We start from the raw sequence: 72,089 nt of genomic DNA, 5'->3' as shown, positions 1-72,089 counted from the left end.
ATGGCCCCTAACCACCCCTGCCTGACTTTCTGATCACCACTAACCTCTCTGCCTGCCTGCCTGATCTCTCATAAATACCTCTGCCTGCTGGCCTGATCGCCCTTAACTGCTCTCCCCTGCTGGCCTGATGGCCCCTAACTGTTCTCACCTGCCTGCCTGATTGCCCCTAACCACCTCTGCCTTGGCCCCTGCCATCGTGACTTTGTCCAGAAGGACGTCCGGAAGATGTCCAGTCTATCCAATCTAATTAGCATATTACCCTTTTATTAGTATAGATTTTATTATCTAAATAAACTAATTTAAGTAAAAAACCAAATACAGTTGAATTTCAGTGAAACTGCTCTATAGAAACAAACTAAAATACAGTCACTTATTTCAAAGACAAAATGGAAATGGTTAAATTATGCACATAATTAAATTTACAGGAATTTACAGCTATTTCCATAAATTAGCAGAACAGCAGCCAATCTCCCAAGCTTGAAATAAATTCACCTTTCTGCTTTTTTTTTCTTTCAGTATGCAGAGTTTAGCATTTGACAGTTTTACACAACAAAAATATCCATTGTTTTTTCACCATCAGTTGATATTAACTATTTCTAGTAAAAGTTAAAAATATAAGAATATAGAAAAGAGACATACCTGATGATTAATAGAGAACAAAAACAAGCCAAAACTCTAGCAATAAACTTTACCAAATCAGAACTTTAGTCAAATTGGTACAAACATATAAATTAATTTGTGTAGAATGGAGACTCTAGGGTACATCGTTTAGTATACCAAAATTGAGCATAAGTGAATGTGTATATTTTCCATATATTCATTCATTCAAAAAAATTTGGAGCCATAGTCAGTGTTGGTCAGTTGGTTGGAGCATTACTTAGTACACCAAAAGGTCATGGGTTTGATTTCTCATCAGGGCACATACCCAGGTTGCTAGTTCCATCCCTGGTCAAGGTCCATTCAAGAGGCAACAATCAATGTTTCTCTCTCAAATCAATGTATCTCTCTCTCTTTCTCTCTTCCTCTCTCTCTAAAAATACAAACTAACAAAACAAAAAAAACATATCCTCAGGTAAGAATTGAAAAATAAATACACTGGCTACCTGTAATTGGCTAGGAACTATGCTAGGCATTGGTGGCACAATGGTGAGCTAACAGATAAATAGGGACCCTATTTTTATGGATAGACTAGTGGGAAAAACAGAGATTAATATTGAAAAAACATAAAAGTTTAACCATCAAATATGTTACAATAGAAAGGTAGATGGTTTCATAAAACCATAAGGCTAAGGAACTTGGGGATATCTACCTTGAAGAACTGTTAAATGAGTAAAAATATTAAGGATTGCTAGGAGGAGGAATAAGACAAATAAAATAAAGAGTAATCATGCAGGAAAAAAAAGTCAATGTTCTCAAGTAGGAGGCATTATGGTGCATCTGAGAAAGTCAAAGAAGTCCATTGTGCCTGAAAGGGAAGTTGGAGACTAGGAGAGAAAGGTAGGAGAGGGGCCCTGCAAGTCATGTTAACAACTGTTGTTTTCTATCCCACAAAACAATATACAGATGACGTATTATAGAATTGTACACCTTAAACATATATAATCTTATTAGCCAATGTCACTCCAATAAATTTAATAAAATAAATTTTAAAAAATAAATTTTGTTTTCTAATGTACAAGAAGTAGAAAGTCACGTAATGTTTTAATCAAGGCAAGTTGTGCCATAATCATATTAATCACACTTTCATTTTGAAAAGATAATTCTAATTACATTCTAGATGACATAGTTTCAGGGAAGTGGACAAGTCAAAATTCTAGGCATTTTAGAAAGTTCTTGCAGCAAGCCAAATATGGACTATGTAGTTGTGATGGATGGGGAGACAGAAAATTATTTAAAACACTAGCGGCCTGGTGAATGAAATTGGGGTGTGGTGTCCTTCAGCCAGGCCTTCACCCTCTCCAATCTGGGACCCCTTGGGGGATGTCTGATTGCCGGTTTAGGCCCAATCTGCTCGCCTGCCTGCCTGATTGTGCTTAACTGCTTCTGCCTGCCAGCCTGATCACCCCCTAACCACTCCCCTGCCAGCCTGATCGATTTCTAACTTCTCCCTTGCTGGCCTGATTGCCCCCAACTTCCCTCCCCTGCCAGCCTGATTGTCCACAACTGCCCTCCCCTGCTGGCCATCCTGTGCTGACCATCTTGTGCTGGACATCTTGTGATGAGGTCACACGTGATGCCACCTAGGCTTTTATTATATAGGAGGATATTTCATTGATAAAAAGAGAAGATTTGGTGAGGGATCAAATAAGAGGTGTATAGATGAGATGAGGTTTCTAGTTTTTATAATTAGCTAGATGGGGTTACTCTTAGATAGAGAAGTCTGGGTCAGAATAACGGGGTAATGGGGAGAGATAATGAGTTTAACCCTGAAAGTATTGAGTTCACCTTGGTGTCTTTCAAACATCCAAAAGGGACTATCAGCATATCAGGCAAATACATAGATATGTTGCCCAGAGGTGAGGCCTTGATAGAGATTTACATTTAGAAGTCATTTGTATATAGTTGACAGTTAAAGCTGTGATTAATAATAAAATTGCTGGTAGAAGAAATATAGGGGAAAACAGTGTAGAAGCCCCTTGAGGAACTAAGAGATTTGAGAGAAACAGACACACTGGCAAAGAAAATTCACAGATGTTATCTATGTGGTAGGAGAAAACCAGGATTGATGACACAGTGATCATAGTTAACTACTGATTCTGAAACGGTAGAGAAATGAGGATGAAAACCAAATACACCAAAAGTGTTTGAGTATATTAATATAAAATTAGGCTCAGATAATTAATGCATTTACTATATAATTATAATGGCAAAATTTTTCATCTCATCAAACAGATGAGGGTCCTTCTAATATGTTTACTCCTTGAAATTGAAAATTCTCAAGTATTCCAAGCACATAATTTTATACAGCACAGGAAGGGGATAAGAACATTAATCCCACAGTGTGTCTTCTTAGATACACAAGACAATATTTTTTACATAGTGTGGTCTCAAAAATGTGTTATTTATTTCTCAAAAAATATGTGTTAGATAAATTTATTGTTTATTCCATGTTTAGACATATCTAAAAAGCTTCTACTTCAGTACTGCCATGTGTCATTGTGTTCACACAAAATTTATTTCTTCCAATGGCTTTTAAAAACTATAATTAGCCTGATTGGCATGGCTTAGTGGTTTATAGTTGACCTATTGAAGCAGAAATTTTGGGGGAACATAGCAGGCTTAGGGATTTTTTAGAATTGGGGTCCATGGAAAAGCACAGGGCTGAAGACTGGGAGAAGGTACATTTCCATAACACAAGGAAGGCTGGTGCAGTTACATTTTCATAAGATAAGGAGGCAGCAACAGGTATATTTCCACAAGACAAGGGAACTGGAAGTAGCCAAGAAAGGTCTATATTTACAAAATAAAGAAGGAGGAAGAAAGCCCAGAAGGAATCTACACTAATAAAAGAGAAAGATGCAAATTAACCATCACTCTGTCATTCCACCACTCTGCTACACCTAAAAGCCACGCCCACCAGCCAATCATGACCGAGTATGCAAATTAACCCAACTAAGATGGCGGTGGCCACGGAGCTGGAGCAAGCAGGAGGCTTGCGTTGCTCCAGGCGATGGAGGAAGCCAAGCTTCCCGCATGACCTGGACAGCCCTCGGCTCTGCTCAAAGTTACAAAGTTTCAATTATAGAAGATAAATAAATCCCAGATACCTGCTTCCAGCCCGCCCCTCAAAAAAAAGAAAAAAAGGAGAGGCTGGGAGCTTGGGTTGCCAGCGGGCATGGCCAATCTGAAAACGGCCCTCAGCCCCTCACCCAGGCTGGCCACACACCCATGAGGTGAGGGTCTACTCTGGGGGGCTTTCCCAGCCTGCAAACAGCCATCAGCTCCTCACCCAGGCTGGCCAGGCACCCCAGTGGGACCCCCACCCTGATCCGGGACACCCTTCAGGGCAAACCAGCAGGCCTCCACCCATGCACTAGGCCTCTATCCTATATAATAAAAGGGTAATATGCAAATTGACCCTAACAGTAAAATGACTGGGAATGACTGATCACTATGACACACACTGACCACCATGGGGCAAACGTTCAATGCAGGAGCTGTCCCCTGGTAGTCAGTGCACTCCCACAGGGGGAGCTCTGCTTAGTCACAAGCCAGGCTGCCAGTTGCCAGTACAGCAGTGGTGGTGGGAGGCTCTCCTGCCTCCTCAGCAATGATAAGGATGTCTGACTGCAGCTTAGGCCTGCTCCCCGTTGGCAAGTGGACACCCCCCGAGGGCTCTCAGGCTGCCAGAAGGATGTCTCACTGCCAGCTTAGGCCCAATTCCCCAGGGAGCAGACCTAAGCCAGCAGGTGGACATCCCCCAAGGGGTCCCAGACTGTGAGAGGGCACAGGCCGGGCTGAGGGACTCCCCCAAGTGCACAGATTTTTGTGCACCGGGCCTCTAGTCCTATATAATAAAAGAGAAACATGCAAATTGGCCATCCCTCCACTATGCTTACCAGTCAATCAGGAGTGAGTATGCAAATTAACCCAACAAATATGGTGCATTAATTTGCATACACAGGTGCTGGGCAGAGAACAGAGCAGGAGAGCCAGACGGAAAGCAGAGAGGGAGAGCTGGAAGCTTGGAGGAATTGGCAAAGTGGGCGGCCATGGGACAGAGACAGAGCAGGAAGGGAAAACCAAGATCGTAGTGAGCACTGGGAATGCTGTAAATCGTAGTTCTGGTGGAAGACGGGTCTCCTAGACATTTGAGTAAAGTGAGCCTGGAGCAAGTTACTATGTTGTGGTGAGGGATGAAGGGAAAGCGAAGGTGAGAAACATAAGTAAAATCAGAGTGTCTAAGAAAAATTAAAGGAAGATATCCTAAAACTTCCAGGAAATCTCCACCAAAGAAGCAAAGAAAAAAAAAAAGCCTCTATTATTCTGTGAGCAACAAACATACTGAGTTGGGGTCTCAGACAATTCTTTCATATGATTGCAAAGACAGACAGAAACTCCCAGATTGGAGAGGGTGCAGGGCGGACTGAGGAAGCCCCACAACTCCCAGTGCACAAATGTCCTGCACCGGACCTCTAGTAGGAGAATAATGAGGGAGGAGAACCTCACATGTCCCATGTGAGGTTTGACCTTTGAGCTCAGGGGCTGCTATAGTGACCACATCAGAAGGGGACACTGACCAATCACAGGGGTTATCAAGGCACAAAGATCTGCAGCCTTTATAAACCATACAGAAAAGGGACTCAGTGGGACTCTTCCCCCTCCCTACATGGGAGTCAGCTCTGTGGGACTCTTTCCCTCTTCCCACGTGGGAGTCTGTACTTATTCTTCAATAAATCTCCACCTTTGCTATACCACTTTCTGTTCGTGGATTCATTCTTCGATTTTGGTGGACAAAGAATTCGGGTTCTAGTCCAAAAATTTGGTATCACTATGAACCAGGAAGTCATGATTAGATTCCGCATCAGGGCAAATGTTTGGGTTTCAGGCTCAATCCCCAGTGTGGGGCATGCAGGAAGCAGCCAATCAATGATTCTCTCTCATCATTGATGTTTCTATCTTTCTCTCCCTCTCCCTTCTCTAAAATCGATAAAATAAAATATATTTTTAAAAAAATTGTAATTAATTGAAATAGTTACAAAGCAAACCAGTTAGTATTGATAGTTGTGTCCTATAAGCTATGTTGAATCACTCTCATCTACACATTTATCTGAAGTCACAATGTTGACAAACTATTATTAAATATGTTTATTTGTTCTAACTCTTTTAAAAACCCAATTGTATCTTCCCTTCTTTCCTGGCTGCTTTGTTTTCTCCTACTGCTTCTCCTTTGAGTCAGTTAAGGATGGTCATGTTTTACTCAGTGCTAAAGGATACACACAGATTTAGCTTCATAAATACCAAGTTGAAACCTGATAAGAATCACTGTGCCCCTCTCCAGATTGATGGGCCCTTTCTAGGAAGCTTTAATGTGCACATAAAATGTCAACTCTGAAATAATTTGAAGAAGATTAGTTCCATGGGGATTCAATTTGATAAGAATGGGTATTAAGAATTACCTAGGTGGACTTATTTGTAGCAGCCTGACTTATTGGTTATTTTCATAAAAATCACTGGAGTGTAGATGATAAACTAGTAGGAGGAATAACTCTCAAGCCCCTAATTATTCCTACCTACCTGCCTCTGGTTTCTGAATGCTTTAGTTTGCTTCAAGTATTTCTCTGTTACATATATGACCCATGATTCAAATATGCAGCCATCATTGCTGGCCTTTGGCCTTGAATTCTGCACCTGAATTCCAATTTTCTTCATTATATTTTGTTTCTAAGTGAGAGACCTGACTATTATTTGTCATCTTAAAAGTAATAAACTTAGGCAAATATGTCAAAATAAAAGACATTTTTGCCTGTGAATGGTGGCATTATGGGTAACATTTCAGTTTCATTTCACCTTTTTATTAAATTTTCTTTACTTTTCAAATTCTTTGGTCAACAGAAAAAAATAAAGTGAAATATATTTTAAATGAATGCATACTAAATATCAGCCACAGAAATAATTTAAAATACCCAGAAATAGTAAAACAAGTTTGGGTTTCTCTCAAACCCAGAAAAGATCCACTGTTATTTTAGTTGAGACTATGAGTGTCATCAAACTATCAACCTTAATATATGAAAAAAGTGTTAGACAGACACAAAGAACATTTACACTTAGTAAATGAATATAAAGAATATTTATTGCAGTGTAGTAGATTTTAATCAGAGAATCCATGGATGAAAGTGTGTTTTCAATTAATATTTAATGATTTTTAGGGAGTGGAGTTTTTGTGAAATATTTTTTTTTTCCACTTTCTAAAGTCTTTGGAACAAAGCTCACATTCTTTTTTTTTTTTTTAAATTAAATCTTTATTGTTCAGATTATTACATTTGTTCCTCTTTTTTCCCCCCATAACTCCCCTCCTCCCAGTTCCCGCCCCACCTGCCGCCCTCACTCCCCACCCACTGTCCTCATCCATAGGTGCACAATTTTTGTCCAGTCTCTTCCCACATCTCCCACACCCCTTTCCCCCCCAAGAATAGTCAGTCCATTCCCTTTCTATGTCCCTGATTCTATTATAATCACCAGTTCATCAGATTATTTATTCACTTGATTCTTAGATTCACTTATTGATAGATGCATATTTGTTGTTCATAATTTGTATCTTTACCTTTTTCTTCCTCTTCCTCTTCTTAAAGGATACCTTTCAGCATTTCATATAATCCTGGTTTGGTGGTGATGAACTCCTTTAGCTTTTCCTTATCTGTGAAGCACTTTATCTGACCTTCAATTCTGAATGATAGCTTTGCTGGATAAAGTAATCTTGGTTGTAGGTTCTTGGTATTCATCACTTCGAATATTTCTTGCCACTCCCTTCTGGCCTGCAAAGTTTCTGTTGAGAAATCAGCTGACAGTCATATGGGTATTCCCTTGTAGGTAACTGAGTTTCTTTCTCTTGCTGCTTTTAAGATTCTCTTTGTCTTTTGCTCTTGGAATTTTAATTATGATGTGTCTTGGTGTGGTCCTCTTTGGATTCCTTTTGTTTGGGGTTCTCCGCGCTTCTTGGACCTGTAAGTCCATTTCTTTCACCAGGTGGGGGAAGTTTTCTGTCATTATTTCTTCAAATAGGTTTTCAATATCTTGCTCTCTCTCATCTTCTGGCACCCCTATAATTCTGATGTTGGTAAGCTTGAAGCTGTCCCAGAGGCTCCTTACACTATCCTCGAATTTTTGGATTTTTTTTTCATTCCGCCCCTCCGGTTGGGTGTTTTTTGCTTCCTCGCATTTCAAATCATTGACTTGATTCTTGCTCTCCTCTGGTCTGCTGTCGGGAGTCTGTATAATATTCGTTATTTCAGTCAGTGTATGCTTAATTTCTAGTTGGTTCCCCAATATAACATCGAGGGTCTCATTAGTTTTCTTGTAGATCTCATTAAGTTTATCGGCGGCTTCTCAACAGTTCTTGAGAGACCTTAAAAGTGTGGTTCTGAACTCTATATCTTCCATTGACAATTTTGTCCTGTTTCTTTGTCTCCGCATTTTGTTATGCTTTCTTGGTGCACCCCCTAGTGGTCTTTGTGCGCAGTCTTGTAGTTAAGCCTTGATTGTTGTAGCTAATACCAGGGAGGGTTTGACCTCCAGGCCAAGTGGCTGTGAGAATCAGCTGTGTCTGCAGTGAGAGAACTCCTGTCCTCTAGGGAGGTGCTAATCTAGCCTTTGCCTGAGGCTATCTGGCAAATGCCTCTGTGCAGGGCTTGGGGGGGGGGGGGCGGGTCTCACAGGATCAACAGGGTGGGCCGTAGAGAGCAGATATGGCAGCTCTCAGTCCTGTCCCCAGGGGTCTGCCTCTCTGAGTCCCAGCAACCGCTGCAAACCTTGGAGAGAAAGCTGCACTCACTCTGACCGAAGCCAGACAGTCCCGCTTCTCCCGTTTGAGTCTGGGTCCCTAAAGACTCGCCCATATCTGGAGCTCAGAGTCTGCAACTCCCTCCTGATTGAAAACGCCAACTGCGCCCTCCGCCGCCAGCCCGCTCCGCGCACTCTACACCTCAGAATTTGACTTCAGCACTGCGCCTCCTCTGAGTGTCCCTATGCGTTTCTCTTTCCTCCTAGTTGTAGGACTTCCACTCAGCCAGCGTTCCTGTGGTTCTGGGTGATGTCCCTTCCGTTTTTTTGGTTTCACTTTTGAAGTAGTTGTTCAAGGCAGCAAACTCCGGCGTTAACCTATGCTGCCATCTTGGTTCTCCTCTTGTCTGTTAAAGCTCACATTCTTACATTTACTATCTTTTTTTCACCTCCTTATTTCTTCTCTTTGAGCTTAAAAAAAAACAAACACGTATTTTTTAAAGACATTTCATTTTTTCACAACTCTCTTCCAACATTATTCTACTTAAATGTTAGGAAATACATTGAAATAGATTCTACAAACTCAGATAAACTGAATGACATAATTAAGCCTTTAATATATCAGCATCCAGTACTTTCGTGACAACACTGAAGTCACTTAGAAATGGGTTTTGAATATTAAATTTAACCTGATGGGAATGAGTGTGGTGACAATGATCTTAGATGAAAATACTACATGGTCGTTATGCATACCTGTGGGTACAGATGGAAGCTAAATTAAGGGAGAACCTTGTTGGTCATGTGTGTTTATTTATTATCTTCCAAAGTAGAAACAGCGGAGTTAATGCCCAAGTGTTTTAGTGTTTCTCTGCTAGGCTTTTTTTTAAAAAAAGGCACATGAAGTCCAACCTCTTCCAAGTGGTACTTGCACTGCAGAGTTACTACTTCCCTTGACCCATGACCACTCCCACTGTTTCAGGGAAGAGCCATTGTTACCTGATAAATGCATTCCTGGCCCCGGGCGCTGCTGCAGCTGCTGCTACTATTCATACAATGCCGCCTCTGTCTTGCCCCAACACTTCAACTAGCTTCGCTTGTGACCTTGCAGGGAGCTTCATTCCTCACCGTGCTAGAGACATGTTTGGTACATGGAGGCCAGAAGCTAATGATTAGTTATCTTTTCTTCTATTCTTTAATAAAGTTGACTTTAATCTTAATCCCATTTCTACCAAGATTTTAATGAAACAACTGTTGCAGAGTTAAATGACAGATTGCATTTGTTTTCATTATAACTATCCATGAGGTGGGCTAGAGAAGGTTTGGAGTGACAAACCACTCTCTTATAAAGTCATATTTGATCCCACTAGATCCATCTTTACTTAAAAGCATTTATAAAGCACTTAATTTGTGCAAAGCATGTTTCAAATACTTCATTAACATTAACCCACTTAATTCTCACTGTAATTACAGTGGGGCCTTGACTTACAAGTGTCCTGACTAACTTTTGAGATACGAGCCATCTCTAGGCCGATTTTTTGCTTTGAGTTGCGAGCTAAACTTCGGGTTACGAGCCAGCTTCAGATACCCCACTGATAGTTGGCACAGCGAACGTCACAGTGAATGCCACATCAGCCCAGCATCACGTGTCTCACTCGTTCACTTTTTGATTTGACATACGAGTAATTTGAGTTACTGGCTCCATCACGGAACGAATTAAACTCGTAAGTCAAGGCCCCACTGTATAAGAATCAAGTACTGTTATTAGACTCATTTCACAGATAGGAAAAACACAGCAGCAAAAGGTTATTTGCTCAAGGTCACACAATTAATAAAAGGAAGGTTCAGGCTTCAAACCCAGTAATACTGGCTTCAACCCTGTGTTCTTACTGCTCCACTGAGGCAGGCTGCCTCTTTCCTCATGGAAAGTAATTCAGTATCTCATGAAAATAAATACCTTGCAATCCTGATCTACAGTTCACCATATACTCCAGATTAGTCTGAAACCACAGCCCTCTACATGGACATCATGTTCTTGAAAGGCTTCAGTCATAGGAAATTTACTGTGTTTCTCAGTGCTTATCCTTTTGCCTCAAAGCTGAGGAAGTTGCTCAGTTGTATATGTATCATCATTCCTTGTACTTCTAAACATTCCTCTTATATCACACTAGATGCCCAGTGCACGAATTCGTGCACCAGTGAGGTCCCTCGGCCTGGCCTGCAGGATCAGGCTGAAATCGGCTCTCTGACATCTCCTGAGGGGTCCTGGATTGTGAGAGGGTGCAGTCCAGGCTGAGGGACCCCACAGGTGCACAAATGGGGCCGGGGAGGGACATGGGAGGTTGGTCAGCTGGGGAGGGACCTCAGGAGGGCTCCAGGGCATGTCTGGCCCATCTCACTCAGTCCCAATCAGCCAGACCCCAGCAGCAAGCTAACCTACCAGTCTGAGCGTCTGCCCCATGGTGATCATGCATGTCATAGCAACTGGTCTACTGGCCAACTGTCTGCACTCTGGTGGTCAGTGCACATCATAGCAAGCATATCATTAGCATATTACGCTTTGATTGGTTGAATGGATGAACAGACGACCAGACACTTAGCATATTAGGCTTTTATTATATAGGATTTTCTTGTTTTTGTGAAATGCTAGGCAGGAAGCATATGATTTTGCAGAAAGTTTGCCTGGGTATGAATCCAGACCTTTACTTATCTTGTAACTTTAGGCAGGTTACCTTCTTTGGTAGCTCAGTTTAGTTATGTACAAAATAGGGATAAAAATAGAACTTATTTTTAGGGTTGATATGGTAGTTAAATTAATTAAAGTGCGTAAAGCACCTCAATAATGTCTAGCATGTGCTAAACATATGCTAGTGTATAGGTTATATAAAATGTGCATAGTATGTTACCATTGTTTATGCTATTTGGCCTTTGCCAATTATTGGACAATTATTATTCATCTATTTTTGTAATTCTATGGGGGGCACAGAGAGTTTGTTCCCTAAGTATCAGAAGTATAGTAAAAAACAAAACCAAAAAACAGCTACTTATTAAATCTATTCACCCATACATTGTTAAGAAGCCAGCTAAAACTTGAGGACAGCCCAGCCAGTGTGGCTCAGTGGTTAAGTGTTGATCTATGAACCAGGAAGTCACAGCTCCATTCCTGATTAGAGCACACGCCCAGGTTGAAGACTCGATCTCCAGTGGGAAGTGTGATTAATGTTCTCTCATTATTGATGTTTCTATATCTCTCTCACTCTCTTTTCCTCTCTGAAATCAATAAAATATATATTAAAAAAAAAACTTAAGTACTTAAAAAATACTGGACTATAGCACAAATTACTATGGGTTGCTTGTAGCTCTGGCTTTGTGTAATACCTCTTAGATTTTAGATTGTCTTCTAATTATGTAGGAATCACACATACTAATTTATGTATATTCCCAATGGTAAAATATCAATGAGATACTGGAAATTTTAATCATTTATTTTATTTTATTTATTTATTTTTAATATATTTTATTGATTTTTTACAGAGAGGAAGGGAGAGAGATAGAGAGTTAGAAACATCGATGAGAGAGAAACATCGATCAGCTGCCTCCTGCACATCTCCTAGTGGGGATATGCCCGCAACCCAGGTACATGCCCTTGACCGGAATCGAACCTGGGACCTTTCAGTCCGCAGGCCGACGCTCTATCCACTGAGCCAAACCGGTTTCCGCTAATCATTTATTTTAACTGTTTGGTTAATTCACAAATATAATGAGATCAAACATATTTAAATATTCAAAACACAACATAGGATGGCCCATATTTCCTACATTTTAACCACTTCATGTATAATGGGTCGACACTAGAAACAACAGGCCAAATTATATATATAATTTTACATAGCATATATAATCATGATACTAGAGCAACTAATTTCTCATGGAGATGTTATTATCTAGTGGCATTTTAAAACTGATAAAGTAGGATTTGATCATATGTGATTACAAATACACTCACCAACTAATGTCAAACGTAAGATGATTAATCGAGTTATATCTATCTAATATTATTATAATCCTGTGCTATTTAGAAATGCCAACTGAGCAGTAACAAAAAATTGACACTCCATTTTCTTATCTTTTTAAAAAATATCCTACCAAACAGCAATATAGATGTGGGCCAGAAGGTGTTTTGAGTTGTTTTCAGACTAAAGATTTTATAAATTGAAGTACATATGTATTTTGGTCTTATTTTTGTGATAACATATCTCATTTCAGTTACACACATAGAAAATAAGTTGAACTAGAGCATGAATGAGAAAGATCTAAAGAGGTGGCAGTGAAAGAAAAGAGAGCACTTATTGCCTCCAGTTCTGATGCTCCGACCATTGAGGCTCCAGTTTCAATTCTCCATGTACATTCCAAGGGGATCGACTGGTGGAAAGATTGTTTGTTCATAGGTTCTTTATTTTCTTCATGCTATCGTCACTTCCTGATTTAGAATTCAGATGCAATTCAGATTCTGGCTCTGGGAGCTCCTGATATATATTTACCAGATTTCCACTCGTTATATGACTCACTTTATTAATGCAATATACTTTTATTGAAATTTTAATATGTGACATTCTTTGTGCTGGGTTGTGAAAGAGTCCCCGCTGTAGGAATGTTTACAGTTCACTGAGGAAAATATACAAGTTAGCAAACTCAGTCTAGATGATAACATCATGTTGGAAATATTTGTAAGATGTGATGGAGGCTCATGGGAGAGGCACCCACTTCAGAGTAGGGCACATAGAGAAGGGATCTCGAAGAAGGGGAGACAACACATCTGAGCTTGAAGTATTGATGAGAGCTACTTGCAAGTCTTAAGAGTGTAGTAGTGACAAACACAAACTTTGGGGTAACCGAATCTCATTTCCACCAATGAAAGGGTAATGACCTTGCAAGTATACCATGCAGAGTCTGCAGAGTGTTCACTGTGCCATGATCTCTGGTGAAAGGAGTACGTTACTGTGACCAACAGCCAGAGGACTCCTTACTAACACATGGAAAGGACTGTGGCTGTTTAGAGGGGGCACATTTTTTTCTAATTCAGGGGGTTAAAGACAGATTTGATTTGATTAATTACTTAACTTCATTAGCCCTCAGATATCTAAAATGGTTATAATGGCAGTTATTTCACGTGTTATAAGGATTACAAGAAATAAGTTTTATCATTTTCTTTGCATGGACCTAGTAACAGCACAATAAACATTATTGTAAATAGAATATATTTAATTCCTGAGAACTAAGGGCTGCAAGACTCTATTCTACATCTACTGAATGCAAATCAATCACTAGCAAAGATGAAAGGGGGAAGATAAACATGGATAAGAGTGGTTACCAACACCATTACCTTCCAGGTTGAAGTCTGACAATATGAAAAAGAAAGGTAAAATATCCTTAGATACAGGATAATCCCAAACATGAACTATATGTGACATTCTGAATTTAGAATAAGTTACTTTTCACTAAATGAAAGCTTTTCTTTACTTCTTGTATTTTTCCTTCTATTCACATTTCATTTCTGCTTTTCACTTTCTGTTTCTTCACATCCGGTATGTAACAGCGACTTGCCAGTTTTGCTCATGAATATTGCTAGTAGCAACTAAAAAGCTTCAAAGTCCCAAAATATCCACCTGGTTAGGCACAAACTTATTTTTATATGTAAATGGCTTTGAATCTGCTAATAGATAAATTAAGTTTCATTTTAAAATTTCAACAAAATATACAGGGAATGGTATTTCAAATGCCATACACTTTGCCCCTGCTGATTCTGTTTCTTCCTCCTCAGCCACTCAGACCAGTGCCAGTGCCAAGGAAATAACTCTTTTGATTAGAAAATAAATGGAAATTGAAGATCTGTCACAATGTACCCAGTAGAACTGCACAAAGAAAAATAATTCTTCAACTCTGTGATGAAAGGATGAGCTCCCTCTGTGATCGTCACTACCTGGGATAGAGGAGTTCATGGTTGTGTGGTTTGAAATTAAACTGTGAAAAGTGTGAAATAATTCTCTTTACTATTAATCTCCTGGGGGAAAATCTGAAAGAACCATACCGATGGGATATTTGGATTACTATGCAGTGTAATTCATTATTAATAAGTAAACAAATGGCAGTGGTTATTAATAATGCCTTATATTGTTATACTACTCAGGAGTACATAAAATTAATACAGAAATTATTATGATGTTAACCTATATAGTTTGATCTTTAGTTTTCTGTTATGTCATATATTTATGCTGCCAAAGATGTGCATGAAAACTTCCTAAACATATTATAAACTATGATAGGTAGCTATTTTGGTTAGTTTATATTGAATAAGAAATAAAAAAGCAGAGAACATAGAAACATCTTTATCATAAATTAAATGATGAGTAAAAAGAATATTTTTTAGGGAACTTCCAAGAATTTAATTATAAGATAGAAAAACAAGGTACTAGTCATAAAAAGCATATCATGTCATGGGTGGGAGATTACATGTATTCCTCCAAATTTCCACAAAGGAAAATACATATTAGTAGGAAACATATAAAATAACAGCAAGGGAATTCTGATAGTAAATTATGTCTTTATTTTACAAAAATGAAAACTTCTTTTCAAATTCAAAAATAAATTAGAATTTATTATAAAAAATAGAACCCAATCCTAAATTTCAGTGTGTCACTTTCTTACCTTCAGTCATTCATTACCTTAGTCATGATCTTTTCTGGCTCTATTTCAAATCAGCATTTGTTAGAAAATAATGTTGGACTAATTATTTATCTTTTGTTCTTGATTCCAATACATTTTCTTTCTTTCCTCCATTTCCTTTAAAGTTTATATAAGGATTATTGGATAATTTTATAATGCTGCCTTTAGTTGCATGATATTCAGGTGAGATTCCAAATAAACAAGTGAAGGAAGAACATGAGCACTATGACAGAGACCATGAGATGGATATCATGCCTTTAGGGAATTTATATTCTTTTCGAAGAGAGTGCCAGAAACATAATCTGTTCCAAGGAGAGTTGCATTTTGTTAGGCAGAAGTATATTGTTTTGTGACAGGAGAAGATTTGACTTTGGGTGGTGGGCACACAGTGCAATATATATATCTTATAACATAGAAACCATACATGAAATCTATATGTTCATGTTGACCAATGTCACACCAATAAATTTAATAAGTAAAAAAAGAAGTATATTGTTTGTATTTGTCATATCAATTGAACATAGTTGTAGAATAATGCATTCCAATATGAAGTAGCTGAAGAATGTATTGGTTATTTACCAATTTTCTTTCAGTGCCAACTAGAAGATGACAGAATAAAATTGGAATGCAGGAAAAGGACACTCTTCTAAGTCTTTGTTTGCTGTCCCTAATAGCATTGTCCAGTGGTAGCTATTTCTCCCAGTAGCTGTAGGTGGCTTTCCTCATTTCTTTTTTTTTATTTATTTAAATTCTTTATTGTTTAAAGTATTACATAAGTTTCCTTTTTCCCCCATTGACCTCTCCCCAGCCACCCCTCCCCTCCCAGCACATGCCCTCAGCTCCCCCACTCTCTGTGTCCATTGGTTATGCATACAAGTCCTTTAGTTGCTCTCTTATCCCTTCACTCCCCTTCTCTCATAGGTTGGGCAGTCTGTTTGATGCTTCCATGACTCTGGTTCTATTTTTGTTCAACAGTTTATGTTGTTCATTATATTCCACAAATGAGTGAGATCATGTGATATTTATCTTTCTCCGACTGGCTTATTTTGCTTAGCATAATGCTCTCCAGTTCCATCCATGCTGTTGCAAATGGTAAGAGTTCCTTCTTTTTTATAGCAGCTTAGTATTCCATCGTGTAGATGTACCACAGTTTTCTAATCCATTCATCTGCTGATGGGCACTTAGGCTGTTTCCAAATCTTAGCTATGGTGAATTATGCTGCTATGAACATAGGGGTGCATATATTCTTTCTGATTGGTGTTTCTGTTTTCTTGGGATATATCCCTAGAAGTGGGATTACTGGGTCAAACGGAAGTTCCATTTTTAATTTTTTGAGGAAATGCCATACTGTTTACAGATAAAGACACTGCTAAGAAAGAGAATTACAGGCCAATATTCTCAAACTTCTTTTGATGATCTTAGAACGTGTCTCATCATTCTTCAGTGGGACCAGCCACGGACACATTTCATTTCTTTCTCCACGATTTATGTTTTAGATCAGTAGTATCATATATTTTTAAAAAAATTTTGCAATTATTATATCTGGATTATTTCTGTGTTTGCTCTTTGCTCATACAGCTTTCCATCAACATCATAAGAAATTCTCTATCCTGAATATGTTTTGTTGAAATACCTGGTAGAGCTTCTGTTTTCATGTTGAATGTGAATCAATAGAAATATTGAAATAAAAGTATCTTATTATCTTTTCAAAAAGAGTTGAATTTTTATTATAATCTTTTACTATGTCATAAATCTAGCGTGTACTTTGAAAAATCACAAAAGGAAAGTGCTACATGATACCAACCATAAATTTACTTTGAAAACTAAAGTTCAATTTACCTCATAATTTCATATGAAATTTTTATATTTGGGTGCATGATGAATTTGAATTATTGTTATCATAAAGACTCTTGTAATCCCCAAAACAAATTCTTGGTAGAGAAGAAATTACTAAATACAGAATTTCTATTTAAAATAAGCCAAAAATAAACAGAAAATGTCAAATAAAGGCATTTGTTTGAAAACATTGTAATTTAAAAGTGAATATTAATTTATTATGAAATTCTCTAAAAAATATTCCCTCTTTACTTGAAATTGTTTGAAGAAAATAAAGTGATGGGGAGTCACTTGTTAAGAAATTTCATTTCTTAAAAATGTTATTTACAACAAATAATGCAACTTAATTCTATTAATAAAGAAATTTGCAGAGCTGTTAAACAGAGCAAAGTAAAAAAGAAAAATATTTCAAGTATAGCAGTGGAAAATGAAGACTGAGTTGTTGGAGTTGTCATGAAACAATGTTTTCTGAAGTATTTCACTAATATATGATTAGAAAACTAATGGGCAGTAAAATAACATTGTAAGTTAGAAATAATAAAAATGCACGAAGTGCTATTATAAATAAAAAAAGATTCTTGGATCTCATTAGTGTCAAAGAGACTATTGGTACCAATTTACACATGGTTGTAAAAAATACATTTCCCAAAACCAAAAGCAACAAGCAAACAAACAAACAAATTGTGATTGATTTAATAAAGCACAGGTCTGCTTGTGAAAATGACAATGGAAAAATTAACAATGAAGGACCCACTTCTAGCCATGGCCTACGGGTGGCATGGTCACATTAAACTGCTTTCAGATAATAATTACAAACATTGGATTAAACTTTCAAGTACTCTTTAAAGTGTACAAAAGCAGACCAAAGCTGTAGAAAGAGTGAATCTCAAAAACTGCAGCTGAAGGAAATATGAGAATTATGAGATTGTTTCTTTCTTTTGGGAATTTTCTAGAAAGTATAGAGTCACATGGGTCCACCAGCAGCAAATAATTAGGAAACAATGGTATGTATAAATTTATAAATACCCAATATTATTTGATTGACTACCCTTTATTTTTCTATATTTATCTACTTTGATTTGTACATTTGATGAGGCAATCCACATTAAATATTTCTAGGGAAAAGTTTAATAAATAAATAAATACATTAGAAGCATCCTGAGTCTCTCAAAAGAACTAATAAAATGAGTCTATTGACATTAAAAGAAGGTAGAGGTTATGCCCTGGGACTCCTGCTTGTTACTAGTAAGAATACTCATTACATCTCATTAAAATGACATCTTTTCTGGCCTTTCAGTGGTCAGGTAAATAAACCCTCATCAGTACCTCAAACTGAAATAGCTCTCTAACTTAACTCGCCACCTCTTCTTACTTGAGTCACCCCTATCTTACACCATCCACAATGGGTTTTCTCTACTAAATAACATAGCTATGTTATTTTCAAACTATTCTTTTTATCAATCAACTTGATCATCTTCTACCCACACTTTTTTTTTTCAAATAACCCTTTGGCATTTCTATTTTTACATCTATTTGTTCTTATTTATTTTAATTTAACAATGAACTATTCATATATTCAGCACCTTAACCTTGAGTATTTATTTCTAAAATACCAGGTTCCAGGCCAGATATATGGTGACAGAATATGATCTGACTTTGAGTGGTGGGCACACAATGCAATATGCAGATCATGTATCATAGACATGTACACTTGAAACCCATACATTATTAAGCAATGTCACCCCAATAAATTTAACAGAAAGTTAGGTAAAATATCAGGTTTCTTGTTTTAAAATGTTTTAATACCTTACATTAAACTCTTCCCATGGTTGCCCAATGCCTATATACACGGCAAGGAGATTAATTCTTCCTCTGCTGTCTATATTAAAGAATTAATATTCTCAAAGGCAAATTCAATTCCCACTTGCTCTGTCATCCTTTACCAAAACTCATTTGTCACAATAATAACACTATTGAATATATTTTCTTTATTATATAGTTGATTATTTAATTACATGTGGATTTATAGTCTTTTTATTTAACTTAATCATTATTCTCTCAACTCTCTAGCTTGGTGGAAGCTGCTAAACAAAATTCTTTGAAATAACATTTTCTTACATTTACATATCCTCTCAGTGACTAGTAAAATGCTCTATGTATAGAGGTGCCTAGCAAATATTATCTGCATAGACACAGTTCTTACAGATTTCAACTCACAACATTTGACAACAACTTAATTCATTTTGTTCAAGCATTTAATTGTACTGATTTGGATGGACAGTCAAATAAGCATTTTGAAAGAAATTTATTTTAAAAATGGAAGTTATCAAATGAAAAGCTACAGCAAGTCTTCCAAATGTGCCTTGGGAGAAAAAAAATGCATATGGTTCTAACAGCAACAAAATCCAATTCCATACAATTTTGTGGGCCTAACAGATTGGAGTTTTATCACAAATATGTTGGTTAGTTAACGAATTCATTTCAGTGTGATTTACTTCTGGATCACAGCAAACCTTTTTATGAAATTACTGGAGGCCCGATGCACAAAAATTTGTGCACTTGGGAGGGTCCTTCAGCCTGGCCTGTGCCCTCTCACAGTCTGGGACCCCTCGGGGGATGACCACCTGCTGGCTTAAGCCCACTCCCTGGGGGATTGGGCCTAAGCTGGCAGTCCGACATCCCTCTGGCAGCCCGGGAGCCCTTGGGGGATGTCCACTTGCCAGCAGGGAGCAGGCCTAGCTGCAGCTGGACATCCTTAGAGCTGCTGAGGAGGCGGGAGAGGCTCCCACCACCACCGCTGTACTGGCAGCCATCAGCCTGGCTTGTGGCTGAACAGAGCTCACCCTGTGGGAGCACACTGACCACCAGGGGGCAACTCTTGCATTGAGCGTCTGCCCCCTGGTGGTCAGTGTGTATCATAGTGACCAGTGATTCCCAGTCATTCTGCTGTTATGGTCAATTTCATATTACCCTTTTATTATATGGGATATAGGCCTGGTGCATGGGTGGGGGCTGGCTGGTTTGCCCTGAAGGGTGTCCTGGATCAAGGTGGAGGTCCCGCTGGGGTGCCTAGCCAGCCAGGGTGAAGGGATGATGGCTGTTTTCAGGCTGTCCACAGCCCCTTCAGGGTGGGGGTCCCCCCTGGGGTGCCTGGCCAGACTGGGTGAGGGACTGATGGCTGTTTGCAGACTGGCCACAGTCCCTTCAGGGTGGGGGTCCCCACTGGGGTGCCTGGCCAGCCCAGTGAGGGGCTGATGGCTGTTTTCAGGCTGGCCAAGCCCCCCACCAGAGACCCTCATCCCATGAGGGTGTGGCCATCCTGGGTGAGGAGCTGATGGCTGTTTTCAGGCTGGCCACAGCCCTCAGCCACCCAAACTCCCAGTGGAGGCTTGCTGGAAGCAGGTATCTGGGATTTATTTAGCTTCTATAATTCAAACTTTGTTGCCTTTTGTGGAGGCCACAGTCGGCCAGGGCAGCGGGAAGCTTGGCTTCCTCCATCACCGGCGTAACCAAGCCTCCAGCTTGCTCCAGCTCTGTAGCTGCCGGACACCATTGTGTCTGGGTTAATTTGCATATAGTCACTCTGATTGGCTGGTGGGCATGGCTTGGGCATAGCAAAGGTATGGTCAATTAGCATCTTTGTTTTTTATTAGTGTAGATGGTTTAGAATGACCACTTAGTTTGTAAATCAATTAATTTGGTTTGCTATATAGAAAATCCATTGTGTAAAAGATATTAAAGCCACTTGTAAAACTACATATAATTCATAGGAAATGGATATGTGAATTTGTATTGACTTTGTAAATTGGCTAACAACTTATTTTGTGACATATGTCAGAAAAAATGTTTTATGTAACCCATAAAATAGGGTTAAAATCCCAAATCTCATTTTCTCCAAAGGTTATAATCAAAGGTATATTAAATAATCTCCCTTGAATTCTTTATTTTAAAGATTTTTTTAAAAAAATTGTGAAAGAGCCATTTGAAATATTTTTTAACAAACCTATGTTCTTAATACGTAGAATATTTGTGCTAACTGCATCGCATGACTTTTAGGAAGTGGTAGTAAAATTCAGACATCTTCAGACCAGTGAAATCTGTGCAACACTGAGTAAGACAAGGAAGATTTTGAACTGAATGTTTACAAGGTTGGTTTTTTTTGCAACCATTTTCTTTAGTTTCACCTATAGAATTTCATTTGAGTTAGTTAATTAGACTATTTGTAAAGATTTCAATTTCTGAGACTGTAGAAGAAAAGCAATCCTAAAAAATTTTCCTGACAGAAAGCAACTCAAAATGTTTAACTTCATGTGTAGCTTTTAAACTAATTGCAAATCAATAATAAATATAGAACGTGAATTACTGATTTTCTAACACAGCACTCTATTTCACTGTAAAAATACCCGTTTTGTCCACCAACTATTATATACTTTGAGAGTAAATCTTCCCCCCAATGCTGTGATTTTTTTTTTCTTTTTCATTAGTGTTAATGTTTTTTATTACAACTTGGGTACTATGAGGTGATTCTCTCATAGTACCCAAGTTGTAATATGTTTTTGTAAGAATGATGTGACAAAGAGAAAGTACTTCAACCCATTTTAATATCAAAGGATGAAATACATTTTAGTGCCGTGTTTTTATCCTCTTCACTATAAACCTTGCCAACCAACAAGAATCAAGAAGAGCTAGAGGTAAATAATTTAACAAATACTTAGTGAGGGCTTATGTGCCTAATAATCTCTTAAATTTTATAATGAAAAAGTACAGTAAATGTTTACTTACATAGTTCCCAAAGGTAATAAATAACATTTCCCCATTTGACTTGATATATTTTCTGGTATGTTCCCAATAGTGTCAAATATTTGAAAGGACTATACCCAATATTAGCATAAGCCTGAGAACCACACACAGATTTGGGCAAAAATACAATGCTTGTTATCATGGAGTGAATAATATTTATTTTTTTAATTAGTTGAATCTTAAATACTAAATCTTATCAGTACATAACTGCCATTTCTTATTCCATTTACTAAATACTATTTAAATTGAGGGATTCTGAATTTTTTCCTAACTCAAAAAATTTGGATAAAGAATATCTGCACGTGCTAGAAATAAAACTAGATATATCACATGAAAATCAGAAACTTTCCCATGAGTCTGAAAGGCTATGAGAATGATTGTGGTCTTAATAGAAGTACTACAGTATATCGTTTAAGGCAAATTTTTAGAGTAATTTAGATTTACAGCATAATTATGAGGAAAGTACAGAGACTTCACACACTCAGTGACCCCTTCCATGCATAGCACCCCCCATTATTAAAAATTCTCCCAACAGAAGGAAAAATTTATTATAATTGATGAAGTTACATTGAAACATCATAATCATTCAAAGTCCTTAGTTTACATTAGGGTTCACTCTTGGCATACATTCTATGGGCCTCAACAAGCATATGACAGGTATCCATCATTATAGTATCACAGAGTCACTGCCCTAAAAATCCTGTTTGCTTTGCCTAGTCATCCTTCTCAACGCCCTGCCCCACCCTCTGGTAACTACGGATCTTTTTACTGTCTCCATCGTTTTGCCTTTTTCAGAAGGACATATAGTTGGAATCATTCAGTAGGCAGCCTTTTCAGATTGGCTTCTTTCACTTAGTAATATGCATTTAACTTTCTTTCATGCTTTAGTGTTTGTTTTTATATGCAATCTTCAAGGTAAGTAAACTTTTTCATTGAAAATTTTAAAAAAATAAAATAGAACAATCCACATATGCATTCGTAAATTCTGATGATGTAGACAAAGGTGATAATAGTGATGGAAAAATTTTGCTAAACTTAACTTTGTTCTTTGAGTCATGGGCTCTTCTTTGCTCGGGGCAAAAGACACACTCCCTGAGCAAGAGGGAATTCTCTAGCAGAAGGCTTTGGACTTCATCTGCATGGTCAACTCTCTGAGGCCTCCAGCCTGCTGGCCTTTGGCCTGGAACTGGAAAGTCAATTCTCCTGGGTCTGCAACCTGTCAACCCACACTACAGGTTTTGTACTAGCCAGTTTACTAATCACATGAGTCAATTCTTTATAATAAGTATGTTTCTCTATATAGTCACATCCTATTAGTTCTTTTCACTGAAGAATACTAATGCGCCTGTTCTCTCATTCATATATACTCAAAACCTGGGACCTGTATATATATTTATGTGTATATGTGTATATATGAATGTGTACACATGTTTATGTGTGTGTATATGATGGAAGAGATAGCAATAAAGATGGAGATAGAGAGATAGATGTAGCCAATGATCTTTGAACAATCCAGCCTCTAGTGGTCGGCAAACTCATTAGTCAACAAAGCCAAATATCAACAGTACAATGAATGAAATTCCTTTTGAGAGCCAAATTTTTTAAACTTAAACTATATAAGTAGGTACATTGTTATTAACTTAATTAGGGTACTCCTAAGGCTTAGGAAGAGCCACACTCAAGGGGCCAAAGAGCCGCATGTGGCTCCTGAGCCGCAGTTTATCGACCGCGGGGCTAGGGGGTTTCAGGCTTTTTCCATGTGATAATGCTTTGTCATCTATAAACACTAGGAATTGGTAAATATTCACAAAGAATCTTGATAGTACCAGGCATAAACCATTCCATTCCCAAGAGGCAATTTAAGTAAGCTATAGTAAGGAAAGGGATGAAAGCACACAGTGTTTCTTTGTTTTGGTTTCCCACATTATGTCATGAGAAAGTCTTTCGAGCATACCACGTTTTGATATCTCTGATGGTGAATAGAGAAGCCAGCCCCTTAGTGATGCAAATGAGAGTGAAAAAGTTGTAATTAGATGTCAGGACAGTCAGTCATGTTAGGCATAAATGAGAGAGGGTTATCTCATGGGGGAGAAGTAGTGTGTTCAATTTGTATCCATGGAAACACAACCTCTTTGTCCACCCTTCCTCAAATATAGGGTTTGGAATCTTAGGTCAGTAATCTTGGAACTGTATGGCAAAAGACTTCATCAGAAGACAATGAAGCAAGGGCCAGTGGTTGTATTTATTACTCCCTGTTAGCTTTGGTAGGGGCAGAAAACATCCACCTTGGTTTAAAAAAAAAATTGCTTCTGACCTGCATCTCAGCTTTTCTGATATCTCAAGAGTTCCAATTGGCCAAAGAAACCAATATTAATAGAAACTTTTGCAAACTGTGTTTTTTTTTCATAATATTGGCCAAAATTCTCTTAAAACAATATGTTTGTCCTTACCTCTAAAAACAAAACTTATGATTTTAAGAGATTAAATAACTTGTCCAAGGTAACCCAGATTCTCAGTGGTTATACTTTCATTTCTAAAAAAGATGGATTCCCAATTCCAGGCCTTATTTATGTATGACTAGAGTACACTTACCACAAAGCCACCTCCTCTTTCTTCCCCTCCCTTTTGGAATATAAGAGCCACAGGACAGTCTTATGTATGTGTGTGTATAAATATATATACAAACACATGTACATATAGATGTACATATATGAGAAATACTATTCAAGTTAATATATAATTATCTGTATCTTTCTATTTTCTAATCTGTCTCATTCATTTTCCACTGGCAAATCAAGGAAACAAACATAATTACTATTTTAAACAAAATAATGTACTGTGCAAAGTCCATGGTTGATTCAGGCCTTTAATCTTTTCTCTGATATCAGTCTTGGGCACAAGCCACTGAGAAGGCCAACCCTGAAAGGAATGTCATTTACTTTTGTCAACATTTACAACTTAAGCATGTAAATATTTCATGCGAGATTTTATTGATATTAGAGTACTTGAGATCTCTTCTTGGTGTTCCAAATGAAGTCAATGACCTGTGATATTTGCTGCTAGAAAGATAAAAATAAAATTAATTAATTAAACTAATGATAGCTTGAGTCCCTTTTAATCCACTATTAGAAACTTTTTTTTTAAATGTAAGTTCATTCACTCACATGAGGCATCTTTATTCTAATACCACAGCAATTTTGTCTGTGTGCAAGAACTACGTTTTGGTTTAAGAACATTATTAAACCTGGGTTCTATGTTTAAATGTCAACCTTGAAATGTATTGCACTTCAAAAAAATCAATAGCATTTCAATTTCCTTTTGGTAAATATATCTTTTATTACAAGAAAAATAAGAAACTGTCAGATGACCTATTCTCATGTGGTCACTAATATGGTATTTCTTCTAATTTATGTAGAGCCTTATAAAATACACTCACTGTTGGTCAGTGTCATTATTTTGGATTTGTGTATGTGTGTTTCAAAGTTCTTGAAAATCAAGCAATTCAAATGTTTTTTCTTAATTATTAGATTGTTGGCCCTGTGTCTATTTGTCTGCTTATTTGTTTATTATTTACATATTTTAGTTAAGCCATACAAGTCTTATATTACGAACCAAAGTGATGTGTTAGATACATTTGTAATAGTTTATTTTCTAATTATTTTATCACTTGGAAACACTTGGGATTATTGTTTTCCTTTTTTGTTGTTGTATAGCATGTGTGTGTTTATGTTGGGGGGAGGACAGGGGTAACCTCTCAGACATACAGCAAGATGGTTTGTTTTTTGTTTTTTTTTTCAGTTAAATAATACTGTTGTCTGATTTCAGTCTTTTCCAACAACAAAGAAATGTCAGTCCATGGCTCAAGAGGGAAACAATTCAGAGAATTGTTTCTTTCGATAAACCTGCAGTTGACTTTCATGGTCTATTTTGAAGTAATGGGTCAGATTGGTGAAATGTCATTTTTGTTGTTTGTCTTTTGCAGTTTGTAAACTTGGAATGCTGCAGAAGTGTAAGAGATAAGAGCAAAGCTGGGTGCAACTTAAGGTTACCAGTATCTTAACACAAGCCCGAAACAGGATGGTAGAGCTCAAAACAACTTAAGTTCAGAGAAAAAGATATTGAGAAATGTGTATGCCAAGTTTTCAGCTGCAATATTTATGTGAAATTATTCTACTAACTTAACCCATTTTCATTTGATGCTGTACTTCTGTAGCTCCTGAAGTCATCTCAAAATCTGGAGCACCTGTGTAAACAGCAGATGTATGCTATGTATTAACTATATTTTATGGATGTCAACACTTGGTTTCCACAAGAGAACCTTGGGTGCTTCTGAGGATTGGCAGATGAAGCTGACTTTGCCAGTAACCCTGCCCCAAATACAAACACGTGCTGTTGTAACTATGTTATGGTCTGAGGAACTTTTTATGAGGAACACAATTAACCTGCCTAAAATTAATTTTTAGAGCTTTGTTTTTCATTTTCTAGCAAATCTGGATAACTACCATCACTACCATCTTCATCATGACTAATTATTTTATTTCTTGGGACTGTTCCAAGGTCTTTAGCTATAATATGTTATTTAATCTCCAGCAAAACGCTATGAGATATGAATTATAATTATTCTCATTGTACAGATGAGGAAATAAAGATAAAAATGCCAACTCACTTGCTCAAGTTCCAACAGCTAATAAGTATAAAAGCAAGACTTGAGCTCAGGAATTCTGGCTCCAGTGACAAACCTGCTTCTAAATATGAGCATAACTACACATTAACTGAAAAGTGTACTAGTCTTCTCGGGCTGCCATCACAAAACATCACCAACTGGGAGGCTTAGACAACAGAAGTATGTTGGATGATGGAAGTCTGAGACAGGGAGGCAGCACGGTCAGTTCCTGGGAACTGACGAAAGGAAGACAAACAATCCAATTAAGAAATGTACTATGGCCCTAGCCTGCTTGCCTCAGTGGATAGAGCGTCAGCCTGTGGACTAAAGGGTCCCAGGTTCAATTCCAGTCAAGGGCACATGCCCAGGTTATGAGCTTGATTCCAGTAGGGGGCATGCAGGAGTCAGCTGATCAATGATTCTCTCTCATCATTGATGTGTTTTTTTTTTTGTTTGTTTTTAAAAATATATATTTTATTGATTTTTTTACAGAGAGGAAGGGAGAGGGATAGAGAGTTAGAAACATCGATGACAGAGAAACATCATCGATCAGCTGCCTCCTGCACACCCCCTACTGGGGATGAGCCAGCAACCAAGGTACATGCCCTTGACAGGAATCAAACCTGGGACCCTTCAGTCTGCAGGCCGACACTGTATTCACTGAGCCAAAACAGTTAAGGCAACATCATTGATGTTTCTATCTCTCTCTCTCCCTCTCCCTTCCTCTCTGAAATCAATAAAAATATCTTTAAAATAGTTTTTTAAATAAACAAATACATAAATAAATTCATAGTGTACTCTGATTTATTTTTGTTAGATTAGCAAAAGATATCATAAGGAAAATGGCTTAGAAAAGTTGAAATCATCTGTTCACATAAAATACATATATCTGTGGTCTTTAGAATTTATTGCTTTCATTTAAACTTGGACTTTTGCTTTGACTAACTCAAAATAGTACATTTGATACAGAGACAACTTAATCAACAATGTGAAGCAAATACTGAGAAAAACTTCAGGTATTAATCATCCCATTAATCAAAATTTCTAAAATTGGTCTATAGATAAAAGTGGACTAGTGGAAAAATAAGAATGAGCAAATTAATATAGAAATGGAGTATGTTACCTAAATTGATATAAAAAAAATAAACTATAGTCAGTTCTAAGTTCCTTCAGGGCAGGGATTCTCCAGAATTTTTTTCTTTAATATTCCCATTGCTTACCACAGTTCCTGGCTCATAAATGGTGACAAGTACTACTTGGCAGAATAATTAGTAAAATTTGATAGGAAGTTTCTTAAAATAAAGAGACAGGTTCAAACCTTTATAGTTTTTCAGATTGAGACCTCCAAATTGCCATGCTATCCAGTCCATGGATGGGACTCAAGGATGTTCTCATAGCATTGGCTGATACTCTAAATGATTGACCTTGTTATTTTTTTTTTTACTGACACTTAAGCTATTTCCAATGATGTAGCCATTTTTTGGCAACTGATGACTACAGACAGACATTAAAAATATCCTTAGGACTATGAAGTATGGAAACAAACCACGGTTGCCAGTTGAACTGTCCAGGTGACTCATGTAGATGCCATGGAAAGGCCAATTATCTGACAAACCTGACTGGAATCAAAGCTTGAAGTCTTCACTCCCCAGATTACCATCTTTGCTTCCTGGAATCATCATTCCAAACAAGGCAACACATTTACCATCACAAACTAGGCAGAAAGAAATCTGTATGATGCACACATCACTGTATGCCAGTCATATGACTCCTGTCAGAAGTTGACTCTTCAGTGTCTTCGTAAGAAAAGGAGACATTTCATGGGATGTGGCTTCTAATTGCCCCTGGCAGGTTTATTATATTGGACCCTTCATTACCACCACCACCTCTCTGGGCTACTAGTGAGATTTCCCTGCTGCTGCCATATTTTCAGATGAAGCTGTCATTATTCCAAACTTATAAGCTCACCCCAGCCACACTGAAGCCGTATCTTATTGCTGCTATAACAAATTACCAACAACTTAGTGGCCTAAAACCACACAAATTAAATCTCTTTGAGCTCCAGAGGTAAAACGTTCTGGGGAAAAAAAAAAAAAAAAAAAAAAAAAAAGCCTTAAGAGGCAAAATCAAGGTGTCAACATGGCTAGTTTCTTGTGGCGCTTCAGGAAGAATCTGTCCTTGTCTCTTCCATTCTCTGGAAGCTGCCAGCACTCCTTGACCTATTGGCTTATGGTTGCATCACTATAATCTCTGCTTCCATTGTCACATTGTCTTCTCCTAATCTGCTATAGTAGCTCCCTCAGCCTCACTCTTATAAGGATGCTGTGATTGTATCATTGGTCCCACTTGGATAATTCAAGGTAGTATCCAAATCTCAAAAGTATTTACCTAATATTATCTGTGAAGTCCCTTTTGCCATATAAGATAACATATTCATATGTTCTTGGGGCATAACATATTCTTAGGGCATGGGCATTTTAAGAGAAACATTACACTGAATACTACACCCACTGTTTTGACTCTTAAAAGTAACCTGTGTTATGTTTTTGGCTTTCTGGACACTTTTCAGTCTGGTAATGGTATTGCTATTATCACAAAAGCCAGTCAACAATGTGCTGAAAATTGGTCATTTAATGCTACCAATGCTTTCTACCAACCACAGTAATCTGGTATTGTTGAGTGTTGGAACAGCCTTTTCAAACATTCACTCAAAATATTTCTGACCTTTCTTCCCTTACTTGTTCCTGAACCATACACCTCAGTAAAGCTTTCGGTCATTAAATATGGCTATCTTTAGAAAAGGATCTTCTCTTTTCTATTTTTGAGCAACGATCAGTACGTAAGGGGTGAAAAATTATATTAACCTATTTGAAAATTCAGGACTCTCCTTTGACCATTCCTGGCCATGTTTCCTCACTCCCCACCCTCCAGTGGCAAACCAGGCTGACCTGATTCATACATACAGTCTAAGGGATATAAACTTAATTCTGATTCAGCCACTTGTACTCTCTTGTTGGACTGACATAATTCTGAATCATAAAGATAATGGATCTTTGGCTGAGTACACTGCTCACCGAATGTGGGCCAAATAATGTAAGTAATCAGTTTCTGTGCATTTTATAAAAATACCCTTGTCCTTCTTGCCCCTAATCTTTCTGGATGAAAGGTCTGAGTGTGAGTAGGAGATTATTAGAAAAAAGGTGAAGTTATGGCTGGAGTAACACATCAATTTTGTGGAGAGCAAAAACTATGGCACATGGAGAAAAAAGGACCTTCAACCCAGAGAGGTATAATTATGAGGAGAGACATTAATAATTATTTTCTTTCAGAAACACCCCTGGAGGCTTCCTCCAGAAACAGCAAGGTATGGCCCAATTTCCTGTTTCTCCCATGCAAATGCTAGAACCCTCCAGTGTCTGCCCCACCCTATTCCCATAGCTATCACTTACTGGTAGCTATTCCATGTATGGACAAATAGCATCCAGTTAGTGAACAGACAAACAAGACAGGTTGCATTGACTGCTTTTAGGTAGTTTCCCCCGACCCCCCCCCACCCCCCCAAAAAAAGTATAAACTGAATGTGATTATTGTAACTGAATTGGAAACTCTAAGGATCTCTAGCCAGCCAGAGGCCATGTTGAAGGTACCACCTATTTGCACTCCCTGAGAGATATAGGTCAGATCTGCAGATCAACAATTATCGATACTTTCAGTTCAGGGGCATCACATATCCCCCAGAAGTGTACTTCTTGTGGGAAGCAAGGAATTAGCTTGTCTCCATCCTGGAAACATGGTGATTTCATCTTACATGGTGGTGGTTCTGACAGACCTTCAATTGTTAAGGAAAGACCATAATAGATTATGTAGCCCTCAACTCTCTGTGGAGATAATCTAAAATGTGGAGCTATATATGGTTATTTGTTATACTTAGCTGAATAGTGACCTCCAAGAGATATCCACATCCTATTCCTCAGAACCTGTGAAATTTTCCTTATTTGGGAACAAGGTCTTTACAGCTGCAATTTGGTTAAGAATATTGTGATGAAGAGATTATCCTGGCTTGTCCAGGTGGCCTTAGCTCTAATGACAAGTGTGTCCATAAGAGAAAAGCAGAGGGAGGTTTGACAGGCAGGGGTGGATAAAAGCAATGTGTCCCCAGAGGCAGAGATTAGAGTGATTTAGCCACAAGGTAAGGAAAGTCCAGAACCACCAAAAGCTGGAAGAGGCAAGAAACAGAGTCTTCTTTGGAGCCTGAAAACACTACCCTGCCAAAACCATGATTTTTTTTTTTTTTTTGTCAATTTATGGCCTCCAAGATTGTAAAAGGATACATTTCTGTTGCTTTAGGTGACCAAATTTATGGTAGATTGTTATAGTGAGCATAGAAAACAAATACATTTGAGAGTTTTCCAGAGGATGAGATTAATTTTGTGGTTCTTATAGACAGTCATCTCAAAGAAGGGAGTTATTTAATTACAAAAATATATAAAATCAGTAATCAATTACACAGCCCTGGCCCTTGGAGACAGGTCATTCTCAATTCACTGGTGAAGGTTGTTATAAATGACAGAATGGCTCTAATTTCCTCTCTGTGAACCAAGGCAGTGGCTGTACAGTTGCTGATACATCTTGCTTCTCTTGGAGTAATACCTTCTGCCAAGAGGAAAGTCAATTCATAAACCTAAGAAGAAAGCCACCTGACTTTCTAAGGGACACAATGGTTTGGTGTATGTGTTTGTTTCTCAGATTTTATTTAGGACTCTACAGTACCTTGTTAAAGTCAATATGGCAAGCTAACCCCATCATTCTGCTTGGAATCTATATCTAATCTAATAAAACACAAACATGCAAATTGACCCTATCTTCACTATGCCTTAAGGCACGTCCACCAGCTAATCAGAGCAACTGTATGCAAATTAACCCAACCAAGATGGCGCACGGCAGCCACGGAGCTGAAGCCAGCAGGAGCCACTCTCAGCTCCACTGAAGGCAACAAAGTTTCAATTATAGAAGGTAAATAAATCCCGGAATAAAAAAAAAAGAGAGGCTGGGAGCTTCCGACACCGGGGGGCTTGGCCAGCCTGAAAATGGCCCTCAGCCCCTCACCCAGACTGGCTAGGCACCTCAGTGGGGACCCCCACCCTGAAGGGGATGTGACCAGCTGCAAACACCCATCAGCCCCTCACTCAGGCTGGCCAGGCACCCCGGCAGGACTCCCACCCTGATCTGGGACATCCTTCAGGGCAAACTAGCCGGTCCCCACCCATGCACCAGGCCTCTATCCTATATAATAAAAGGGTAATATGCAAACTGACCCTAACAGCAGAACAACTGGGAATGACTGGTCACTATGACACACACTGACCACCAGGGGGCATACGCTCAATGCAGGAGCTTCCCTCTGGTGGTCAGTGCACTCCCACGGGGGGAGCTCTGCTCAGCCACAAGCCAGGCTGATGGCTGCCAGTACAGCAGTGGTGCTGGGAGCCTCTCTTGTCTCCTCAGCAGCACTAAGGATGTCAGACTGCAGTTTAGGCCTGCTCCCCACTGGCAAGTGGACATCCCCCGAGGGCTCCCGGGCTGCCAGAGGTATGCCTGATTGCCATCTTAGGCCCAATCCCTGGGTAGCAGGCCTAAGCCAGCAGGTGGTTATCCCCCGAGGGGTCCCAGACTGTGAGAGGGCACAGGCTGGGCTGAGGGACTCCCCCCCGCCTCCCCGCAAGTGCACACATTTTTGTGCACTGGGCCTCTAGTATATATATAAAAGGCTAATATGCAAAGTGTCCCCTCGGGAGTTTGACCAGGAGACTGGGAGTTTGATTGCTTGCTATGACATGCGCTGACCACCAGGAGACAGCGCGGAACAAAGGAAGGCCCTGGCCATCAACTGGCAGCCTGGGAAGGGAGGCCTCAGCGGTTGGTAGTTGGCAGTTAGGGAAGGGAGGCCCTGACCGGCAGCAAGAAGGCCTTGATTGGCCCTAATCACCAGCCAGGCCTAGGGACCCTACCTGTGCACAAATTTTATGCACCGGGCCTCTAGTTTTGTTTATAATAGTCTTAATTAAATACTAGGTATACTAATATTGAGCATATTTGATTCCAGCCTCTGTTCAGATTCATCAGAGTGGCCTACCAAATGGTCTATCCTTGTGAAAGACATGGAAGACAAATGATGTAGCAACACAGAGTGGATACTGATAGACATTTCTCCAAGGGTTTCTCCTGTCTCTAAACATTTTACAAGCAGAGGCACTGACTGTCTTTTATTCTAATAATTTTTTCAAGAGTATTTATAAAAAAAATAGTCTTAAGAGTTGGAGATGGTATCTCCCTCCAGAATAGAGGGCAGATTTTTTTTTTTAAACTATCTAGCATAATAAAGATAAAGTCTCTCTATGGGAAAGGGTTGACAACCATCATAAAATATTCAGGTTCCTTAAGCTGGCAGTCCTTTCTTGTAATATGTGCAAGTATCATCTGGCCCTCTTTTCATTGTGCTGTGGGGGTTGTGGTTTAGAAAACTGGAGCAAATATTACTATTGTGAGTAATAAAGTTCATTGTTTCTGATTTAAGAGTCTCTTCTGCCAGGCTAACTTATTAGCTTGCAATTAGGGTAAAACTTCAGATTTCAGACTAGTCCTTGTTCTTGCTACTGTAAGACAATAAAAATGATGAATTTTATTGTATACATACCAGTATATACCTCATTTAAAAATAATAGGACAAATTGATTGAAAATCAAGGGAGTAATCTTTTTGTTTTGTTTTGCTGTGTTGTTTCTTTTTTAAAATAAACATGGTTCTTTTTAAATAAAATAAAAATCACATTTGTTAGTTCCTTTTGATTAATATTAACCTTATTAAGGTGATTCCTAGATTATGTATGTATATCATTATTTATTCAGTAAGTTATTATATTGTACAGGGCACAGGTAAATTTTGCTAAATTCCATACAGATTGATCAGTATTACAGCAGAAGTATAGAATATAGTGTTTGCTGTAGAATTAAATATAAGGGGCACTAGCACTGATGTGTACTTGGTGGGTGGAAGAGGGGAGGTGTCAATCACAAAGGGCTTCCTGTTATTACAATGATTTTAGAAATTGTGACCCAAGAATTTCCAAACATATTTTGAATCAAATCAGCTGTCATTTAAATGTATACAAATTATAAAAATGATATTAAAGTGATGCATCATAAACTAGAATAATAAATACATTAGTTGAATCCAGTTAAGTTGTTTAGCTACAGGAAGTTTTAGTCTTGGGTAGTGAAACTTGAATTATAATGGTATTTTTGTAGACATAGTAGATGAAGGCTCAATATACCAGTTTGAGCTTGGGAAAACTGGCTTCAATTTCTGGCAATGATGCAAATATTCTGAGATGCTATCACCAGAATTTGCTTGGGGCGTGTAATAGTTTCATATTAGTTTAGTAACATCACAAAGTTAACCACTTAAAGAACACAAATTTATTGTCATAATCTTGCAGGTTATAACTCCCACACAATTTTAACAAAGCTCAAATAAAAGTATTAACTAACGCTGCATTTCTTTCTGGAGACTTTAAAGGAGACTCAGTTTTCTAATGCATTCAGGTTTTTGGTAGAAGTCCGATTGCAGTGATTTTCAGACTGATTATCAGCTAAGGTACATTCCCAACTTCTATAAGCTACCCACATTCTTCGGTTCCCATTTTCCTTCTTCGAGCTTCACAGTCTGCATTAGTGCTTTGAGTCCTTCTCATGTCACATCTCTCTTCCCTTCTCCCATTGTCTTATTTCTCAAGGCCAGGCCAGGAAAGACTCTTCCTTTTAAAAATTTATGTGATTATATCGAACTAAAGTAGAAAATCCAGGACTATCTCTCCATGCCAGGTCCATACCCTTCATTTCTCTGCAAAAACACTTTTGCCACCTTCAGTTTCCAGAGATTTGGGTGTGGCCATCTGGAAGAATGGGGGTTTATTCTGCCTAATAGAGGTGGGTTAGTGTATTTTACCCACAGGAATATTTAGAATTTGGTGTAGAAATAATTAAATAAACACATAAAAACTGCTTTTATATTAAAGAATATCTCCTGTGCATATTTGGTATTATAAGCATTGTATAATACTTGAGAGAATTTGGCTTAATTGAGTAACAGTTCTTCCCCAAATATTTTATGATAATATAATATGTGTAATTATTATCAGTTGAAATTTTACTCAGGTTATAAACTTCATTGGAACACTTGAACTTAAGAGTAAAAACATTTGTAAGTTTAATTTATCAGGTTTATAAATATTATTTAAGTACTTGAAAAGATTTATTGGAGTACTTAACAAGAAAACCAAATGTATTAAATATGTAAATGCAGTTTAAGATTTTACTGAATTATTCTAAGTTTGTAGATTAGAATGGTTATTAATCAAGGACCATTTAAAGTAATTGTTATATTTTTCTAATTTTATAAATAGAGGAGTAATATTTATAAGGTGTAAATAAACATTTAAGAAAAATATATAGAGCTCTGGCCGGTGTTGCTCAGTTGGTTGGAGTAACGTCCCATACACCTAAAGGTCATGGGTTGGATTCCTGGTCAGGGCACATACTTAGGTGTGCCCTGGAACTTGTGGGTTCCATCCCTGATCAGGGCACATGCCAGAGGCAATAGATCAATGTTTCACTCTCACATGGATCTTTCTCTTTCTCTCTGTCTCTCTCCCTTCCCCTCTCTCTCTAAAAATCAAGAAAAAAACTTGTCCTCAGGTGAGGTTTAAAAAGAAAAATAGACTTTGAGTTTAATTACTGGAATTAATAAAATGAAATTTATTTTTATATAAAAAGAAATATCTGAGTAACATTTTCTGTACATAGGATATATGAACACATATATGCATTCTCAACAGGCTATCACTTACTATGTTATACTAGAGGCCCTTTGCATGAAAATTCGTTCACTCAGGAGGTCCCTCAGCCCGGCCTGCACACGCTTGCAGGCCAGGACCCCTTGGGGGATGTCTGACTGCTGGGGAATCAGGCCTAAGCTGGCAGCCTGTGAGCCCTCAGGGGATGCTCCCTATGGGGAGCAGACCTAAGCCATCAGTTGGACATCCTTAGTGCTGCCAAGGAGGTGGGAGAGGCTCCTGCCACCGCCACTGTGTTCGCAGCCATCAGCCTGGCTTGTGGCTGAGTGGGCTCCTGCATTGGGCATCTCCCCCCTGGTGTTCAGTGTGCATCTTAGCGACTGGTCATTCTCAGTTGTTCCACCATTAGGGTCAATTTACATATTTTCTTTTTATTATATAAGATGTGTTAGATACCCAAAAATGTATGAATTAACTGTGCTTAGAACAGAAAAAGATAAGAAGGAGAATGGGAAAGTAGTAGGTTAAGTGGAGAAAAAGAGGAAGGTTGATTGTTTTAAGCTAACAGAACAGCTTGCATAAAGACATCAAGATAAGAAAGCAAGGAGCATTCTTTACCCCAAGCTATTGGATCTCTTCTTGGTTAGTTAATTCTAACAATCCATTATAGGAAGAAATGGTACACATACATATATTGAACATTGCATTTTAATTTCAAATATATGCAAACTTGTTAAAGATATTTTTTAGACTATAGGGGCCACAAGTTGTAATTGCATGTAAATTTTTTCGTAAGTCATACTCATAATTCATGATCTATACTTTCTAATTGTGCTTTTCTTTAGAATGGAGCTAAAATGTAAAGACATTTGTAAAGAAATATAAATTAAGGTTTCTCCCTGTTATAGTTATCCATTTCACTTACTTTATTAACATGGCTTCATTCTTTTTAAAATATTTAATTTTCATAGTCTTTTTCTCATGCCAGTTTTATTGGTTTGCTCAAAGCTTAATTAAATTGTAATAACAACAACATGATTACTACATAAAAATGATTTGGAAGCAAATGTAACATACTTTTGGCAAGGATCAAACTCACTAATAGGGGCAGAAGTCACTGGGGTCTGCCTGTGTGATTTGCAGAGGGAGTAAAGAACCTTAGTAAATCAGTGAAGAGGTAAAGTTGAGATTGTTTCTTTAAAAGATTAACTCTATTTTGTTATCAAAACAACATGGAGTTTGAGAGGGGAAAAATTGAAATTAATAAAACATCAGATAAAGGCCTTGTGTGCTATAATAAATAAGTTAGCCTAATGGAACATTTCTAATTTTATGCTTTCCATACCTTTTATCATATTGAGTATCCAGCTTTGTTCACAGTACATAACTAATAAACAGTTGCTATATTGCATCTAAGTGAGGTACAATCAAGAAAAGAAAATTTGAACAGAGGACACATGCCTCTAGAAAGTTCTATGGAACTTTGAGGGCCTAGTAAAGTTACAAACAGATTGTACTAGTTACTGTAATTCACTGACTTGTGAACTATTATTATCCTCTCAAATATTCAGGTTATTGTAATAACATCTCCTCAAGTGAAAGAAGAAATGATGTGAAATCGACAAATTCCATCATCACTAAAGCAATTGAAACACCTGATTCTCCTTTAGAAGTGAATCCTAAACCTATCAATTATCTCCTCTCCTGTTGATCTAGCCTGATTACAGTCACAGCCCGAAAACTGCAGTTGTCTTTGGCTCACCGTGGAGCATTTTTGGATCTAGTTCTCATGAACTAAAATCAGGACTGAGGATCTCACATGTTTGCTCTTTTAGAGTCAATGAGGCTGTAGGTATGTAATGAAAGATGCTCCTAGAACAGTGGTTCTCAACCTTGGCTGCACATTAGAATCACCTGGGAATCTTTTTAAAATCCTGATTTCTGGACCTCATCCTCCGGAAATTCTGTTTCTTTGTTATGGGGTGAGGCCACAACATTAGTAACAAAGAAACACAATTTCCAGAGGATGAGGCTCAGAAATCAGGATTTTAAAAAGATTCCCAGGTGATTCTAATGTGCAGCCAAGGTTGAGAACCACTGTCCTAGAAGAACCAGCCCCTCAGGAAATAGCTTTCTACGTAGATATCTATTTTCTAAAGCTTTCTTTTATATTAAGACAAAGCTCAGTAACTAGCAGTGCTTTGCATCTCATATGATTGGTGAAGTCTCACCATTATACTAAAATGTAATAACCAATGCATCAGGGTTTAAGTATGTGAAAGTCAGTGAGAGATTAGCAAGAAGAAGAAGGGAACAAAGAGAAATGAACAAAGAACAAATCTAAATGACTTCAGGCTAGGTGAGGGTTTTAATTTAGCCAGGTGTTATCTCATTAGCTAGGTGTCTTTATGCCTAGAAGTGAAGCTGTCTTCATTCTTTTTTTTCCTATTAGAAACAAATTACTCAACTGGTCCTCTTGTGATACAGCTGCATCATGCAGCAGTCAATTCTGAGTTTTCTTGTGATTTGTAACATGAGGACAAGGGGGCAGAAGGGTTGCTGAAATCCATCATGGATAGTGTTCCATACAAATTATGTTATTATATTTCTAGGAATGTTGGCCTCTCAGTGCAAGTAGAAGATTTTCTCTTTTCAGTTGCAACTTTTCACCAAAATGATTTTAAAATGTCGGATGTATAGTTCGTTTCAAACATGACCATGGGAGCAAACTACTGCTGATTATTTAAAGCCAACTTTCTAGTCAGAAATATTCTGTCCCCATGCATATCACTTTTTCACAGATTTAGGACAGTAGTGAAAAAAAATATATTTGTGAGGAGAATTTGTTTTAAGTGAATGGACTATTTGTTATGTTAGTGCTTCATTCGTTTTGCTATTTTTAATTGTATGTAAGTCTCCAGATACACATAAATAGCACCTGGATGTTTTAAATTTCTGTTATTCAGAATAGGCTGAGAACTTTACTTTCCGATATCACATAGATCCCTTTGTAAACACTCTCACAGAATGTTGATCTACAATTAAATGTCACACAAGCTCATGCCTGGGAGTACTGCAGACTGCCAACATTCCCCCCCCTGAACTTGCAGCTGGTGTGCCACAAGAAATACAAACCATCCAATTTCACAGAACTTTTAAAAATGGTTTTATATCAGAGATTGTCCTCTATTTTCTATCTAAATAATAGCATTTCTCAGCCTCCACTTCCTGGTACATTCTAGGCATAATTTATATGCAAATAGCCTTCTTATTATAAACCTTGATCATTCTTAGATGAAGCTTGCAGAAGATTTTATATGTCCTTTTGGCTTGCTAACAACAAACGTGTTTAGAAAAGAAAGATTGCAACTCACAAAAGCTTCCTTACAAACGCTAAACTCATTTCAGGGCCTCTGAGCTAATCACATAGAATTAGCAGGGAGGAGGGGAAGATGAGGAGGGAGGAACTTGTTAAGTGTTAAGAATATCATGGTGGTTTGCTTCCTCTCATGGCCTGACAGCCTTGATCAGCTAATTAAGAAACCTTTACCCAAACAAGTGTTAATTTGCTATTTAACCCCCATGAGAAATTTTCACAGCTAGGAGTCACTTGTGTTAGAATATGTGGAAATATTTAGTCTGAAAACAGGGAGAACCTAGAAAGATATGGGAAGATAAAAGAAATACATGCCTTACAAATTATCTTTTTTGTTATTTTATGCCATATAAAGGATCATCTTCAGAATGAGAAGAGACATTCTTATGCAGCGTGTCAACTTTTGATCATTTGACATATAATGTGAATCATATGGATGGTTAAATCCATCGCTTATGCTAAACATGAAGCTTAATTATATCAAAAATCGCTGAAGCCCCACTGGCTGATTGAGCCTAACTGACAGGAACAGTGTTTACTGTCAGGTTCCATCTCAGCCTGGATTCACTCTCCATGTCTCAGGTCTTTCATCCAGCAGACAGTAGGAATGTTAGACCCATCTCTGGGGATGGAGTTTCTCAAATAATGAGGTACATTTTGTCTAGTGATTTACTTACATTTTTTGAAAGCTAACTACAATGGGCGCCAGTACAGGAATAAATGCAGTAGCTTGCTTGGAGGCCTGATCTTTGATTATTTTAATGAGAGCCACCATTGTTAAGGGGTGCTGCTTTTCTGTATTATACATGCTTCATTTCGGGGGTGGGAGGGATGGTCTTTCACAAAATCCAAATATTTAGAGAACTCTAGCATATTAACCAGTTCCAGAAATAAAATACTTAACTCAAATATATTTAAAACTTATAGATTTTATTTCCCTTAAATTAAAAAACTAATAATAATTTAGACAAAAACATTTAAATTTCACTTCTAATCTTTCACAATATTACAAGTGAATTTAAGATAACTTGAAGAATTCCAGTTTAAGATGATGAATGCAATAAAAGCTAATATATCTTACGCACATATATTAGATGAAGGAAACTGGAGTACATCACTCCAAAATATTTCCCTTTGACATAAAATTATTTGGACTTGAAGGCAATTAGGAAGCAGTAAATGCAGAAAAAGTCCCCCCTGTTCTATGTAAGGTAGGAAGTAAGTTTTCCTTTTACTGGAGACAGACTCTTACCAGCCCAGAGATAGTACCAGAGGAATCTGCAAACACCTTGTTAAACTAACCTGAAAAAAGATAAGGACCACATAACCCTATACCAGCGGTGGGCAACTCCTGGCATGTGTGCCAAACATGGCACGCCAATGTCTTTTGCTGGCATGCAAAACCCTCTCTTATAATCTTCCATTTACAATTTTTTTCTTAATATCGACTTTTTTATTTTTTAGGTAAATTCAGTGTAGGTGCATCTTAGATAAATAAATAATTTTACATAACAAGTTATATTAAAGACCACAGACATGGATGGACGAGAGAGGGGAAGAGCAATTTCTATGCCTCTGCCGTAACTCTCCCTGCCTTCCTAGATCCAACCAGTGTTTGGGTTTCATCCACATACACTTGTGAATCTTTGTTCTCAGTGATGAATTTTGTTAAGTCTCGTAATAGGAGTAACCTGGTGGATGAAAGTAGTAGCTCATGCATATCTCTGAAGGTCATGAAATATAAACTTGATGTAAAATCTCTGTCATCAGTGAAGCAGCAGCAAAAGTCCCACTCATAATGTCAAATGGAGTCATAAAGTTTTCTGTTGGACTATCAGTGTACATGTATACATTAAAAAATAAATGTATTTTTCATCATCATATACTGTGTTTTTTTTAATATATTTTGTTAATTTTTTTACAGAGAGGAAGGGAGAGGGATAGAGAGTTAGAAACATCAATGAGAGAGAAACATCGATCAGCTGCCTCCTGCACACTCCCTACTGGGTATGTGCCGGCAACCAAGGTACATGCCCTTGACCGGACTGGAACCTGGACCTTTGAGTCCGCAGACTGATGCTCCATCCACTGAGCCAAACGGTTAGGGCAATATACTGTGTTCTTGTCACTTGAATGAATTTTATTATCTCTTCAAGGTTCTTCACATACGTACATCTTAAAAGATATCAAGTAGGCGTAACATGTTCTCAAAAAATTAGGGTTGGCACACAGAAGAATTTTGAGTCAGATTTTGCTGGTTTTGGCACGCATTCACAAAAAGGTTGCCCACCCCTGCCCTAGACGATCCCTGGCTCAAACCCCTTTGTCTTGTCAATTCTTCATGAATTTATAGTTTCTTTGTCTCAAAGATAAAAAAAAAAAAAGGTTTCTTAGACGGTTCGGCTCAGTGGCTAGAGCGTCAGCCCATGGACTGAAGGGTCCCGGGTTCAATTCCCATCAAGGGCACTACCTTGGTTATAGGTTCCTGCCCCTGGTTGGGGTGCATGCAGGAGGCAACCAATCGATGCATTGCTCTCACATTGATGTTTCTCTCTGTCTCTCCCTTTCCCTTCCACTCTGTCTAAAAACCAATGGAAAAATATCCTCGGGTGAGGATTAACAACAACAAAAAGCCTGTTTCTGTTACTTCTTCAGGTTTTCATTCTCTTGTGAAGGCTCTCGTGAATGTGTAAAAAATTATCAACATTTTTAGGCTTTTCTACTTTTAATCTGTTTTTCTATGTTTAATTTTCAGCCCAGCCAGAGGTCCCAAGAAAGTGGAGGAAAACTTTTTTCTCTCTTACATGTAAGCACTTTATGTACACTAAATATTTTAATTCTCACAATAACCATGTGAGGTAAGTTCCTTACTATCTCTTTTAGGGAAGTTGAAGGAAAACCATATGAAGAACATATTTGGGGGATGAATGAAAAGTTCTGACTTGGGGGCATGTTTGTGTTGGAGGTACTCTATTAGACTTCAAGTGCAGATATCTAATAATAAGTTGGACAGCATGTTAAAGACACAGGTCTAGGATGGAGGGATAAATATCATCTGGATATAGATAAATCATGAGAGGGAACAAAATTACTAGGAGAAGACAGGAAGTCTGAGCAATGATCCCTAGGGGACTACAATATGTGCAGTATCCAAAAAAAACAAAATCCAAGTAACAACAAATGAACAAAAACCAACTGAGTCCAATTATATGATAGGCCAGTATAAAGAAAATAGAAAAACAGCAACAACAACAAAAAACAAACAAAAAGAAACAGAGATAGCCTGGATTTAGCAGTGAGGAGGTAGTTCTTGAACAAGAGATATTTAGGCATAGTAGTGGGGGGAAAGCCCAAATGAACTAGATTCGAGAGAGAAAAGTATGAGAGAATTAAGAAACAGTGATAACAAAAAACTATCTTGAAATTTTGTTGCAAAATGGAGCAAAAAAATGTGGTAAGAGCCAGATATTCTCAAGAAAAACTTATTTTTCATGAAAGCTACTGTAGCATGCTTCTATGCTTTGGAGAATAATCTAGCCCATTTTGAAATAAATTAATGGTGCAACAGAGTTGAGGCCAATTGTTGGAGTATTGCCTTTGAGAAGGAAAGGGAGCGTGGACATCAGTTCAGAGTGCAGGATTGGGTGGAGGGTCCCGATGCCAGCAGGCCCACTACTTCTGTTTATATCAAATATTTGGTACCTTATAAATATTTTACTACATAAAAATTATGCTCCTATAAAATATATCACCTTCACATTTAATTTGAAAAAATATCAACTGAATGTCCTAACTGAAATAAAAATAAGAAATAAAATAATTTATAACAAAATAATAATTATTTCATTTAATTTCTAGATTCTAATTGCACTGGAAAACCTGCAATGGTTAAATGGCTACTTGACAAGGAGAATCCATGTTAATAGAACAAACATATATGGAATCACACATTTGCATTATATTTACACTTAAACATCTGAAATACAATGAGCTCTGTTGTTGGGTCGGGTAACTTAATTTTCAAAAGGGATGAATAGCTATTGTTAAATTTATGAATAAATTAAAGTAAAATCTTCTCTCAAGATTATATACTTAGTGAAATTAACTAGAAATTCAGTATGTATTGAAGATAGGTAAGTTTGTCTTTGCTTTCTAAATGTTCTAGATTTTGACATACATGTATGCATAGCAAGACATTCAAAAGTTAAAAGGCACATAGGAAAACACTTTTTTGAGGGCATACTATCCCATTTGTTGCAGTTTTTATAGGAATCTTGGTCTCTGCCATTTAACTCTAGTGTTCCCCCTCTTTCTAGTTATTTTGTATATGAAAATAAATCCAGAAATTTCTAGGAGGCAGTGGGACTGATGCTTGAGCATGACTCATCTGTAGTTACAAGTATAATGGCAGAGGAAACGAGTGAAGGTGCAGGTTGGCTGGTGAGATGGGAGCAAAGTTAGTTACATTTTCTATATATGAGAATAGAGATGCATTAGAAGTTGAAAGAGAGAGAATATCTCTGAATAAGAGAGACGATGATTTCAGTTAATATCATAAGACTTCTCAGAAGTGTTCTGGGCTCAAATAATGCTGGTGACCCAAAAATGAAGATCAGCCATCATGGCTCTGTCACCTTTTCCTTGCCAAGCTGTACCAGCTGGATTTAACCAGACTTGTTTTTTTGTTTTGTTTTGTTTTGTTTTCAGGTGAGGACTGATGGGCTGGGTGTTGTAAATAAGATAGCAGCAAGGTGGAGTATAAAGTGGGTTACTTCTGTGGCATAATCTTAAAACTGGAATTTTTAGAATGGAGGAAGAGACAATAACCTTCAGACGACAATAAATACTGAGCTTGGTAAAGTAAATGGTCAATACATTATGAGAGGGCCACAGAGGGAGCAGCGTCCTCAAGAGAACCTACCCTCGTCAAAGCAGTCAGGTTCAGAAGGAAGAGTTCAGAAGATGAGGACATTGGGATGTTTCTGAGATCAGACTGTAGGTTCTAGAGGAAATGGGGACCAGGGGAATGTGCAGTCATGACATTGACAAGCAACAGGTGGCCCGTGCAGTTGGGGCCATCTGCGTTTGGGAAGAGGATCATTTAACAAAGAGACTATTTATAAATGTCGGGGGAGAACAGAGTGTGAACCATATAGCAGAGTGACAGCAGGATACTATTTCTGCCACCATCCCTTAAGGGGCAAGAAGAGGGACCAAGGGAATGAGAAAGAATTGAGTGAGGAGGCCACCTAACAAAAGTAAAGGTCTTTGGTGTAGAAAATACCAACCTATAGTGACCCCACAGGGGCGGAGCCTGAGGGATAAATATACCAACCTCACTTTTTCCTCTCTCTAATCTTCTGCAAGTGATTCCTATGAGCTGAATCCAATCAGAAGACAAAGTACAAGAAAAATGCTTATGTAGTCCATGTTGGTCAGCCTCCTGGAGAAGTCTAGGGGATGAATGAAGTCTAGAAGTGGAGAAGTCTAGGGGATGAATCTGAAGGGATGGGAGATGGGTCAGGCAGGTTAGAGAAGCATGGACCTCAAAGTGGCTGAGAGTCCCTGTTATGAGGGACGACCAAAGGATCCTGAGATTCCATGTAGCCTTTTCAAACAGAGACAAGTATATGATGAGAGTAGACGTAATGGTCTTGATAAACTCTGATGGGGTAGCTGTGAATGTTGAAGTGGGAGGTGAAGAATTGAGATAGCAAACTCCTTGAGAAGTATATGGAGCTCTTGACCCCTCTCTTCAATGTATTATGCTTTATATAGTAGTTTATATATGGTTAGTTCCAAAATTTGTTTGACAAATCCAAATACAGAATTCCATGTAATGCTTAAATAACATAATAATAAATGAAATTTGTGTTTAGCACTCTATATTACATTATATGAATTAATTATTTATTATCTCACACAAAACTGTACAAAGTATATGATGTTATCATTCTCGTTTTTTTTGACTAAAGAAACCGATGCATAAAAATTAAGTGCCACGTTCGCACAGGCAGTTACTAATATAGCCAGAATGCAATCTCACCTTGTAGCCACTGTATCAACCCTATCAATATGAAAGAAAACATTATGCAATCATATTAATTCTCAAATATACAAGGAATAATTAGTAAAGAAAAAAATTCCTAATTAAAATATATTTAAAAATGTAATTTCAAAAATTACATTAAATTAATGCATTAGTAATCTAAATCATTAATTGATTTATTATTTAATGAGTAAATTCTTTCATAATTTTAATATTTACATTTAAAAGTAATAGAGTAAAATGGCGATGTGTTAAAAATACAAAACTGAATTTTCTGCATTGAAGTCCCAACTCTGCCAGTGAGGCCTTGGACAAGCTCTCTAAGTTTCAGAGTTCTCATCTTTGAAATGAAAATACTAATAGTACCAAAAACTTGGTGTTGTGATAAGGTATAAATAAAAAATGTAATGTAATGCTCTTAAGAGATTGGCCCATACTAACTGCTCAATACATGCTGTCAATAGTTTCTTGAAATCATTACAAATTTGGATTAAATAATTGTTGAAGAACATAGCAATGAGTCAAGGCTGAAGAGGAATTCTTATAATAATATTCTACACTAATAAAAGAGAAACATGCAAATTAGCTACACCCACCAGCTAGTCAGAGTGACTATGCAAATTAACCCAACAAAGATGGCGGTTAATTTGCATACGCAGGCACTGAGCGAAGACTGAAGGCTGAAGACTGAAGACTGAAGACTGAAGAGTTTTGGCTTCTCCGCTGTGGCCAAAACCAAAGGCCTGGGTCCCAGGTGCCGGAGGAAAACCGGTGCTGGCAGCCAGGGGAAGGAAGGCCTGTTGCGCGCATCTTCATGCAACAGGCTTCTAGTAATTAATAATAATAATAAACCCACCAGTTTGAACATAGAACTGGTGGTAGAACTTAATAGAATTTTAATAAAATATCAGACATATTATCTGAATTAGTGAAGTTATGTTCATGAAACTCATGTAATCAGTTTAAATTGTCAAATAGAAATGAATTAGATCATGATTATTTTGAGGGGGTTGAGATTGTACAGTTGTCAGAGATCATCACAGTACAAAATAAAGAAGAAAAATATATAATCAGTTCATTTGAAAAATGGTGTGGAGTCACTTCCTATACGTATTTTCCTCCCCAAAGCTAGAGCCTTTGCCAGAAAAAGTAAGTCTTTTGTAACAGTACAATTGCCAGGAACTCATTAAAATTGAAGTTCTAAGAGAATCTTAATTTTATGAAAACTACTTAAGTCATGGATGAACTTTTCAGTTTATACATTTAATGAACTTTATTGTATGCTTCCAATTTACAATTAACATATGTAGACACTTTAACTCCATAATCTTACTTTGTGTCACCAACCTACAGCTAGTTGGTTCATTTTCAGTGGCTTCTAGATTACAGGTTTCGTACTCAATGTGTCTGATTTCTCTAACCTCCCCCCTCCAAGTAAAGACTCTCAAGACTTGAGCATCATTACTCCCTGATGTTTATAGGGCCAGATAGCTGTTTATTTTAATTATGATTTAAATCTACACATGAATAATCAAAAGAACACAATGGACTAGGATAATGTCTTTTGTTCCAGGAACTGCTCTTATTAACATTTTGCCTTTTGTATTAACATCTGATTTTACATTGCCATCTCCATTCCCATTTTTATGTAAATATTGGCTGACCTCTGGCATTAGATGCGTTATTAAAAATGCACACTTGGAAACACACATGTTTACTAATTAGAATTACTCAGAGGCTTTGCAGGAACAGTAGAGAACAGCATTCATGATGGCTAAGTTTTTCCCCTTCTGCTGCTTAAATTTCAAAATGTTATTCTTTGTTCGGCTGAACTCCATCTATTTTCAAAAATAGCATTTTAAAAAACAGCACCAAAGATGCTTAGCAAATAATTTAAGGAAATGTTGCTCAGTGGACCCAAAAGATTCCGAAAGCTCAGTAAGTCTAAAATAAATTTGAAATCTGACACTTTCCATTAAGTTTATATGTCGGAGAACTTAGACATTTTTGTTATTGTGTAGAGGCTTAAATTTAATAACTGTGATCTCATGAAGTTATCCTTTAGGCTTTTTCTATTCCAATTGATTTTAAATTGATTTTTGCTGCAAAAATATTGAAAACTCTTACTTTTGAGTCTCTAACAAAAATATATAATTAATATAGTTACTTCAGATTAAATATTAACACACTGGGATTTCATTAGCTTTTACAGATGATGTCTTGTGTTTTTGAGAAGAAAACATGTCTCTGGACATATTTTGATATTGATGATTTGGTAGAGACTACCCTTAAAAATGGTAATGTAATGTTAATTACTATTATGCAAATTTTTTGAAAGGATACTTTAAATATTCATGTTTTTTTCTTTCATCTGATCAAACAAACAGAACAAATATGAACAGATAATTGAATTTATTACAATTACTCACATTTGGACATTTGTGAGTACTGCATTTGATAGTATTAAAAGTATAAAAAATTATACTTTTTAAAATAAAAATATAACATATTCTTAGATTTAAAAACACACACACAGAGAAAATAACTTGTTAAAGAAAAAGTTGTCCAGAAACTAACTACCTAAAATTAATTACTTTTAGTAATTTTTTACATAATCTCCCAGACTTACATCTCCTTATAGATATGGGTGTGAGAATCTCTCTCCCCCTCAAAAAAAGTGGTAGAGCTTCCATAATATTTTATAATTTAATAGTATATGGTGAATATTTCATAGGTTAATAAAAATTGTTATTATCCTACAATGATTACATTATATTATGTTGAGGTATTATAATTTATTTAACCAAACCCTTCCTAATTGACATTTTAGTTGATGTTGCTTTTTTGATAGCATAAATAATACTGTGAAAAGTATTTTTTTATACATTTTTGTATTTTTATCAATTACATTTCTTTGCATAAATCACTAGAGGTGAAATTGCTAGGTCAAAGCATAAGCACATTTTTAAATTTTATGCTTATTGCCTTACAGAAAGGTCGAACAAATGTCTACACTGGTCAATAGGATATAATAGTCACTATTTCTACACAACCTCACCAGTTAAAGTGTGCTAAAGTCCCAATAATAGAAATGGTATCTCTTTACTTAACTTGCCTTTTTAAAAAAATTACTGATGTTTGCAAGCACCTTTACATATGTATATTGTAACTTTATAAGACTTTAAAACATAAAATTTATCTGTCAGATGTAGGGCAAATTTTTCCTTGTGATTTTCTTCTAAATATTCTTTAAAAGTGATAGGCATTGTTGTTGTTTGAGAGAAGTTTTACATTTTCATGAATTACTAGTTAATTAGGTTTTGAAGTACAAATGAATGTGTTCACCATTATTTCCATGGAGTTATTTTTTCCGTTATTTATTACTTAGCTTATTTAAAAATTTCAAGCGGTCCTTTTCAAAACAATGTAGCCTGTATTTTCATACACTATGGTTTGAAGACAAGAAGAATATGCTCGTCTCTCTGAAAAACAATTGCAGTAAAAATTATATACTTTAGTTTCTCTCACCTCCCAGAGCAGGAAACCTCTCACACTCCAGTTGTCTCTTTTCTTCCGATTTCCAAGATTTGTGAATGTGTACCAATTGGATATAGGTATCTCCGACCCATGTATATTTCATAGATATATTTTGTATTTTTTGTGATAGAATATTTTCTTGAGAAATAATTGATCCAGTATCTACCAGAGAAGTTGCGGACTCTGTCTGAAGCCTGTATAAATGAATCACAGTGCAGACTTAGGACTTGGGGACCAAGCCTTGCCACCCTCTGGATAACTGCGGTCTGTCTGAGAATCAGCTTTGGTCTGCCACTGACCTTTAGCAGAGATTGAACACTTACCCAGGGGCCGTCATTACTATGCAATCTGAACTGCCCATTGTGAACTGGGCGTTATCTGATCCATGAACCATAAACTCGGGCATGTACAGCAGCCCTTCATCATCAAATAGAATTAGCATGTATGGTATCCAGGGCTTGAGGACACAAGTAAGTTACATGAATAAATGGCCCAGAAGCCATGGTATCCACTCCTGCTGCACTGCCTTCTCTCTCCCAACCCTCACCTGTGGCCTCATGGGGAGACTCCATGACATGGGACAAGAAGACTCAGGTCCACAGATGGTTCTGCATGAGCTGCAGGCACCACCTGAGGGTAGACAGCTGCAGCACTACAGATCCTTTCTAGGATGAAGTACAAAGTTGTCAAAGGTGGGTGTGTTATACTTAATTTATGTGTTAACTTGGTTCAGGAGTGGTGTCCATATATTTTTATTTGGTGAAACATTATTCTGGATGTTTCTGTAAAGGTGTTTTTTTATGAGATTAATATTTAAATTGTTGGATATATATATATATATATATATATATATATATATATATATATATATATATATATATATATATATTAGAGGCCCACTGCACAAAATTCATGCACTGGAGGGGGGTCCCTCAGCCCAGCAGCCACCCTCTCCAATCCGGAACCCCTCGGGGGAAGTCCAACTACTGGTTTAGGTTCAATGTGGGACCAGGCCTAAACTAGCAGTTAGACATCCCTCTCACAATCCAGGGCCACTGGCTCCTAACTGCTCACCTGCCTGCCTGCCTGATCACCCCAACTTCTCTGCCTGCCAGCCTGATCGCCCCTAACTGCCTCTACCTCTGCCCCCACCACCGTGGCTTTGTCCAGAAGATGTCCGGTAGACCCAGTGTAATTAGCATATTACCCTTTTATTAATATAGATACTAGAGCGGTTCCCTCAGCCTGGCCTGCCCCCTCTCACAGTCTGGGAGCCCTCAGGGAATGTCCTACTGATGGCTTAAGCCCGCTCCCCACGGGGAGCGGTCCTAAGCCAAAGTCTGACCTCCCGCTGTGGGAGGCGACCAGGAAGATCAGGGCAAGGCGCCACCCCCATCACCCTGCTGCTGCTGCCAAAGCTGGCCACTGCCAGGGCTGCTGACCTTTGGCCCTCACTTCTTAGCGCTGGCCCCACACTTGTGTGTGTGGGGGGGCAATCTGGGGCCAGGCCAGTTGGGGGAGGGGCTGTGGGAGGTTGAGGCACCTTGGTCGCACCTCATCCAGCCTCTGTGGAGGCTCCAGGACTGAGGGCCACCCTGCCTCTCCCAGCACCTGCCTCGGTGGACGGAGGGGCCGCATGGTGTGTGTGGGACTGGCCCAGGTCCTCAATGCTGCTGCCTCTCCCTTGGCCCTCACAGCTGCTTTGTCCAGAAGACATCCGGTCTAATTAGCATATTACCACTTTATTAGTGTGTGTGTGTGTGCATGTGTGTGTGTGTGTGTGTATTTATATATATCGAGTTTCCAGCTTCCATGCATTGCTAAAGGAAAAGGAAGTCTCCCAGACTGAACTGTGTTCCTCCCCACTCCATATTAGCATATAAAACACAAACCTAATTTTCAAGACCAAATTAAATGCCTTGTACTTCCAGTCTTAAGACTCTGGCTACAGCACTTTGTGCTTAAAGCTGTACTTCTAGTCGAGTACTGAACATTCCTAAAGAAACTTGGAGAAAACAGAAGAATTTTATAAATACAATACTGAATTCAGAACAGAGCTCTAAAGAAAGAAGCAGAAAAGATACTACAGTGCTCATTACTTGTGAAAACCTCAGCTATTACTCCCAACTAATTCCAACTAGATGCTTTGCTACTAATGTTGTAACTTAGGAGCCAATGTAACCAGGCCTGGAAGCATTGCAAACACATTCCAAGAAGAAGATGGGATAATTGTTATCCAGAACATGACCCACAACTATAAAAAAATAGACTCCTAAAGATGAACACAAAAAAATCAACAAAGAGAAAAACATAACTTAAGGAGATGATTGATAGAGAAATCAGATAATATCTCAAATAAAAATGTGGGTGAATCTCTGAAATAAAGATAACAGTTGCATTTATAAAAAAAAAAAGGCTAGAAAAAACTGCAAAAAAATTATGTTATATGTAGACCTTGGAAAGGAATGTATCATTTCTAATGGACATACAAAACACAAAGGAAAAATGAGGATGCTGGAAGATGAATTTTAAGCATTATCAGATTTAAGGAAAAAATTACCACAATTAAATAATTCCACTTAAAAATTATGGGGTATGGAAAATAGACTGAGAAGTTCCGGATTCATTTAATATGAAATTTAAATAAAGGCAATAAAGAAAATCAATGTTGGATGAAATAAGAGCTGTTACTTTCTCAGAATTGAAGAATAAAAGTATTCCTCAGATTCACTACTGGAACCTTTCTTTATACCAGGCTTACAGAGAGGGATAAGCCTGACATCATCAAGCATCACTCCTTAGTGGTGCGAGAAAGGCAGAACTGCATAGATTACCAATTGCAAAAGTGTTGTCTACTATCGCTGTTCTTATCCAGGCTCCGCTGTCAATTTTGTTGTGCATAAACGTTGTACTTCAGATTTAACTCACTTTCCTTTGCTCATCCTATTGTTATCCTTATGCTAACAAATTTATTTTGCGTAGAGTTCTCAATTATAATTATTAATTTATCATGAAACACTGAAAACTATATCTATGCAGGTGTGGCAAAATATGCAGATATTTCTGGAATATTAGAGAAATAAATGGGTTTACTTGTTTGTGCCCTAACCATTTCTCCCCTTTTTTATTCTTTCTGTATTTATTCTGTTTATACAAAGCAAATCATTTGTCTAAATTTCTTTAGAGAATGTTATAATACCAAGGTGGAAAGAGTCTTTAAAAATATTTTAGCCACTCATTTTACTACATTCATCAGGAAATAGACTTAGGTTACCCCTTTGGTAATATGTACTTTGTAACAGCAGAGATAGCATTAGGGCTATCTCTGTAACAGCAGGGCTAGGATTAGATATTCTGTTATGATAGACCTCCAAATTCTTATACAGATAAGAGATGCATGCTATAAACAAGATTATTTTGTTTCTTTCTCTTTTTAAGGTTGTAAGAATGGGAAAGCAGAAATAGTTGACTCTTTCAAAATAATATTCAAATTTTCTATCAATGGAATAAATACTATACATGACCTTCTAATTGTTATGGCATGCTTTTCTAAGACTAAACATGAATATAAAAACCTGGAAACCATTTGGATACTCTTATTCTTTCATCCATTCTCTCACATATACTTAGACTCTATTATATCTAGTTCATAGGGATACAAAGATGAATGGAATAATTCTTTTACCTTTATGTTCTCAGGGTCTACAGTGTGAGTCAGAGTTGAACATATGCATGTATATAAATATGTCTTTTGAAGTTTCAAAGGAGGATCTCAGGTACGTAAAAAGTAAAATGTTGGAGTAAGTAGAGTTTGAAATTAAAATTTCACAGGGCATACACTTGATAGAAGGTTTATCATGATATTGAAGAAGAGGGACATTCCAACCAGAAGAATGAGGATATAAAGAGTGCATAGGTGAGAAAGATAATAAGAGTTTCAAAAATTGCAAGTGTTCAAAATATCTAGAAAACCAAATTTGTATGTGATTGTGATGTGATTGGACTGTGCCCACGCATCATAGGCTTGTATGTATGCCAGGGAAATGGGTCTTACTTTAATAGACCTAGTGGAAACTATTATACCTATTCAAGCAGCAAGATCACCTAGCTTATCTTTAGTAATGTCACTTTGGTGGTAGTATGGTTTTCAATTGTGTGTGTGTGGTTTTTGCATGGGAATCATTTTCATATTAGAATATATTTTGGTAATGTTGCAGTGTCTCACAGCTGAAACTCATCTCATGGAAAATAGGTTGGAGGAACACAAAAGCAGAAGACATTTAAAGCAGTGATTCTCAAACTTGAATGTGCATGTGGATGATCCTAACATGTTGTTAAATGTCAATCATGATTCTACCGGTCTGGCCAAAACCTCGAGACCCTGAGTTTCTCAGAAGCTCCAGCTGAATGTTTTGAGTAAGAATATATTGTTCGTTGTACATCCAAGTCAGAAAGCCCAGTCACTGGTTGAAATCACTCTTCTCCAATTCCAGAGGGAGTTTTTGGTGCTTCTCATGCTAAGAACACAGTAAATATTCTGTATGATAAAAAGAAGAGAAATCCTGAATCTAATCGAATAGCATCTAACAGTGCTACCAATTTTATGTTAATTTCAAAAATTTCAACTAATTTCTGTCTAAATTTTTCCCACGGTGATGACTTAGAGTTCAAATACTTTAAATGTGTTCTCCCGTGAGAAATTTTGAGTGGTTTTAGAATTCAAAATGCTTAGAATATTTTTTAATTTGTGTGCATTTTACTTTCTCACCTCTATTGTATAACTTTAATGAGAATTTCAGGATAATCTTTCTAAATCCCTAGTATCTTCCTTACTTTTATCTCTCAAGACAAGTCAAAGGGAACATCTAACTATTGCTACTTACATTGATATGTAAATTTGGTCATACATATTTTATAGAGACATGCAAATGACTCAGCTGAAGCAGAGTCACCTGTTTATCCCTTGGATAGATGTGTATACCCCTCTTAACAGCACAAGTGTAGACATCTGATTAGCATAAGCAGCTTATTAAAAAGCAGTAAGGAGGAGAATACCTTTGTGAACAATTTTTTATAGTATTAATAATCCTGATGGAAAAACAATAGAATGCAAATATGGACCTTTTCACCAGTGAACCTGCTTAACTTTTTTTAGTGGGAATTAATACAAAGGACTTAATGGTTTCAGGGAGGTTAATGCCCAGTGAAAGGGATCACATTACTAGAAAGGCATGGGGGAAGCAGAATGAAAGATTTATCTTTGACTTGAAAAGAAAATCCTTGGAAAACAAGGTGGAATCTGGACTATTAAGCAACTCTGTATAGATAGAGGTTAACTGTGGGAGACTGAGGGAAATGCAGTTTGTTCCTCTTCACAGAGAGGATAATTAATTATGTCTGGTAGAGATGCAATCGGTTTTCCCCATCTCAACTCACTAAGGTGAAATATATCATTCTAAATATTTCATTTAACTCAGCCAGTGTGGCTCAGTGGATTGAGCGTTGTTCCATGCACCAAGAGGTCACCAGTTCGATTCCCAGTCAGGGACCATACCCAGGTTGCGGACTCAATCCCCAGTGAGGGGCGTGTAGGAGGCAGCTGATCCATGTTTCCCTCTCATTGATATTCTATCTCTCTCTCCCCTTCTCTCTGTCTAAAATCAAGTCAAAGAATTTAAATGTTACATTTTATTTTCTGTTGATATTGACTAATTTTGCTTATATTAGTAAATTTATTTTAGTATTTCTGATGTCTTATTTGAGTGTCCATTCTTAGAAATCTCTTGAACTGGTTTTAACACCTTACTGGTTTTCTTATCAATTACTGAGTCAGGTAAGAGCTTTGACACATGATTACTTTTTATTTAGATGTGAGTCATAATTTTATTTTTTTAAAAAATCTTGCCTTTGCCACTGGTTGATAAAAAGATAGAACTTCTTATCTTTAGGCATGGCTGATTGTTCAAAAGTTTAAAATGTGATGTCTGGGGAGACTATACTATACTCAGTGAGGTATTCAGGGTCATGTATATATTCAGACTGACCTGAGAATTTTAGGCAGGGGAAGAAATTTCTTTTACTTTGAAAGTCATTGAATTATTAAGTAAAATAACTCTAAAAACAAGGTATATGGGAAAGTCCATTTGACAAATTGCAAAAATCTCATGCTTTCACACTACACAGCAAAGCCTACATCTTGTTATGTTCAGAAAATTCTGTCACTATTTACATTTTAATAATATATTTTAGCATTTTTTGTTTACCATTCCACATAACTGTCCACTTATTCTGTGTGAATAGCCCCCTCCAATTTTAAAACATGTTATCTATATTTTAGTTTTCTTTACAATGAACTGAAACCATCATTTGCATCATTAACATAAATAAAAGAATTTAGAAAATGTAATCTATTATTTGAGAAGCACAGAACATAGGCCAAACTAGATGCAGAGTCTTGTCACCTATGTGCCATAAACAGATTACATTCTAAGCTGATGTAATGATGCAGTCAACAGGGAGTAATTCATGATTCACACCAGAAAGACGATAACTCGAATGCAAAGACCTTGAGAATGTAAAATAGAATGGGCTCTAAAGCATGTTGGAAAGGGATGGGGTTTGGATTGGATAGGAGGCTAAATATCGTATGTAATGACCCAGATGGAAATATATATATATATATTATATATATATATATATATATAAATATATATATAATATATAATATATATATATTAATATATATATAATATATAATATATAATATATATATATTATATATATATATATATGAGAGAGAGAGAGAGAGAGAGAGAGAGAGAGAGAGAGAGAGAGAGAGACAGAGATTGGCAAACACAGTAGTGGTTAGTCATTAAGCATTTGCAGCTACTTTCTTTATGCAGTATGAGATAAGGTCATCAAATGAGACTGAGCCATTATTATTCCAGTTTTAGAAATAAGAAGATGTTAATCAGAAGCAAAGAGAGCAATATGGGCAGGTGGAAATACATACAAAATTTTTAGGAGACGATAAGCTGTCTAGTGTTAATAATAATATATATAAAGCTATATTTTCTATCTAGTAAGAACCTTACCAATCATCATCTTTTTATTTTATATGTAGGAAAAATTAAACAAAAGGTATTAAAAACTAAACTAAATAGACACAACTTGTGATAGGTTACTTATAGTGAGTGAGGAAAAATTGCTTTTGTTTTTACAAAGTCTTTTTTATGTTTCACTTGGAGGCTTCTGAGACTCAGAGGTTAAGAAAACATTACCTGTGCCAAGATTCATGGTTTGTACTCAAGGACTGATGTACTGCATTGGTGTATAGCAAAAATAGTTTTCTCTGTAAATGTATAGCCACTTCTCTGGAGTTATTTTTCAAAGCACTTGTCACAGGCCTCCTTCTGTGCGCCAATTCAAGTGTGCTGAGACCAATTCTAAGACAGACTCTGAAGTGTCCTCACTTTCATATCCCCGAGGTCACTCTGTACTGGCCTGTGACAGTCCTGCAAGAATCCACCGTTTTGAGAGGACACGGGGGACAGGTGCGCCTGCCAGCCTTTCTCACTATGTAGAAATTTAAAGACATTTAAAATAGAATTTATAAATGTATACGTAAGTAATCAGGTTTATTTGAAAATCATGTTTATAACTAGCTTAAGCATTTAAGATTTAGGCTTCAGTAATGTGTGGTATTCACATTATTAAGTTTCTCTACAAGAATTCTTTCTAGGACGTTTGGATACTTTAGGATATGTCAGAAGATAAAAAGCCATTTTTAAGATAAATAAAAGTAAAAATGGAGCCTGGCCAGTGGTGCTCAGTGGTTGAGCATTGACCTGTGAACCAGAAGGTCACATTCGATTCCCGGCCAGGGCACATGCCCAGCTGCAGGCTTGATCTCCAGTGTGGGGCATGTAGGAGGCATCGATTAATGATTCTCTCTCATCATTGATGTTTCTCTCCCCCTCCCTCTCTATAAATCAATAAGCCTATCCTTGGGTGAAGATTTAAAAAAAAATCATTACATGTCATAGTACTTTTCACAAGTATACCTTTTTCCAGAGCACCATTTTATGAAAATGATTGAATTTGCCTTAGAGACAAAACACAAACAACACAAAAAGAGACACCTGTAGAATGAAGAAGGAGTGGTGGGACTCGTTAAGCCGCCCACCTGTTCTTCATAGGTTGGTGTAGTAGCTGGAGAAATTGCAACGCAGGTGGACTCACTTTGCTGAAAAGAGAATACATCCATTATCAAGGGAAGAACTTTAACTTCCTTAGATTCAGTAATTCTCCATTGTAAAAACGAATATTTTTTTTAGAATTTCATTAAAAATGATGAAGAAAAATGAGTAGAGTTTTAAAAGCTTTTTAAATCTGGTTTCCATGCTTATCCTATTACTGCTTTCCAGTAAGTAGACTCAAATATCTCATCTTCTATGACTTATTTTTTTTTTCTGGTGTAGAGACAGAAAAATAGATTTTATTATGGATCCTCCTCTAGAGGATATACCTTTTGATTTAGTTTTCTCTTTTCAGCATTGTTAGACAAAAAGATGATGGCAATTAGAAGAATGTGGGCCAATCTAAAAAAATCTTGATTACATTAATTTTTATGTCTTACTCTTGTCTATGGTAGAAAATCTTAACATGATGGTCTAAGTATCAAAGTGATTTGATTGTGTCAGTACAGAGTAACTATGTGCTTGCTTGAAAAGCCCAGTTTTTAAGAAACACATGATGACATTAGGCCATATATTATCCAGAAATTTCCCAGAAATCCTGTAATCTGTTTTGATTTTATTAAATTCTTTTATGAGGTTATATGATGTTAAGGAAAAAGAACATATTTTGTCTTGCTATAGCTTAAAAGAAAACCTTTTCGAAAACAAATATGAGGGAAGACTATAGAAAGAACATTAACTATTGGTTGAAGTGCATACAGCATCTTACTGGGGCCCCTAATAACCCAAAGTAAACAATATACTAAATAAGGACAGATTATAAGATCACCATGATTAATATATTTAAGAAAATCTGATAAATATGTTCTTCATTATTAAAAACCAATGAGTTACAGCAAGAAATTGAGATGAAGCAAAACTATGGGACTAATATTCTGCTTTTATAGAATATTTTATGGAGATTGGAAAAGAGAGATAAAAAAATCAATGGCCAATATTTTTGTGGCTAATAATTTTTCCCTTTAGAATTAATAATCAAATACAAATGATTACTGATACCTATATATTATTTGTTAATATAAATTGCACAGTGTTGGTGTCCTCTAAATGATACTTTTATTTTCATCCTATTTTGACCATTTTAATAATCTACTAATTTCCAGGTAAGTACAAAATTAATTCCTTAAAGAAAATATAATTAAGAAATGTGAAATATTAGTTATGGTAAAAAAATGTAATAGGAATTTAAATTTATCTCATACCATTCACTACCTAATATTAACTATGATTTTCTTCACATTGGCATTTAATTTCAGGGTTGGGAACTTCAATAATTTTTTGTCAAAAACTAGGCTACTCATCTAAGATGTAGTAGAGATCAAGCCTAAGATACAGTATTATGCTGTTACTAAGATATAACTAAGATAGTCATCTAACATAATTCTATGCTCATGGAATTTAAACAGTAAGATAGAGAACTATCAACCTAATAAATCACAAAATAAATGTATACTTTTAAACTTAGGACAGTACTCTAATTCAGTCATTCAGAAATTGTAATGTGCAAACAAATCACCATGAAATTTATTAAAATATAAATTCTGTGTCAGTAGGTCCAGAATGAAGCTCAAAATTTTGCATTTTAATCAAGCTCTCTGGTGAAATTGATGCTGCTAGTTCGTGAACCACATTTGAGCAGTGTTTTATTCAAAGTTCTCCAGATAAACAGAACCAATATGATATCCTATATAATAAAAAAGAAACATGTAAATTGACCATCCCTCCACTATGCCCAGCAGCCAATCAGGAGTGGGTATGCAAATTAACCCAACAAAGGTGGCGGGTTAATTTGCATACACAGGTGCTGAGCGGCCTGGGTTCTGGGAATATCATCAGAACCCAGGCTGCTCCTAGCCTGTAGGCCTGTGCATAGGCCCTGAGTGGCCTACGGGTGCAGGCATCAAGCGGATGTTCCCACCCCGTGGCCTCTTGTGTGTGCGGCTTGGGTCCATGCCCAACAGCCCAGTGCTCACAACACATGGAGCTGGCTACTGGCCTTGGGGGCGTGAGGAGACCCAGTGGCCACTGCACATGCAGCCCAGGGTCTCTGCACGCCCTCAAGCCCAGTGCCCACAACACACGGGGCTGGCTGCTGGCCTCAGGGGCATAACCCCCCTGGTGGTGGGGGCATGCCCCTAGCCCAGTGGACACAACACAGGGGGTCCTCTGTGCATGAGCTGCAGAGGAAACACCTTTTCTTTTCTTTTTTTTAAAAAATATATTTTATTGAATTTTTTACAGAGAAGAGGGGAGAGGGATAGACAGTCGGAAACATCGATGAGAGAGAAACATCGATCAGCTGCCTCCTGCACACTCCCCACTGGGGATGTGCCCCCAACCAAGGTACATGCCCTTAATAGGAATCAAACCTGGGACCCTTCAGTCTGCAGGCCAATGCTCTATTCACTGAGCCAAACCAGTTCCAGTGTAAACACCTTTTCTGACCGCTCATTGGCTAAGCTGCCTGTACGCTGCCACTTGCAGTGTTTTTGGTAACTTGGGTTATAAGAATCCAAGAAGGTGATCTAGGGTTTTTCCACCACACTCCTGGAGGAAAAATCAAAGGTCCTCTGCTGGAGGGTCTAAGAAGTGTCATATCCTGCACAAGCCGTTTTGGTTCAGTGGATAGAGCCTCGGCCTGCTGACTGAAGGGTCCCAGTTCAATCAAGGGTTCGATTATGATCAAGGACATGCACCTAGGTTGCAGGCTCCTCCCTGGCCGGGGCCCAGATCAGGACTCATGCAGGAGGCAACCAATCAAAGTGTCCCTCTCACACTGATGTTTCTCTCTGTCTCTCCCTCTCTTTTCCACACTCTCTAAAAATCAATGGAAACATATCCTCAGGTGAGGATAAAAAAGAAAGAAAGAAATGCCATATCCTATGAAGGACACATCTTGAAAATGCCTAAAGAAAGTTGTCATTTTTTCATGGTGAAGGGACTAGAGTCCGTGTTGATAAAAACACCTTGGTGGCTGTGGTGGCTGGCAGTGGCTGCAGCAGCGGTGTGATGGGGCTGGTGCCTTCCCCTGATCAGCCTGGTCGCCTCCGGGCCTAAGCTGTCAGTAGGACATTCCTGAGGGCTCCCAGTCTGTGAGAGGGGGCAGGCTGGGATGAGGGAACTGCCCGCCCCCCCACTCAGTGCAGGAATTCCATGCACTGGGCCCCTACTGTGTGTGTGTGTGTGTGTGTGTGTGTGTATTTCCTTAAAATATATATGATTTTAAAGAATTGGTTTTTGCAATTGTGAGAGCTAGCAAGTCCAAAATTCATAGGGTAAGCTGGCAATTCCAGAAGCAGTCAATGCTGTGGTCTTAAGTTCAAAAGAAGACTGGAGTCTAAATTCCTTCTTTTTTGGGGGAACCTCTATCTTTTCTCTAAGGCGTTCAACTGATTGAACAAGGCCCCCTAACATTATGGAGAATAACTGACTTTATTCAAAGAATAGTGATTTAAATGTTAATCACATCTAAAAGTACCTTCACAGAAGCATCTAAATAGGTAGGTGTTTGACCAAGCAAATAGGCACTGTGTCGTGGACAAGCAGACACATGAAATTAATCATCACAAGTACAAGGCCTTCAAACAGACATGGGCAAACTATGGCCTCTAGGCCATATTAGGCCAGCTTTTTGTCTCCTTCTGTGCATCTCACAAGCTAAGTATGGCTTTTACATTTTTCAAATGGTTGAAAAAGTCTAAAGAACAATAGTACTTCAATGCCAGATAAAATTATATAAAACTCAAATTTCAATGCACTTAAATAAAGTTATGTTAAAGCACAGCCACACTCATTCATTATGAACTGTTGTGGACGCAGAGTTGAGCTGTTGTGACAGAGACAGTATTATCCACCAAGGATAAAAGATATCTCAGGCAATACTGAAAAACATCACTGACCCCTGCTTTTAAGGAAAGAACATGGTTTTATGTGAGCAGATTGAGACAACAATTTACAGAATAAAGGAGAAACAATAATAAAAAAAGAGTAGTTTTCAAACTTTAGTGCGCATCAGAGTAATTTGGATCACTTGTTAAAACAGATTTCTGGCCTCCACTCTGAGTTTGTGGATTCCATGGACCTGATGTGGGACCTCTGAATTGTTTTTCTCACAAGTTCCAAGTCGATGCTGATGCCGCTGTTCTGACGACTTATTTCTAGATCACTGATCTAGAATAGATTTGAGAAACTTTAACATTTCTTTTCTGGATTGAAGAGCATGAACTGGTAAAGGAGCCAGGAAAAGTAGCTGAAAAAAGTAGAACAATCAAATTACAGAAAAAAGTACTCTTTCAAGAGAGGGAATATTTCAAGGTGTTAAAAGTGCTGAACCATAACTAAACAGATGACTGAAAATCAACTTTGGATTTAAGGAAAGGAAGTCTGTGCTGGTCCCTCTTAGCACAGTTCATCCTGGTGTATTCTTGGTATGTGATGGCTACACAACTTCTCTGTATGCCAGAAATTTGAAGTTAAAAAATGACACAGGCTAAATTATAATTACCTCATTAAGTAACTGTTCCATATTTAAGGACATAAGCCAGTGATGGCGAACCTATGACACGCGTGTCAGAGGTGACACTCGAACTCATTTTTTTTGGTTGATTTTTCTTTGTTAAATGGCATTTAAATATATAAAATAAATATCAAAAATGTAAGTCTTTGTTTTACTATGGTTGCAAAGATCAAAAAATTTCTATATGTGATACGGTACCAGAGTTAAGTTAGGGTTTTTCAAAATGCTGACACGCCGAGCTCAAAAGGTTCGCCATCACTGACATAAGCTATGTCAATTTATGAACAAAATAGACATATAATATTAGAAGATCTAAAACAGCTTATTTGATAAGGCCTTAGAGTTACTATTAAATAAATAGTAAGAGCTCTGTAAAATTGGCCTAAAATTAACATAGCATGTTAAATCTGACCTAAATTTTTGGTGTTTTCTACCATTAGTGTATAGTATATTAAACACCTTTAAAGAAAATAAATAAATAAAAGCAGCCATATTTAAAGCCTAAGTAAAACTATTGTGCTTCTAAGATCCTCATAAATGAATTATTCTAAAGAAAATGCTTTATTGCATAGTGGTCCTTTTATTAACGTTATTTGTGAGTATCTAACTAAATATGAGAAAAGATAGTTTTCCTTTTTAATTTAATTTATTTATTTATATTTATTGGTTTTTTAGAGAGTGAGAAAGGAAGAGGGAGAGAGAAACATTGATGAGAGATGAGAAAACATTGATCGGCTGCCTCTGCATGTCCCCTACTAGGGATCAAACCTGCAACCCAGGCATATGCCCTGACCTGGAATCGAACAGGTGACCTCTCAGTGCATAGGACAACACTGAACCAACTGAGCCGCCCCGACCAGGGCCAGCTTTCCCTCTTTAGATCTTGATTTCTATGGTATTTTAATGAGGTAGAATAAATTGAACATCCCACTATAAAAAGTAAATGGTCAGCTTTCCTTTGTGGATACATTTCAGCTATAAAATATGAAAACCTGGATTCAGTATATTGAATCTACATTTCAGTCTATACTGAAAAATAAAATTCAGTCATAGTTTTCCTGGAATGTTTTACCGTTTTTCCCTTTCAACATTATCAAAGTGACAAAATTCCCTAAAATCACAGCCAAAACTTTATCTTCCAAATGGATTAGAAGTCACACCATCTTATAATGTGATTTTACTTCTTTTCTGCTTAGAAAATTTTCTATGAGGCTAGAGATTGAAGGTCACCGGAAAGGCATACCCCTAACCTGAAAGACTGGCTCTCCCCCCAAATATTCATATTCTTTGTTATTTTTCCCCTCTGTGTTGTCGCTTGGGCAGAGAGCTGTGTGTACCAAAAATTAGTAAAGGCTTACAGGCTATACCTATAGACTCTTTGAATTGTTTCCTATTTGGTCAGCTTTTTAAAAACTTGGGCTCTGTATCATTGAAGATAGAGAACCAGACGATTTTCTTTCTTTAAATGTATCAACCTTAATGGTATTAAAAATAAGAATAATATTGCCTGGCCAGTTTTGCTCAGTGGTTAAGCATCGACTCATGAATCAAGAAGTTGCTGGTTCAATTCTTGGTCAGGGCACATGCCTGGGTTGCAGGTTTGATCTCCAGCAGGGGGCATGCAGGAGGCAGCCAACTGATGTTTCTCATTGATGTTTCTGTCTCTCTACCCCTCTCCCTTCCTCTCTCTCTAAAATCAATAAAAACATATTAAAAATAAGAATAATATTAACTTCTTAGGCATATATGTTGTTATGGCCTATGAGTAATAATATAAACTTTGCTATTTGGGAAGATGTGATATTTTTTTCCCCCATTAAGACAATAGATTGAGTAATTATTTCATGTGTCCAGCTGAAACATCTTTTAATTACTTTGTATTAATAACTCTAAAATTTACAATAATAATGGCATTTCCTTAGAAAGTTCTGTGTTTATTAGAATAATAATCAATATTTAAGTCTGACTTGTAGAAATTCCTCTAACTACCCCTACCTAATATTAATTTGTTTCCTGTTGTAAAAAAATGTATAAAAACATGTATTAATTACAAGCTATAGGAACCAATTATAGTTTATATGTCCAAAATTTTAAAAATTTTGTTCAGTTTTATCAATAAAAGATGAGGTGTTCATGCAAAAAGGAAGAGATAACTGTATTTGCCACTGAACCATGCAAAATCTCTATTGCTATACTCTTTTTCTTTTCCCTGCTCTTTTTCATTTTTATTTTTTGCTAATCCTCACCTGAGGATATTTTTCCATTGGTTTTTAGAGAGACTAGTAGGGAGCCTGGCCTGTGTGGCTCAGCAGTTGAGAGAAAACGTATGAACCAGGAGGTCATGGTCCGATTCCCAGCCCAGCACATGCCTGGGTTGTGGGGTCAATCCCCAGTAGGGGGCCATGAAGGAGGCATCCAATCAATGTTTCTCTCTCATCATTGATATTGCTCTCTCTCCTTCTCCTTTCCTCTCTCTGAAATTAATAAAAATATATTTAAAAAATAAAATAAAAAGAAGGGAGGGGGAGAGGCACAGAGATAGAAACATGGATGTGAGAGACACCTCAGTTGGTTGCCTCTTACACGTGCTTTACCCGGGATCAAGCCTGCAACCGAGGTAGGTGACTTTGACCCAGAATAGAACCTGAGACCCTTTAGTTTGCAGGTGGACACTCTATCCACTGAGTCAAATCAGCTAGGGTTTCCCTGCTCTTTATATCTCATCCAAATTTAATCTCTCTGACTTGCATTTTATGCTATTTATGACACAACATCACAATTTCTTCACTATATAATAGGCCGAAACTAGAATTGTCTGTTTTGAAAACATCATTATAAGTTATCTCTTCATTATAACATTTCCATTCCAGATGCATATTCTTTTACTCTCTTTTTTGGGGGTTAGGGGTTGGTGGACATAAGCAATTATCAAAGGTCTCTTTTAAGTTTGGGGCCCTGATTATTTAGCAATATAAAATTGGCTGGAATCATATACTTTTTAAAAAAATATAAAAATCAGTCTACTTTTCTTTTTTAAAATATAAAGAAGTCATTAAAAAAAGATGTTTACTTACCCTTTACTACAAACAGAATTCCTTTGCAAAATGTATCTTTATAAATGTATAGAATGATGAAAAACACTGTTTTTCATTTTGTATTAAGTTTGAGTAGTCTATAGATAAAGGAATAGTTATAGACCAGCAAAACCAGGTTTAACAGACTTCATATAAGCAATTATTTTTTTCCACCAATTTTACTCTAATAGCCAGAGGATATTTTATTATTAAAAATTAGATTTCCTAGATGAAATACACTTCCTGCACTGCAAATTTTCCAAATTAACTCAAAGTGACAATAACTTTCAAAGAATAAAACAATTTCAAAGCAAAGGCAATAACTTTCTGATAAAATATTAACCATGTTGTAAAACTGAAGACACTCAAACTATGAACAGTTCTAAAATGTTATACAAATTACCAAAAAAATTACAGGGAAAATTTAGTACAGTACACAAAATTAATCAGACATTTGTCTGTGTTCCAAGTATGTACACTTCAATATATAAACAATTACAATTTGAACAATGTTTTTAGGATTTTTTACATTTTTTAAATGCTTTTATTTAAGCTAATGTATTTTTATGGTTACTTGTTTTTAACAACACGGATGAAACAAATATTATTTGATTATATAAATCTTTTCCCAGTCAATATTATCTGTTATCATTACGTGGGCATGTGGCAACATTCTTGTAAGAGAGAAATAGAGAGGAGATGAGACAGGGAAGGTGGGAGAGAGAGAGAGGGGGAGAGAGAGAGAGAGAGAGAGAGAGAGAGAGAGAGAGAGAGAGAGAGAGAGGGAGAGGATGCAGAGCAGGAAAGTGAAGAGGAAGAAAAGTGGATGAAGAAGCTACAAACAAGTAATGATATAATGAAAAAGAAAATAGTTATATGAATATAGAGTACTCTGTTACAAACCCAGAGATATACATAATATATTCTTAAAATATGTTGCTTCACTGAACTATTCACTGAATGCCAAAATGATAGATTTTGCTGGATTTTAGTAAGGTTTTGGGGGAGCAGTAGAGAGTAGGGAATAATCATTTAGGCAGACGGAGATCAGGAAAACATAGCTGTGGCAGGTCTTTGGATGCTGTAAGTATTCTGTATTTTCCCTCTGTTCTATTGTCCTTCTTATAGTGGACATGCGGCTGCATTTTCATTTATAACTCTTGACTGAATTTCTGGAAATTTTTTTTTTCTAATTGAACAATATGGGTGGACCTGGACAGTATTATGATAAGCAAAATAAGCCAGTCACAGAAAGACAAGTATCACATGATCTGATTCATATGTGGAATTAACAAAATAAACTGAGGAACAAAATAGATCCAGAGACATAGAACCATGGGACAAACTGATGAATTTCAGAGGGGAGGTGTGTGTTGGGTGTGTGTGTGGGGGCGGGGAGAGAATAACCGGCAAAGTTATATGCATATCTGTACAGACAATAGTGTGGTGAGGACTTGGGAGGGGCAAGTGTGAGGAGGAGGAAGTCAATGGCAAAAAAAAACACAACCAAAACAAAACAAAACAAAGGAGTCATCTGTAATACTTTCAACAATAAAGATAAATTAAAAAAAAAAAATGAAAGGTTTGTTTCATTCATTCACAGATATAAGCATCCAAAACAATACACATCAATTTTTACTGCTGTGCCATTCATGTACTTAAACTAATAAGTAACATAAAGAGCATTTATCTCACTACATAAGTGGATGTTTATAAAATGAATTTTAGCTTTTTAGCATTTTAATTTCTGTTGCAATAAAAATCATTTAAAAGTATGTTGATAACACTCATTCTTAGATTTTTAAAAGCCTCTTCCACTCACTACCTTATTTAGTTTTTCCTTAGTTCTATTATTGACTTGCAAATAATTTTATCTTCATTATGCTCAGAGTGTATGGGAAATTACATAATTTTCCCCAAATAAGTTTATCTATTTCTTGAGAAGCACTTATTTTCCTCAGTCAAAAATAAATGGCCTAAAGGGACAACTGTATAGTTACACTATTCTGACTTATTTCCCTGGGTGTACACATTCTAATGACTGCACTTAAATCATAACTTGGTTTAGTCCCAGGGCATTTTTAATCCATTCATTCAACAAGTTTTTATAGAGCAGCTACCTTTAGGCATAATGTTTTGCAATTGAGATACAATGATATGAATAAGTTTCATTTGGTGTCCTCTAGGCATTGCATCTAGCAGGATATTTAGGTAATAGTCTGGCAATTGTGGTTAATACTGTCATTCCTCTTACCAAAGTGCCTTCTCATTTTTAATAAAGATTTAATCTGTTTCATTTTGTATGCAATTCAACACCATTTAAATCATGCTTCTCCTTCCCAAATGATGACTTATTAATCAATTTGTTCTCTTGTTGAACACTTGTGTGTCAGTTATTTATCCAGACAATGTAATAATAGCAATAAGCAAAGCAGACGCAATCTTTGTGGCGAGCTTACATTTTAGTAGCTTAAACAGAGAATAGGCACAAAGAAAAACATACACAAGTTCAAGTAGTAGTGAGTTCTGTGATAAATAAAACAGGATAAAGAGTAAAATAATCATGGTGAGCAGGGAGGGAAGTTTTGAGAAGAAAGCTGATGAAGAAAGGAGAATCATGAAAACATCTGTGCACGAGGAGTTCCAGAAGAGAAAACACAGGTGGTAAGAGGCATGTGGCGTATTCGATTCTTCAGTAAGACCAGCCCCATGGGGCTAAAGTTAATTAAGGAAAAGAGATAAAAAACAGCAGCAACAACAATTCAGGAAATAGAGCCAGAGAATTATGTAAGATACACTCTGAAGTTCTGTCAGACGTGTTTAAAAGTTGGATTTTTGGAACAGGAAACTATTATAGAGTATGCACATCAGGCTAACATGATGCAATTTAATTAAAAATAATAACTATATTCATTTTATGAAGAATTTACTTAAGGGAATAAGAACAGAAACAAGATTAGTTCAGTTGTATCTTGTGCAATAGACATGGAGGTGATGAGAAATGGTCAAATCTGAAATATATTTTGAATGTAGAGCTCATAGAACTTGCTAAGACATTTAATTGCAGAGGACAGTAATGGATTCTAAGATTTCAGCCTGAGCAAATGAGAAACTGGGGAAGAGTAAGAGAGAAGCAGGCTTTAGAGAACAAGGATGGAGTAAGAATTCTGTTTTGGACTTGCCAAATTCATGATGCTCCTTATACATCCAAATAGATATATCAGGAGACCATTGAAAACATGTCTGTAATTGAAAGAGGGGCGGTTTTGAAAGCAAATGTTTTGGAGATATTGGCATAGGTGATATAGAAATTATTTATAGTTGTGTCCCTGGACAAATTGAATGTAGATTGGGCATGGATAAAGAAGAACACAAATGAAACCTAGGGTACATTAAGAGTTTTGAGTTTGCTGTAGAGGCTACGGGATCAGAGGTGTTTCAGGAAAAATAATTTAATATCTCAGAGGTTGAGTTACAGGAGGACTATGATTGACTATTCCATTTGTCAATATGGAAATCAATACTATTAATAAACTTGACAGAAAAAGCATAATTAGAGTAGGTTAATGAGAGCATGTAATTTGGTAAAATGGAGCAGTTCTTGTAGAAAACATTTTTTAAAAATTTTCTGCAAAATGTAGAGAAGTGGAGTATTAACTGGAAATAGTTAATCAGGGGATGGTCATTTCAGCGTGGAGAATATTGCTGCATGTTTGTATTCCTGGGAAAATGACATAACAGAAAAGATAACATTGATGATGATGTGGAGACAGGAGCTCGTTTTTGGGAAAAAAGCATTAAGTAAATGAGCTGATAGAGAAATGACAATATAAATGCAAAAATATTGCAAGGCAATGCTAGGAGCTCACTTGGAATTTGTAATACTGAATAGAAAGTGATTCCATCGACAATGGCCTAGTTTTCTCTACTCAAGCTCTTCAGGCAATTAGAAGACACAGAATAAATTTAAATAGGGTAACAGTTTTGCCAATTGAGAAAGACAGACGGAGATGGGGCCAAAGATTTAAGAGTATATATATATATATAAATGTTATTTTATTAATATAGTGATGGATCATGACATCTAAATTGAATAAGGAGATTTTCAGATGGCCAATAGAAGTGAAAATGGCACTGTTAAAGATTGGAAACTGCAGAATTATTACAATGGGTAGGATAACTGAGTTGGACATATTAGTGATTGTGGTCAGAGAAGGGGCTTACTTTAGTAATATTTTGGAGGTTATTCTTCAGAGTAGAAGTTATGGTATAAGCCTGGAAGTTGATGGTAGATGTAGGAAATGGGTAAAGTCATTGACAATGATGAAAATTTTAAAAAAGAAGAAGTAAAAAAAATTGAGGAAATCTTTGCTTGGGACAATCTGGGACTTACAGAGTCTACAGACTGAACCTGCCCAGGCTCTACTTCCAGCTCTGGGATGTGAATAGAGGTTAATCTCAGACTGAGGAAAAGCACTCCTTTTTAAAGTTATCTGCCCAAATATAGAGCCTCTATTGAAATCCATGCACACAGAAGAGGCCTTTTTAAATAATTTAAACATATACACTTTTTGTGCGAGTGGACCCTGGTTTGAAATCACCAAACATGTAGTAAAGGGTTAGGGTGTTAACATTTTCAATGAATGAGAGGACTGGCGGAAAGGTTAGCACATGACCACAAGCAAAAAGGGTAGTAGGTAGTACTGTTGACATATGCTTCAAATGGATTGAGATTTTAGCTGAAAGACAAAAGGAGAGCAATGGCCTTGAAGAGCTCTGAGGCCTATGGAAGGCATCTTTCTGCTTACAGGTCCTTCGGGCGGAGTGTCATCCATCACTTGATAGGGCTATAAAGTAAGCGATGCCTGGAGGTGACAGCAGATTTAAATTATATTAAAAAGATGAAAAAAAAATTTTTTCAGAGAAAAGTTTGTATACAGCTTTACAACTTGTGTGTTGTTCCCTAGTTACTTACATTCTGTGTGCCTCAGTTTCTCCATTTTTAATGTGGGAATGGATAATACTATTAAATTGTCAGATCGCTGTGAAAGTTTAGAGATGATATACACAAAGGACATAAAACATTTTATTACATATAGCAAACACTTAAATGTGACTTATGATTTCTTATTAAGTAGTTCTGAGTGTGCTGTTGGTATGTATACATGACAGAGGTGAGTGTGGTGTGATGCGCGGGAGGGTGTGGGGAGCAACAGTCTTGCCATGAGAACTCTGGTGGAGGTTCCTTCATAGCTGCATTGCTGATCATTATTCCCCCTTTGCATGTGAAATCTCTCCTGTTTTATAGATGCATGACTCAAATATGATATTCACTACCCACCCAACTTTTTAACGACTAAACCTTAATTTTTGAAGAGCTTTACCCTGTCTCATTTTCTTCTTGCTTATGTTTGTTTATCCTCACTAACTTTAATTGTGTGGGATGGTGGCCCAGCCTTTCATCCCTGAAGTTCTCCACCTGCAGAATCACTAAGTCAAATATGTCCATTTACAATAATATTGATGTAGGGTGGCTTAGGGTACAGATGGAAATTAGAGTAAAGCTAACTTCCCTATATTACTCCCACTTTGGAATAGAGTCTGGGAGACTGGAGAGCATAGCAGATTTTCTTAACTATCAATGTCACATATTCTTTTCTGATGTCTGGATTTCAACCACATGGGTTGGACAACTCAAATTTGCTCTGGGAGTCATCCATCTCTTCGCTTTGCTGGGATGTGCAGGGGGCGGGGGGGGGGGGGTAGTAATTATTTAACAGGCAGCTGAGGCTGGATGGTTAGGAGGGTAAGGCAGGAATCAAACCCTGATTTATAGCATTTGCTGGTTTCCATGGTGTAAATATCCCACCATGGCCAATTTCAAGTTACAACATCATGTACTGAATACATTTCTGGGAAGAGATATGCAGCAGCATTCCATTATGTTAGTATTCCATCATAAAGATAACAGAAATAATCACAAGAGGGCCCATAATAGGAAACAATTAGGACAAATGGGTTTTGAGAATTAATTGCTTTTGTTTTTTAGATAATTTAGTAAATTGTGAATTTATGGGATTGAAATTTTAATGATAGCTGTGTTTTACAGTAGGCTCTCAAATTTTCTGAAAGATTTCTGCAGCAAGAAGATCACTAAAGCCATAGCTTTCTTTAGAGCTATAATAGATGGCTCTCTTGGCCTACATACTAGTGCAGCCTGAAAGAATGAAAGAGTTAACACCCAAAGGCAACCTGCAACAAATATGAATGGGAGCTATTAAAAAGGCACCCCAGCAGCCAACACCCCAGACAGACATTTATGGATAAGAGGGAGTTTTTTTATGCTTTTTGGTGAGTATAGCTGAAATCTCAATAACCCACCCACCCTGTATTTTCCTCTTTTTCCTGCTCACTAACTCCTAATTTCTAGAAATCTCATAAATAAATGACCTGCAGCCATGACTTTGACCCAGGCTATGCTTTAGAAAAAAACAAAAAAACAACCCAAAAATTACGAAGCTAAAATCAGAGGAGTTCCTAGTGAGCAACAATTCAGAATGAGATTCTGAAACTAGGTCAGGGACGATAAAACTATCTCAAAATGAAACTGCTTATCTGTCTTATCGGTGGGGCTGCCTGGAAGTCGGATTCTGACTCCAGGCCAAGACAAAGGGTACGTGGGTTAGCTAGTGGTTTAGCTATTTAATGTTTGAAACTCCTGCAGCACCCAGAGCCACCTTGCTTATGTTGTTTAGGGATGCTTACATTGATGACTTACACCTGGTGAAATCAATTAACAGCTGGCTTGGATATGTGTCCAGGGGGGCATAAAATACCCTCCTGGACACTTTTGCCCTAGATCCCCTGAAACCAAGATGCCTCCTATATGGCTTGGTCGTTCACAATTCAAAGTTAAAGAGCATTCTGTGGGATCGAGAAAAGACTCTGGGGAGCTGTGCCTAGCAGTATAGCCGTTCATTGGGGCCCTTTGTTTACCTCTACATTATTTCTATTCCGTACACAATCATTTGTGCAGATGCTCTGTGGAGTTCAGTGAACCCTTTCAATTATCTGACCTCTGAAATAATTGCAACTCTCATCATCAGAATGTAACATGATTCCATGCTGCAACACCAAAATTAATAATATTCTCATCTGAGCTGATTTGGGATAAGGTACAGGCAAAGTGGGAACACTGGATTATGAAGTCTTGGAGCATTTCCCTGGTCTGTTGCACCACTGGGAAGTAGTAGAGACTGATGATAAGTAACTTCATGGCTTAATAAAGCTTCTGGGAGTTGCCAGTTCTGTTAATTCATAAGGGCCGGTGGGTGTCACCACAATCCATCCTACAATAGAAAGGTACATTCTGGATCAAACTCCAGCACAGCCAGTGGACCTAAGTCAGTCGCATGAAGTTGTGTCTCCATCTCCCATGTTACTTGCTTGTGTTGAACTGGCAACTCTCTTTCAGCTCACACCTATGTGACTCAAGTGGCTTGGATCCTCATGACCAGCTGGTGACCAAGAAAAACTGGGGGTTTGTTTGACAAATTGTTTAGCTTGTTGCATTGGTACTAGTTGAAGTACCATAGAGTGGGTGACGTATGCCTCAAGCAGACCTGTGGAAGTACACATGGATGTATACTTTAAAGGACTGAGAAGAGGCCTGAGGTAATGCTAAACCTAGAGCCTGGGTGGTGGTGGATACCCTGGTAGCTTTGCTTAGGTACCTGGAGGGGCAAATTGGAAACTTTAGGCATCCGGAAAGGTGACATGCTAATTGGATGGATCTATGGCAATGAGCACAAAGTGAGAGAATTTTTTCTATTTCACATCGATGTCCATAGAGAGCAGATGAGACCCTTAAAAATGATGGCCTGCCTGTAGCTGACAGCCCTATCTGTGGCCTCTCCAGGGCTTGTGCATTGGGTTCATGAATGTAAGTCATGGGTGACAGAGATTCAAGT

The sequence above is a fragment of the Myotis nattereri genome (assembly GCF_964212035.1).
Source record: "Myotis nattereri genome assembly, chromosome: 1".
Classification (NCBI taxonomy): domain Eukaryota; kingdom Metazoa; phylum Chordata; class Mammalia; order Chiroptera; family Vespertilionidae; genus Myotis; species Myotis nattereri.
This window is presented reverse-complemented; position numbering follows the sequence as displayed.